We start from the raw sequence: 72,089 nt of genomic DNA on the forward strand, positions 1-72,089 counted from the left end.
TAACGCAGTTCCATTGTTCAGATGAAACTCAAGTTCGTCGAAAGAGGAAACTAACATGATCTGGTGGTTAGGTTCGGTGACTTGATTGACACGTCCTTGTATCTAAATATGACTGGTGCTCATGATGTTTCTGGGAACTTCTGATGTTCCCATTTTTATAGACCATAAATTCAAATAAAAATCTAAGATATCATATATATATATATATATATACACACACACATAGATGTGTGTGTGTGTGTAGGCCATACATTCAGATAAAAATATATTGTTTGTCATGCTGGTTTCTTCACACACACACACACACACACACACACACACACACACACACACACACACACACACACACATATATATATATATATATATGGCAATTCAAATTTCTGTTTACTAACTTCAGCGGCGTGTATTATCGTTTTCGTGAAGAGCAGTTCCCTCAAACTCGCCATAATGCTTTCCATGCAGGTGCACTACATACTCCTAAAGGTACACGCACTTAGATTTACACGTGACATGTATGTGCACTGTCAAACACAACGGTTAAAAACACTGTTAACATGGCGAGACAGTACTTAACTTTGGCACAGAAATGGGAGGCATTTGGCATGGTTAATGGTGGAAGCTCATTACGACAGGTTGGAACAACTTTTCTCAAGACTCTTAACGTGATATCCAGACTTTGGAATCTCTGTAGAGCGACTGGTGGAGTCAAAATGAGGCGTGGTCGGGGAAGGAAAAAGAAAATCACCCCACGGGATGACCGGACCCTACGCCTTATTGCTCTGCAAGGTTCAAATCCTCCTCCAAAATCAATACGGAATTCAGACGAAGAACAAACGTCAGAATTTGTTCACGTACAGTGCGTAATCATCTTAAATCGGCTGGTCTAAAAAGCCTCCGTCCATTGGTTGGATTCAGCAGGACTGAGCAACACAAGCTCTTGAGACTGCAGTGGGCACGGAACCGTGGAGGAAGAACCGTACGTCAATGGAGAAACACCATGTTTAGTGATGAGAGCAGGTACACACAAGACCATAATGATGGTCGAATTCGAGTTTGGAGACGCGTTGGGGAACGTCACAGTGCCTGCACCATCACACAGCATGATCGCTATGGAGGGGGTCTGTCATGGTGTAGGGCGGGTTTACCTTTAATCACAAAACAGATCTTGTGCGTGTTGATGGCAGGATAACAGGTGTGTGATATCGTGATGAGATCTTGAACCCGATTGTGACCCCTCTGCGCATACAGCAGGTCGAATGTTCGAGTTCCAGCATGACAATGCCCACCCTCACATCGCTCATGTTTGTCGGGACAGACTGAGGGCTGCAGGTGTCCGGGTGTTGCAATGGCCGGCTAAAAGTCCTGACCTTAACCCCATCGAACATCTTTGGGATGTTCTTGGCCGCACTGTTCGGGACAGACCTGTTCAACTCAACAATTTGGATGAACTTTTCGTGGCTCTTCAGGAGGAATGGCGTAGAATTCCGATTGGTACCATCCGCACACTCATTCGCAGCATGCCACGGTGATGCCAAGCCGTTCTCCAGAGACATGGGGGACACACCCGATAAGCCTTATCATCTATATGAACTTTTCTCTTACTGATTCAAAGATTAAAAGTCACAGCCACATGCGTTCCCTTATCTTTTTCCATGAGTATACTCACACACACAGACACACATATATATATATATATGTATGTGTGTGTGTGTGTGTGTGTGTGTGTGTATTAGTGTATGTTACTTTGATGTTTCAGCGAATCCAACTTCAGATTTTATTCTCAAAACATTCTTTAAAGAGAATTTATAAGCAACAACATGTTTGTACTTCTGCACAACAGTCGTTATTTAAAACTTATTACAGTATTTTCTGTGCATCGATGACCTCATTTTGATTGTTTCCAGGTCGCCGCCTCGTTGTTTCATGCTGTTGATCACTGGATTGTCCGGTCCACACTCTAATGTCTACAGCCCGTCTTATAGCTGGGATATTGATAGGTTCGGCATTAAACAACCACCCAACAGTGACATGACAAGAGTACAGCACAGTGCGTCCAATGACAACTATGCTGTTTTTACACATTTTATATTTACCTTTGTTTAGTCTTGAGAATGTAATACTGTGTTTTCAATAAAGTATTGTTTTGGGGTTTTTTTTGTATATTTAAACTTTGATGCTAAACATACTGTTTATTATCCTTTGAAGGTAGAGGTATAATAGTTTCATCGCTGTGTGACCAAAATATTTTTGATGCAATCAAAGAGTTTATCTCACTCACTCAAATCAAATATTCCCTTAGATAGTTACATTGAATTTTTTTAGTTTGATTGATGCTCATATTGTTGATCATTAGAATATCTTGTCCAGACTTGATGATTTTCAGACCACCGCCACATAACAGGAAAATTGCTTGAGCGGTGTTGCACAAAACAAACCCCAGATAACCAGCATTTGACGCCTGTAGTTACATGGTTCTTGTTACTGACCTAAAACACTGTTCACCACTCTGCAAAACGAATTTGCAAAACGACCATTGCTCGTTCCACATATACTTTTGTAGCTAAAGATAAGTGTAATTGTGCCCTTATATGATTATACCCAGTTACCCATGCTTGTGTTCCGTGAAGATCCGGGTTACAATTGTTGTTCAGTTACCCATGCTTGTCGTAGTAGGCGACTGATCGGGTGGTCAGGTTCACTGACTTGGTTGACAAATATTATCGCATCTCAGTTGTGTAGACTGATGTTCATTATGTTGATCACTGGATTGTATGGATCAGACTCGATTATCGACTCCTCCAAATAACTGAAATGTTGCTGAATGCGGCGTTAAACCAACCAACCATCCTTACTCGCGGTATCGATTTTGCTCCTAATATTTCCAACTAACTCTTCGCTTCTCTGAATACTTTCACAACATTAAACATTCATATTAACGGCAATGACTGACTTCACAATGAAGAAGATTATTATAATAGCTTACAATAATCACAATAATCAGAATGAAATGTCTCACGGTGATTATACTTTGGAATAAATTAGACGAATTTAGCTAAATTTAAATAACAATGAGACATACTTATTGGAGACTTATATTTATAAATGAGAAGAATATGGCCGGAATATATTAATATATGTGAGAGAATTTATAACAAATAACAGCACATTATAATCATATTGTCAGAGAAAGCTTGAAATATTGTAATGTTGATTTTTCACGTGTTGTACGTGTATGTCCATAATCCCTCCAAACACTTCCTACAAATACACCTGCCAAACACACCCTCCAAACACTTCCTACAAATACACCCGCCAAACACACCCTCCAAACACTTCCTACAAATACACCCTCCAAACACTTCCTACAAATACACCCGCCAAACACACCCGCCAAACACACCCTCCAAACACTTCCTACAAATACACCCGCCAAACACACCCGCCAAACACGTCCTACAAATACACCCGCCAAACACACCCTCCAAACACTTCCTACGAATACACCCGCCAAACACACCCTCCAAACACGTCCTACAAATACACTCGCCAAACACACCCTCCAAACACTTCCTACAAATACACCCGCCAAACACTTCCTACAAATACACCCGCCAAACTCACCCTCCAAACACTTCCTACAAATACACCCGCCAGACACCCCTCCAAACACTTCCTACAAATACACCCGCCAAACACTTCCTACAAATACACCCGCCAAACACACCCTCCAAACACTTCCTACGAATACACCCGCCAAACACACCCTCCAAACACGTCCTACAAATACCCCCGCCAAACACACCCTCCAAACACTTCTTACAAATACACCCGCCAAACACTTCCTACAAATACACCCGCCAAACACACCCTCCAAACACTTCCTACAAATACACCCGCCAAACACACCCTCCAAACACTTCCTACAAATACACCCGCCAAACACACCGTCCAAGCACATCCTGCAAACACATTCTGCAAACACATCCTGCAAACACAACCTCCAAACACACACTTCAGACACACTTCCGTAGTTCCACTGTTACTAGTGTCAAAAATTATAATTTAAGTCCAGACGGCAGCTGCAGATATTTACGACATATTTCACTTCACGTTTGAACTGATATTTGCACTTGATTTCTCGTTTAACAACCGTAGTCAATTTAATATTTAAGAATAATTCGACAATTATTCTCTACAAATATACATTCAAATTCATATTTATTATTTTCAATATTCATCAAATATCTGCACTGTGGCAATAAAATCTCATCTTGCAAATTAACTCGAAGAGATTATGTGATGACATTAATAACGAAAGACTTGTTTCTTTTGAATATTAACCCGTGAAGGTCCGGGTTTGAATGTTGGAAGTCAGAATCTCATGCTTGTCGAAAGAGGCGACTAACGGGGTCGGAATGTCAGGCTCGCTGACTTACTTTAAACGTGTCATCGATTCCCAATTACGCAGATCGATGCTGATGTTTATTACAGGATTGTTTGGCCCTGATTCAAATATTATAGACCGCTGCCATATAACCAGACACACAAACTCGTCGAAGGTGAAACACGAACTAACCCGGATTCAGAATCCAGGAATTTTTGAGGAGGTAACAGCACCGAAGGACCCTTTTGCTTCCATAATTCCAATACAGACGACATTAGAACAAACAGGAATTTGTGTCGACCTTAGAGGACCGTGGCTGATATATTATGCCAAACCTGGACGACATAGCCCCACAGTTGTCCAGACTAACAGTGTGTTCCTATCCTGGATGCAGGATCGAGGGGATTTTATCACATGTCACTTCACGAGGACAGCCAGGGACTACATACATGACGCCTTTCGGGCACTGCTGCTTCAAACGTGTGTCGTTTGGGATCACCTCTATGCCCTAGATTGTCAAAATAACCAAGCATGTTATAGATACTATTCGCCGATTTGTCTACTCGGTGAAACGGCGATTAGGATTGGAAGGTAGCGGAAACAACAAGCAGGTGTGAATGATCCAAAACATGAAACAGACGCATATCACCAAACAATCTCTGTAGTCATTTGTGTCATTTAGAACCCGTGAAGGTCCCGGGGTACAACAGGTCTTAGCAACCCATGCTTGCCATAAAAGGCGACTATGCTTGTCGTAAGAGACGACTAACGGGATGGGGTGGTCAGGCTTGTTGATTAGGTTGACACACGTTATCGGTTGCCATTTGCACAGATCGATGTTTATCGACTCGACTATTCGATTATTCACAGACCGCCTACATACAGCTGGAATATTGGTGAATGCGGCGTAAAACTCACCTCACTCACGCAAAGACTGACCAGCATATATTATCTTCTGTTCACATCCAAAAATATATGCATGTGTCTAATATGAATATTGTTAAAAATAGAATAGGGTAGGAGTTGTGAATGTCATTTAGTGATCACATGTAACACGTGCTATATTTGGTATTACCCATAATCATTAAAGTGTAGATACGTGCATTTTAGCTGAATCCCCTCCGTGATTGGAAGCCACACTTTCCGAGGAAGTCACATAATGCCACCAACCTGTACTTTAAGGGGAATGTGTGTGTCTACATATGGCATTAAAACGTACTAGATAACACTGACGATACTAATCACCAACCGAAGATAATTGGTTTTGACTACTGTTATTTACAATCTGCTTGTAGGGATAGATGGTAGAGGTATGTTTCTATTGGGGATCTACAGGCACTTTGGAACCGTGCCTGAGCTGTCACGAAACAATAGCTCAAACGTTATTTCTCGGAAAGGAGCGATGGTGTGAGTTGAGGAGATTTGTCTTCTTTCCAATTTGAAGCTTCAGACATCAGGATATTTGGGGTGGATTGGGAAGGGACAGTACCTGAAAGTACTTTTGAAACTGAAATTATGTGTCTGGTTTCGAACTCAGTAATTCCCTGAAGTCGAGCACACTAACAACTCTGCAATCATGACTCCCAAATGCGGTTATACACGAGGTATATGTGCAGGGATGAAAATGAAAAAGAATAGAGTTTTTGAAGATATTCGTGTGTCTGTTATTATCATTTTCCGATAACACATGTTAATACTAAAAGTATGATTATATATGTGAATGGTTAAAATCCCATTCGTTCAACTTCTCCTCAAGTCTGTGCCGCCGTGTATTGTTGTTTACCTTAAAGTTTATAAGAAAACATTTGTGATTGGTTAATATCCATCTGGCGTTCAACGTCTCCTCCAATAAGTCATGCCGTACTTTGTATTGCTTACCTTTGCAAGAAAACATCGGTGATTGCTTAATACACATCTGGCGTTCAATGTCTCCTCCAATCATTGACGATAATAGTTAGTATTGTTGTTTACTTTAACCAGAAAACATCGGTGATTGGTTAATAGCCAGCTAGTGCTCCGTCTTTCCGCCAAACACAGACGCCTTACTTTATAATAGTGTTTGTTGTTCCAATGATAACATAGATGATATTCACCTGGCGTTCAACCATTCCTCAAATCAGTGACGCCGTTCTCCGTATTGTTGTTGTTTACTGGTTAATATCCATCTGGTGCTCCGCTTTTCCTCCAATCAGCGACGCCGTACTTCATATTGTTGGTCACTCTTACCAGGACAACATTTGACACCGGACGTCCGAAATCTGTGATGTTGTGACCTTTCGACATGAGCCCAGTTCTAATCTCCTGGAAGTACAAAAATAAAAGTGAACACTATTAGATGGATATGCGAGTGGTGAAGTGTTATGTCATATTGGGATTACACTCGCTAAAAATGAGAGATTACACTCGCTAAAAATGAGAGCCCCATGACACACCAAATTGCAAGCCTTGGACATTTAGATATGCGAGTGGTGAAATGTTATGTCATATTGGCGGCGGTCTGTAAGTGAGTGTCATATTGGCGGTGGTCTGTAAGCGGCGGCGAGTGTAAACTCGCTAAAAATGAGAGCCTCATGACACACCAAATTGCAAGCCTTGGACATTTTGGTGACTGTTAGTCTCGTTGCAGACTAGTTAGGGTTTGAGTACCTGATAGGGCAATATCAGCAAGGATTCGTACTTGAAAACGAAATTTGTTGAATTTGTTGTTGAATAAGACACTGGCATCCTGAATATAGCATATGTGCAAACATTACGCCTTATTCCTTATATATTTTGTATGATAATTTTATGATTGTATTTACTTACCTAAGTACAAATATGAGAAATTTCTACCACATCTGTTCAGTGAGGTACATGTAACGTACACTCTAGGTTGAGGCTGTTGGAATTCCATAGTATGACTCATGGAAGTCCAGGTTAATATTGGTCTTTGCTAACAGATGCATGTCGTAAGAGGCGACTAACAATAGTCGGGTGGTCAGGATCGCGGACATGGTTGACAAATGTCATCCTATCCAAAGATAGATCGATCATGTTGTAGATCACTGGCTTGTCTGATCCAGACTCGATTTTATACAGACCGCCGCCATTTAGCTGGAATGTGGCGGAGAGCGGCATAAAATTAAAATCACTTACTCACTATACTGAGACAGGTAGAAGATTATCGTTCCTTAAGATATTGTGAAGCATGTGCTTTCGGAAACGCTAGGGTATGATTGGCATTTGTGGCTATTTTTTTACAAAAACGCCAATGGATTCAGGTGGTGGTCAGTAGGTGTTCACGTGTACAGTTGTGTTTTATTATAGATGATCTTTGTGTGCAGGGTACTACAACTGGTACCAACATTTCACAGTTCCATTCAAAACACAAACTGACAGCAAATATTAGCAAACTTTTGCTACTGAGGATCTTTGTTTAGGAGGCTATATGCCCTCAGATGCCTCCGATCATGCCTCTGAGACGAATCGCTATGATCTTTTATGAGGCATCTGCCTGGAGACATATAAGCGTTTCGAGGGAAAAAAGCTAATCACCTTCAAATGCATTCAGTAATAATCTTAGGACAAGACACTACCCACCGCCCACTATCCAGAATAAGTTAGCTACCAAGGGCAACACAAGCTTTACGCGTCCAGATGCATGCAACAATGTGTTCTGGATGAGTCGCTATTCACAGCCGACTAATCAAAATGGGACACTCATTTGGGCCATACGCCATTAGCCGCATCAAACAATGTGTTTAAGACAAGGTGCTATGTCATCTGTAGGTCTGCATTGATGCATCTCCCTGAGAGACGGAACTCATCAGTCATCAGTCTACAAGAAAGACCTACCTGGGGAAAGCCGTCCTCAATCCGCAGATTGTCAGGCAACAGCTGGTGGTGGACTCGCATGTAGTCCACAGACTCTGCTGCGCTTCTTTCAAACTTGAGTGTCTGGAGCGTCACCTGTGAAAGTTACAAGACAAAGGCGTGAGGGAGGTATATTTAGCGCTGGTGAACTTGTTAGTTGATTAAAGCGACGCTCAGTAAATTGCAGATATGTCCGTAAATAATCAAGTCTTGGCCAGAAAATCATGTCGTCGTCATCATCATCATCATCACATCATCATCATCATCATCATCATCATCATCATCATCATCATTATCATCATCATCATCATCATCATCCTGCTACCATTACTACCCGTGAAGATCAGAGTTATAACTGGTCCTCAGCATATATGATTGCCATAAGAGTCGAATAACGGGAACAAATGGTAAGGCTCGCTGACTTGTTTCACGCATGTCAACGTATCCCAGTTCTGTAGATCGGTGCTCATAATGTTAATCACCAGACTGGACCAGACTTAGGCATTTACAGTCCAGCCATTAGCTGGAATATTGCTCAGTGCACCGTTAAGCAACAAACAAATAAGACAATAAATAAAGCCTGTGCAGTTTGCATAATTCATGTGAGTCTTGGAGGATAATGCTTTTTTAATGATACGGCGATGGGTCAGGAATACGTGATAATAATAATGATATAGCGCCAAACTCTACACTACGCGCGCTTACAGCACTAGCGATCAATAGAACAGCACATTATACCCCTAGAACGTTATAGTCACATGACTTATCTCACCGGGTACCCATTTTCTGATGGGTGAACAGAGGCAATTTTGAGCAAACTCACTTGCCTAAGTATTCTCTTCCCACAGAGGTTACTCCTGTCATATCTTCCTACGTAACCTCTGTTCTAATACGGTCATATTTCCAGGTCATCGAGTGATCCCCTTGCGGCAAAAATTGGCAACAGGAATTATCTCCCTTGTTACTATCCAATCAGGACACGCGTTAAATAGACTTAGCTCCAATATGGCGACCCCCATGGAGTTGGTTCATCAACGTGTGAAGGAAAGATGTGGTATTTCCCGTTTAAACTGAAAATCAGAAACTGGCAATGGAGTGTGCAGGGATCAATCGCCATGATGACTTATTGTGTTTGTAGAAACACAAACTGGTAGTGGCAAGTTTTCCCGATGCATTGGGAAATTACCGAGATTTTGCCAATGATCACTCTTGAAACAACGTCTCCGATTGCACAACTAAATCTGAATACCTCCAGTTGCAACTCTTGAACACTCGCACCATGAATGGGCCGTATTAGAACAGAGGTTACGTAGGAAGATATGACAGGAGTAACCCTTTGGGTAGAGAATGTTGCCTAAGGTGAGAATGCATGTTTTGTTATGGGGCAGGACCGAAAGTCCGAAACGCTCCCAGGAGTCAAGTGCCACCTCTCGGAGGACTGTCCGATGTCTACGTTGCTTAACTTCAGTTTATTTGTGACCTGAGCTTTAATTTGTGCACAGCCTACCTGCCATGTGATCGTTAGCTTTCAACTTTTAACCCTTTTACAAGGACATCCGACAGACCAGTTCGAACCCGAAGATTTAATACTTGACGTCATTAAAATACCCAACATGGCATAAATGGCAAAATAATAAAGAACTTTCCATGGAAGAACTTCTGGACAAGAGTCTGGTCATCAGGCGTTCTCAAAGGTTATGACACTGCACGGTCTGGTTAGAGATGTGGCGTGATCGAGTGAGTTAAGGTTTACTCTGCTTTTACAAATAGTGCAGCAACATCAAGATGTGGACATCAGATTGTGCCATGTGGGGAATTGACGTCCTCGGCGTGAAATGGGAACGCTTTAACCAGTAGGCTGCCTCACTGCTCCAGGAGGGGTAGGACTGCCGCATGTAAACGTCTTGCAGCATGTTTCATTGGATCGTAGTCCTGCTTACCTGAGTTACAGCCGTCGTTATCCTCGTCCCCCCCGACCCTCCTATCACAAGGATGACGTCTCCAGAGTGGTCTACAACGACGGACGGGGTCATAGACGACAGGGGGCGCTTGCCTGCCTTGATGAAGTTGGCAGGAGATGCTGGCACGCCGTACCCGTTAACAGTTCCGGGTGTCGAGAAGTCGTCCATTTCGTTATTGAAGATTATCCCAGTGGTGTTGCCGAGCACTTTTGACCCAAACCTGAAGACAGTACATATTAGATATATTGTTTTGCGATGTGAGTGCGTGGCTAAGCCTCGTCGTATTTATGGAATATCAACTCGAAGCCTCAACTGTTTAATCCAGATGTCCACTCTTACAACACGGTGCAACGATGAAAGTCAGTTGCAACTTGAAACCACATTCATGAAAAATAGATCTAACTGGGACGAACCTCAAGCATAGCATTCGCCACAGATTTAGGTGATTTGAAACGTTAGGTGAAACCTTCCTGGCGAATACAGACATTAACCTGTCTTTTTCTGCAAAACAAACCTTCAAACTGACCACTTTATGCCGCAGTCCGTATGGCTTTCTTTCAACCCTCAACTTCCGCTCACTACGTCCAAATTTATCAGCCCTTGGTGCTAAAATTACTTTGAACAGAGAGTTGCACTCACTTAATACAACTATATAAAATGTGTCTGTTTTACTTACTCCAGTAGGGTGGGTTAAGTGTATTGATATCCTGAAGTGGAAATTTTGCGGATTAGTAGGAAATTTGGTTAAACGCGTGAATTGATATTCAGTAACCCATTTGCGTACATCGATGTTCACTGGATTGTCTGGCCCAGACTCCATTATTTCGATCGCCGCCATATAGATGGATTATTGCTGAGTGTGTCGTAAAACTAAACTCACTCACTAATAATTGTGTAAATTGCGTGTAAACGTATCCCATAACGTCAATCACTTGATTGCCAGGTCCTTGATTATTCACAAACCGCCCTCATATAATTTATATGAGTGAGTGAGTGAGTTTAGTTTTTCGCCGCACTCAGAAATGTTCCAGCTATATGAAGAAGGTCTGTAAATAATCGAGTCTGGACCAGACAACCTAGTGATCAACAGCATGAGCATCGATCTGTTGCAATTGGGAATCGATGACATGTGTCAAACAAGTCGCGAGCTTGACCACCTTATCCCGTTTGCCGCCTCTTACGACAAGCATAGTCGCCTTTTATGGCAAGCGTGGGTTACTGAAGGCCTATTCTACCCCGGACCTTCAAGGATCCATATATGTAAAAAAGCAAACACAAGAGAACTCGAAAACCAACGTAATGAAATGGGGTAATACTTCTAAAAGGAAGCATTACTGGTGATGGCTGTTGATGTGACTCTTTACTATGGAAGGAATGATAAAAATACTGAATGTAAGTAAGTACTTTTACATAACTGAACTGAACTTGGATGCCGCGCCGTTATGTCTCGTCTCTGCACGTCTTTGCATGTGTAAGTAGCGGGTGCCACTGACGAAGCTCGTCTTGTCTAAGCATGTGTTTATGATCCGAACCCCTAGAATCGTCACTATATGATGGATATTTTCTAAACTGCACTCTTTCCAACTCGGACTCTGTCTTTCCTTTTTAGCTGTAAAACAGACTGAACTTACGATCCCAATGCAACCATTGGTGGTTGTCATAGCGAAAAAGCTCTGTATCTCGGACTCTTGTTATTTCGGATTTCGGACCAAAGTGTCCCATTAGAGACATAGGCCAGAACTGCAATAGTGATGAAAGGCAGTGTAAATAAAAAAAGAGAAAATAATTATTCTCACGCGAAATTGATGGTGGAAGTCAGGGACACGGCGTTGCCCAGAGCATCAATAACAGATATCTGCGATGTTCCCTGGTCTGGTCCGGTGTAGTATGTAGGGCCGTAGTACTGAGTGGGGTGTGTCATATTGTCGGATATCATGGCCCGGATCGAATCTCCGAATTCCCGGCTTGTCAAGTTCGTCACGAGCTAAAACAAAGGTTTGATGTGACACTGCAGGATGTCATGCTACAGTATGTGACAATAGAGTACGTGGCACTGCGTCATTGGACAACTTCATAATTTATGTGTCACTACAGTGCGTGACTATACAGTCTCCCAGCTAACAGAATTACGTTGTGAGGACGTTGTTCTAACGTTACCTTTACGTTCCCAGGACGTAAGATCCACATAACGTTCCTTGTGTGGAGTCGAAAACGCGTCCCCTCAACGTTATTTTGCACATTCATGCAACCAACAAATTGCGTGCTCGCGACGTCATAAACATAACGCTGTCACAACGTTACTCATTGCATATGAGTAATATTCGTGGGCACTAACGTTGGTAAGTCATTTTTGTTAAGTACAGTAGAATCATATGTTTTAGAATAACAGGTATATATACCTCATTTGTATAAGGTAAACATACCGTTGTGAGAAAGTGGCGTGATATAACACTATATGATACTAGAGTATCTGACACCACGACCTGTGACAGAACTATGGAATAGTGTAAGGGCCATTCTCGCGATCTCGCATTCTCGCGATCTCGACCTTTGGAAACAAGCTCAAAATGTCAAAAGTGCGAGAATGCGAGATCGCAAGAACGCGAGATTTGGCCAAAATCTCGCGTTCTTGCGATCTTGCATTCTCGTGTTTTTGGTACAGATCAAGTTTTTGTTAAAAGTCGACGACACGAGAATGCGACTTTTAAACATGCTGTCAAATCTCGCAATCTCGCAATCTCGACTTGTCAAATAAGGTCACAAAAGCACGAAATCGCGAGAACAGGAGAATGCGACATTTCCTTTTCTCGCGTTCTCGCGATCTCGCGTTTTAGACGTTGGCGTTGCGCATGCTTATTATCACAAGGTCAAGGCGCATGCGCATGCTAGTAGTGCTGTGGTCATGCTTCTTTCATGTTTTTCATTGCCCAAGTAGCAGTTATCAAATTTACGACGTAAGGTGACACTACACTAAACTTGGCGACACTCCAGTGTATGACTGTGAGTCTGTGTTTGAGTGAGTGAGTGATTAAATGAGTGAGTGAGTGAATGAGACGTTGAAACGCGGAGTCATGTTAATGCTGTCGATGCCCAACAGAACTCAGCGCTAACTGTAACTGGATCACTCAAGTGTTACTTACGTCAGCTATGTCTTCAAAGTCCTCGTCCCCGAGTTCGGTTCTTTTGGCATATGCAAACTTCATGGCCTCCACCAGCCTGTGGTAGGTCAAAGTGGTCTTGTCATCGCTTGATACACTGTCTGCCGTAAAGTTGTAGCCTGGCAAAAAGGTTGCAACATAATATACCAGTATCACTGTCACATTACAGTAACCAGTCCCCATTGTCTTCCCACACAGGATACTCAAGTCATATGTTCGTAGGAGGATATGACTCGAATAACCTCCGTGGAAAGAGAATATTGAATCATTTAACGCACACAAAGACATGGCTGGGGGCACGACTCTTTGCTGCATGTTTAACGCAGTGCAGTTAAGGTTAAAGGTTCAAACTGTGAACACAATTATAAAACCGGTGTAATACAAATAAACAAACGTACGATTTATGGGTAATCAATCTTTAGGACATCTCCTGTTTTGAATGTAATCAAACATCCACTGTGGATATTTTATGGATAGATGTTATAATGTTTGTGATCAAACACCTTCCGATAAGAATCCCTTCTGAATAGATGACTGTTATATTGTTACTCTCTATGATGAAGTTTCATGATTACCTTTTACCATTTGAATACCAAAAGCGTTTCTGTTGTGTTAGCATATTAGCCAAACTCATATGTTATAACAGATGTTATAGCAAGCAAAATTAGTGGATTTTTTCCAGAAAATGGGTATTGTGCCTTTCTGTACCTCGTTTTTCTGTATGCTTGAATAGTCTACTACTTACCTGATTCTTGCATTATAAGTAGTGTAAGTGATTTATACTATTGATAACATCGAATGCCTTCTAACACTCTCAACAAAGTCATCGTGCTTGGTCACGGTTTTCTGGGGTACAAATGCAACGGTGTTGTGCAACAGATGTAGTGGTACTTACCGTCCAGGATGTTGAGCAACAGATGCAGTGGTACTTAACGTCCAGGATGTTGAGCAACAGATGTAGTAGTACTTACCATCCAGGATGTTGAGCAACAGATGTAGTGGTACTTACCGTCCAGGATGTTGAGCAACAGATGTAGTGGTACTTACCGTCCAGGATGTTGTGCAACAGATGTAGTAGTACTTACCATCCAGGATGTTGTGCAACAGATGTAGTAGTACTTACCATCCAGGATGTTGAGCAACAGATGTAGTGGTACTTACCATCCAGGATGTTGAGCAACAGATGTAGTAGTACTTACCGTCCAGGATGTTGTGCAACAGATGTAGTAGTACTTACCATCCAGGATGTTGAGCAACAGATGAAGTGGTACTTGCCGTCCAGGATGTTGAGCAACAGATGTAGTGGTACTTACCGTCCAGGATGTTGTGCAACAGATGTAGTGGTACTTACCGTCCAGGATGTTGTGCAACAGATGTAGTAGTACTTACCATCCAGGATGTTGAGCAACAGATGTAGTAGTACTTACCGTCCAGGATGTTGAGCTACAGATGTAGTGGTACTTACCGTCCAGGATGTTGTGCAACAGATGTAGTAGTACTTACCATCCAGGATGTTGAGCAACAGATGTAGTAGTACTTACCATCCAGGATGTTGAGCAACAGATGTAGTGGTACTTACCATCCAGGATGTTGAGCAACAGATGTAGTGGTACTTACCATCCAGGATGTTGAGCATGTAGGTATACACCGCACCACTCCCCGGAGGCGGCATTGAGTACACTGTGCTGCCGTCTCTCATCGTGAAGTTCGTGGGCGTTTTCCATTTCGCCTTGTACCCATTTAAATCAGCTTTCGTTATTATCCCTCCTGAGAATATATGATGTTGTCGCTCTGTTGTTAACACTGGGTTCATATAGCGTTGTTTCATGTTTATACGAATGAAAAAAATGAGTTGCTGGTTTTGACTTAACTGAACCACTCACTCACTCTGAAGCTGTGCCTGTTCTATAATGCTGACCCGCAATAGTTAATACTGATAGCCCTTCAAATATGCTACAAAAAAGCATGGGAAAACCCGATAAGTTGATAGTCATGCGTAAACGTAAACTTGATGAGGTCATTTATACTTTAGGATAAGTGAAACATGTCTTCCACGTCCAATATACTGTTGTGTTTGTCTTTTCCTGGTTTTGACAGTGTTTCACTTCACTCAGACTGAACGAAAATTGAATCAGTTACTTCACTACTTTACCTAAATTGTTGTTGTTTAAAGTGCCTGTTAGGCACACACGAAAATAATTTAACTTGGAGTATAAATGACCTCAACACTTTTAAGTTTATATATGACTATCAAATTTTAGAGCATTCACATACTTTCTGCTTATGGTATACATTATGCCGACTCCGATACGACAGTCAAGGAAACAACAAGTACAATCACTTAAGGAAACCAGGGCACTGAACAACGACCGACCTTCTCTGACAAACAAGCACTCTAGTCACCACACCACGGTTGACATACATTAATGTGAGAATTTCTCGAAGACACCCACCGTTGTCCTGAATCTCGGCGACAATACTGTCAGTCAGGCTTCCGTTATAAAAGGCGTCAGCACCCTCGTTAGCTATTGTTTCCAAGGTTTTTCCTAGTCTTGTAAACGTCATCTTGTCCCCTTCCTTTAGCATGGCACCAGTCGTTGAGTTGAAGAACATTCTTAATTGGAACAAATATTATCAATATAAAGGTATTATGACCTTACGAATGCACAATGCGAGTGAATTGTTTGTTGTAATACACTAGCATGTGACGTGAATTCAAACGTTATGACGTGTATCAAACGTTAAGAAGGGAAATCAGTGTTATGACGAGAAATCAAACCTTATGATGTGAAATCAACGTTATGACGTGAAGTAAACGTTATTACATGAAATCAAACGTTATGGCGTGACATAAAAACAATATGGCGTGAAATCAAACGTTATGGCGAGATATCAACGTTATGAAATCACACATGATGACGTTACATGAACGCTATGACGTTAAATCAAACGTGAAATCAAACGTTATGACATGGAATCAATGTTATGACATGATTCAATGTTAATGATGTGAAATCAACTTCATGACGTGAATCAATCAATCAATCAAGCAGTCGGCACAGACAGGTAAATCCATTGGCATATATATACATTGCCGTTTACATCGACTGATCAATCAATCAAGCAGTCGGCACAGACAGGTAAACCCATTGGCATTTATATATATTGCCGTTTACATCGACTGATCAATCAATCAAGCAATCGGCACAGACAGGTAAATCCATTGGCATATATATATATATATATACTTCTATATATTTCTGATTGATCAGTCGATGTAAACGGCAATATATACATATATATATATATATATATATATATATATATATATATATATATATATATATATATATATATATATATATATATATATATATATATATATATATATATATATTGCCGTTTACATCGACTGATCAATCAGAAAAAACTCGAGCACTGGTGACTGTGCCATGACGAAAACCTCTTGTAAAATTTTCTAAATGTAAACCTGTGCCCCAGTTTACGACATTGGTGAATATTCAAGTCTTAGCAAATATCAGATTTAAGCGAAGTGCCAGCAGTATACCACGGCGGCTTCATGACATCACACAAACCAGTGGGTGATGGTATGATCAATAAAATGGTAAAGATGATACAACAACATTAAGAGCCCGATCCTAAAAGTCACATAAGCGCTGTGAATGTAAGCCTTTGTTACATTTTGGTTTACGTTTCGTTGCTCCGAAATTTCATCTTAGAACCTGACCCTGATCACAAGATTATGGCAAGTTTGATCGCCCTGTGAAGTTGGAGTGCTGAGGCCATAGACGGCTCAAGATATTTTCAAACATACCTAAATGACCGATTCCGCAGGGTGTCTTGGTGTACCTTAAGTCCATTGGTATACAGGTGTTTCTGGATTTCCACTCCTTCTCTGCACAGTTTGATCGTTGGCTCGAACAGTTCCTTCCAAGGAAGTTTGCCAAACCTCTGATGGGCCTCCCAGTATCCCCTCACCTCTCCTGGCACCGCAATGGCCAGTCCCCCTGGGATAAGGAGGATACATAGCATGACACTCTCAGAAATAAAGTGAAAATGATGCTTGAGTAGTGTTTTGTGGCACGCCTAATGTGGCTAAGATGCAGCAGGTGCTTGCTTAACCCCATTCTTGACCGAGTTTTTTATATATGACGGCCTTTGAATGATCGAGTCAGGGCTAGACAATTAGGTGATTGGCACCATGAGTATCGATCTACGATCGAGATACGACTTGCATCGACCAACTCTCGCACCTGACCACTCGACCCCGTTAGTCGCCTGACAGTAGCTGATTGTTGAAGATTAATGCTCCTGATAGTAGCTGATTGCTGATTAATGCTACGTGCACGGGTTAGCTAGTGTAGGTACAGCAGTACAACTTGTACAACGTCTAATGACACGTGTACACAGACCAGACTCTGCATAAGATTAAATATTTTAGGATCTGTTGACATTTACAAACAGGTTTGGATACACGCATGGATAATACTAATGCCCCCATCGCGTCAGGAATGGTGTATAAAATGTAAACATTGCCAAACAAACTCATAGTTAGATAATGGCCTCTTTCCCTGCATGTTTGAATAGTTTAATAACCATTGCCTTTTTCAAAGAAACGACAGCAACATTCCGTACCTAATGCTATGCTTGTTTCTTGGCCCGTACATAGTAAGAATACAAACTAAGATGACACAACCAGACAGATGAAAAGCATTGCACATGGAGACACTACTCAATAATTCAAATGCCCAATCTATAGCAAACCAGGAGGGGCATTATCGCGTTGTCGCCTTCTCAAAAACAAACAAAACCAATTTGACCAAAGCGCGACAACGCGACACCGCAACAATGCGACAACGCGACAATCAGTGTGCGAAATAGCCATTGTTAGTACAACTCCACTCTGGCCAACAAATCTACACAATCACTGGCTGGAGACGTTTCAAAGGGTCATATTATAATTAATTTATCACTCTGTTCGGATTCATGTGTCATTATGTAATTACAAACCTCAATTACATTTAAATAGTGAAAATGTCCTGGTAAGTGATGGTATTTTACCTTTTTATTGTAATCTTTTGAATAGTTTCTACATTCAAATTTGGGGCTAGTCACTTTATGGTGGCTTGCAACTTTCCAGCATAGCTAGCCCGACTGGCAAGCACAACTTAAAAACTATTAAATCAGAGCGACAATGTCCCTTCTAGAATTCCATACTTTCATGTCAACATGCGTACTTCTCGCAAGGCATAGCTCGGTGTTTTCATGCAGCGCTGTAATGAACTCTGGGTTCATCTTAAATCATCTAAAGGAAGCAGGCCAGGTTGCACAAAGCTGTCTTGGTACCGAAGGCACCGTCGCTGCATGTAGACAACACACAGAATTCTTAGAAAAATGGGTGTTATACGTGACTGCGTCACTCGCGAAGGTCAAGATTGAATTTGTCAACCATCAATTCATCAACTCATACGACTAATGTTACTGGGTGGTCAGACTGACTTCGATAACACGTCACTGAATAACATCTACGTAGATCGATGCTCATGATGTTGATCAATGGATTGTCTTTCCCAGACTTACATACTTACAGAACACAGGGAGTTTACCGAGTGCGCTAAATAACAAGCAACAAAATTTAAACATGTTCGTGGCATACAGATGAAGACCGTCCCACAGAGAGATATAAACGCTCGCCCTTTGAGAGTCACATTCTTCCAAGTTGACAAACCGGTTTCAGAGGTATGGCCCAGATGCTGTATTAAACGGGAGCTCTGTATCGGGCAGGTTTCTGGTGTTATGTTGTCAGTTGCATTAACAGGAGCACATTGCGTGACCTAGATTGTAATGGACATTGCCATCACAGGAATGTATGGATCTATGGCGACCGCCATTGCCTGTCACCGCCCCGAATGACTCTAAGAGGGGATGTCAAAAAGTAGTGGTGTTAGGCTATCCGGCAGTCCTTGTATCAGAGGCATGGAATTATGATTATTATGATGATAGCGAATCATGGGCGAGGAATTATTATTGTGGTCATAATATTTAGATCTAAGAATGATGTTATTAATAATAAGTGATCAAGGTGTACTAATAGTATATTTAGAATGGGAAATAGTAGATAAAGGCCTGTGAGGTAGAAAACATATACAATGTAGGAGAGGTAGGTAATCGGCTGCGGAGGAAATAAGCATGGAAGTAGGTCGTCAGAACTTAGTGGGGGCAAGGCGAGATGACTCATATATTAGGTAAAAGGATAGGGACGGTGCTGTCAAGATGGAGCAACTTGTCCGGGGACCTCGGCAGCAGTTCGTAGTATTCCACGGGACATATATGGTTAGGAGGTAGATACTTTGGGTTTCTTGGAATCCACCTCACAGCTTTACAAATATGGTATTGGGGGTACGAAATAAGGATGGGGGAGTGAAAAAGTATGCAGGGTTAGGGGTTTTTGACCAATGGGCGAAAAAGAAGAGGGTGTTGGCTGTGACGTAGGGACCCAGCTTTAAGCGGTAGCAAAGCCCAGGGTCGGGAGTCTGGTGCGCTCCCACTCTTGGTGTTTGGTCACAAGGAATCGTCGGAAGAACTATCTTCCAGTATTTGGCTTAAGACGGAAGCTTTGCGGCTGAAGTCTTATAGAGTGACCATAGAGTGGGTTGTCCAGCAACACTGTTCCAAATAAACTATTGAACGAAGATCATCGTCTTGTGGTTGCTGGAGGAACTACGGTAAAGCTCCAAGGGCCCCCGGGTACTGACATTGTACCTCTCGCACATCCCCTATCGTCAGGACCGAAGTACGGGGGTATACCGTAGTTCGGGTAAGGGCCCGTCCATCGCAGGTACGGGATTCGACCAGGTAAACGTCATCTATCTGGCAGCTAACCGACCTGATTCCACACACCTTGGAGACTTGACCATGCCTTGACCATGACTAATTTTGTCAAATCCTTGTAAGAACTGGCCACAGTACGGAGAATTTCTGGAGTTTGGTATTTCTAGAACTGAACTGTGACGTGCTATGAATAATAACATGTGAATGTGTACTCACCGACCTTTGAAGCAGCACTCTCCCTACCAACGAACAGGCTGCTGTTGGCGGCAATTGGCGCCGTCTCACGAGCATCCAGGGCATACGCCTGGCCGGTAGCCCTGGTCAAGAACATATTGATTTTCAAGTAAAATCGATAATAGTTTGGATATATGGTGTAATTATTTGACTTTTGACCGCACTCGACGAACATATCGTCACAGTGTGGTTGTGAGTGAGTGAGTTTAGTTTTACGCCGTTTTAGCAATATACCAGCAACGTTAAGGCGGGGGGACACCACAAATGGGCTACACACACTGAACCATGTGTGGAATGAAACCCGAGTCTTCGGCATAATGAACGAACGCTTTAAAGCAAATCAACGCCTACCTGTCATACATCGTCATAAAGAAACCGCCACCGATACCGCAGTTCAGGCAGTTGAAGACACCGACGCAGATGACGGTTGCTATGGCAGCATCCACGGCTGATCCTCCCCTTCCAAGGATGTTCCTGAAATATACGAGTATACTTTGAAATGATTAAATCCGCATAAGTCATCACAACATAAAGGTTTGATAGTCAGGTCCGCACGTCATGATTACACAAGAAGACAAAAGGTATGACTATACATGATGGCGGTCTGTAACTATTCAGACCAGACAATCCAGCGACCATCAGCATTAGCATCGATCAGTTGGAATCAATCAATAATATGGAATATGTCTCAATCAACTCAGTTAGTCGCTTCTTACAACAAGCATGGTTTCCTGTAGATCAATTCTAACCCAGATGTTCACGAGTCGAAATAGCTACGACATTCAAAACATATTACAGATCATAAATACTGAGCCTACATTTCAGTTCACTGAGGACATTTTAGTCTGAAGCTTGTCGCGATATTCATAGTATGTTTTCATAGTATGTTTTCATGTTCTTTTGTGACAACTTTGTCCTAACGTTCAGACTTCTGGGCTAACACTTCGTACACTAAATCTTAAATTGAGGTCTGTGTGATCTGGATAGTCTGTGACACTAAATCTTAAATTGAGATCTGTGTGACCTCGATAGTTTATGACACTAAATCTTAAATTGAGGTCTGTGTGACCTCGATAGTTTATGACACTAAATCTTAAATTGAGGTCTGTGTGACCTCGATAGTTTATGATATTTTAAGTCATTCCAAGCTGTATCCCCTAGCTTTAAGTTCATTTAATGCATAATGCGACCATAATATAACATAATCTATTGTGTTAGTTATTAAAAATGGAAATTACATTCAGTTTATGTAGGACAAAATTAGTGATCCCCCGAATCATCTCTGTTATGAACATTTGAAACAATTCAAGTATCATACATTTTGACAAGCCATGCTATAAAATACATAATGCATCGATGAATGTTAATACTACGGATAACCTTGGTGAGGTTATTATTCCTAACAGTTCAATGAGTAAGTGAGTAAAGGTTTCGGGTCTCATCAGCAGTATTTCAGACAAAACGTGACTATTAAAGTTAAAAATTAAATATGTAGATAATCTCATATAGCTAAATGACAGTGATCTTGATTATCACAGATTGTGTTTCAAACAAGTGTGAATCCTGTAAATGATATCGGGGTAGATACTGCCTTCAGCAACCCATGCTTGCTATAAAGGCGACTCTGCTTGTAAAAGGCGACTAACGGCATCGGGTGGTCAGACTCGCTGACTTGCTTAACACTCGTTATCGGTTCCCAGTTGCGCAAATCGATGCGTCTGCTGTTGATCACTGGATTGTCTGGTCCAGACTTACAGACCGCCGCCAGATAGCCGGAATATTGGTGCGTGCGGCGTAACATTTAACTTACTCTCTCTCTCTCACTTTAAACGATGCCATTTTACCTGTCGGTGCTTCATATACACAGGCGACTGAACTCAAGCGTATGATTGTTTTTCACCTTAAAACTGACCATGGACTTACAGCTCCCTATAAGTGGCAAGAGCCACAGATCTCTGTTAAAGACATGCCTCACCTCTCCCCCATTGGTGAATTGGTGAAACATTCGAGGGGTGAAGGGAAACATCTCCCTGGATGAAGATACAAACTCTGACCACACACAGCTTCCCCAAAATGGAAAGAAAAGATTAAAGCTAAAATGCATATCTATAGCTGTGAACGGTTCGAGCTGAGCAGTTCGGGCTGAAGCTAAGAGAAGAGAGACACTTCATGTGGATACAGACGAACTTGTTTTCCCAGTAGAAGTCAATCCCTCAGCTTAATTAATCAGAGGCGATATATTGGTGTAGATGACGGGTATCGGTACAGTTGTCATCTGCATGGTTCCGATCAGGATATATTTCGTAGCCCCAGTTTTTCGCGATTATTGTTGAAATAGCCAAACTAAAAGAAACTGTATAATAAACCCTCTCTAATAGACAATGCTAAAGGGTCATGGACAATGATCACCAGAAATACAGATCTTGAAGTTATCCCTGCAATCATCCTTCTGTTTTCTGGTTCTTTGTCAGATGTACTTTTATTTCAAAATGTTGTCTATCAAAATCGAATTTCTGAGGTGAATTCATTTTCTACTCAATTAACCGTCATACTTACAAAGTTGTCATACATGCGTAATCGTTTATGAATAATAATGAGGGACGTATGAAATGTAATCAGATTCAGTTTCATTACGTCTGCGTAGGAATACAAAATGGCGCACGAAACACCGCCCCATTAATACGCAGTGTGATGATAACTCAGAAATATATTCTATTAGATGTAGCTTTGTTGATTGAAAGCAGTAATAAATATATTCAGATTTTGACTTATTGAAGTAATTCTAAAGGTTAATAAAACTAACTGTGCACTCGTGGTTGTTCTTGTATTTTCAAACGTCTACCATCTTTTGGATGGATTACTCGTGTAGTAAGTTCATATGCTTGAGACACAAATGACACCTGAGGTGTTTATATATAAAGGACGTCTGAAGAAGTTGATTTACACAAAACAGACACAATCTACTCCTTTTCACCTCAAAACATCATTTAGGATAATTATACATTAGAAAGTGTAGCATGAATAATTGATAATTCTCAAGAACAAATACTGACTATCCAGGTTATTGCTTTAGTAGTAGTAGTCGTAGTCGTTGTTGTTGTCGTTGTCGTCGTCGTTGTCGTATACAATCTAACATACTATATATCTCTATATCTATATATATCGCCGAGTTCTGGGCTGCTCACAGGCGCTTTGTTTTTTCATTCAATCAGCTGCAGAGGATGTCAGTCTCAACGACATTTCGACATACTTGTATCAGAGTATACAGTTCTTGCAGCCACCGATTGTATGTGACTTTCCCATGCAACCTTTTCCCATTGTACCCATTCACAGCTGGGTGGACTAGGACACATCGTCATCGTTCTCTGACCAAATTTACTGCTGTACCCGCAACTAGGTGTATTCACGTATTCATGTGGCCACCATCTGGTCATATGCCAACGGTTCTTTTATTTGCACAGGACTGTGTACTTGGCACTGCGGGTTGTGACAACACTGAAAGAGTCTGCTCACCAAGTTGACTCCAAGGTTTAACACCCGCTCACAGGTGGGCTCGATCTCGGCACCTTAAAGTTCGCTGGATTACTAACCTAGCGCCTGAGACAGCTCACCCACCAGGCCCCCAACTACTACTACTACTACTACTACTACTACTACTACTACTACTACTACTACTACTACTACTACTACTACTACTACTACTACTACTACTACTACTACTACTACTACTACTACTACTACTACTACTACCGAGCACTAGTACACATGGTCTTTATAGAGGCGACCAACAGCGATATTACTTTGATATAACTGAGTGTGGCGTTAAACAACAGCCGTTGCACCTCTTTTGGAAACAGAACCAACACCTCCGCTTTAATTTACATACTTACGTTCCAATTTCGGAGCATTTTTTGACATCAGAAGCGACGGAGACAAATCTGTACGCCCCATGCTTTGACTTCTCTGTCCCCACTGTTGGTGTGTCAGGTGTTGTTGAGGCGACGACCTCAGGTAACGTCACAAGATCTGCTTTCAGTGACCCCAGGCCGAGTCCCAGACCAACAGCCAGTCCAAGTGCAACTAGCAGCCCAGCAGCGAGGATGGCATACACAATGGGTCTCCTTGCTTCCCTGAAACAAGTAAAATCCAAATTACTATACATCCTCACTATGCAGTGGATGGGTGCCTGATGGGATGAGAAAATGACATCTTCCATATCCTCTTCATCCAGCAGTGTGTTGCTATAGTAACATCTCTCGCACTTGCTTCTCTCAGCAACTGGTAGGTTGACATGATAACATCCCACATCCTGTTCACCTAGCAGTGCCTGGGTACCCAGTAGGTTGACATGATAGTATCTCTCGCACCTGCTTCACTCTGTATGTTGTGATGATAACATCTGTCGCATGTAACTTGGCCGATTGACTGCCTAGGACCTATTGAAGCGTCAGCAGGTAGCCAAAGTACAGTAAGTCCCCATGGTCCCTAGTATGGTGATCTACCTTCAGTAGCTGGTGATCTATAACCCATTACATTTTGTACTGTCGTCTACAGTGACATATTTTTCACTCACCCGTTGAAGATTTCACTGTTTGCTGACATTACAATGTTATTACAAGTATGACGTCACAATGCAAATATCTGTCACAATAGTATTAGACCTTACTTGATTCTTAGGAAAGAAAATTTTGCTCGATCTCAGTTAGCTATTGTTGAGTGAGTAATAAGTAGAATCCGGTGTACGGGACTGTAAGACCCTTTTATTCCGTATTTCATGACTGACGAATTCATTACCTTCAACATCGTTTACTTTAGCTTATCTTTCAACAACAACATTCAACCTTCGGCAGAATGAGACGCAAAATGTTTCACCATGCTATTTCCTGCACGGTCTTAAAGGGAGATAACTCGGATGGCTTAGTTTACGATGATAATCATTTTATTCTTTGGATACATTTGTTGACACACACATATAAGAAATTATGGCATTAATTACTCTGTTTATACTTATATATGTCAACTCAAAAATTTCGAAGCGATCAGCAGTTTGAAAACCGCATTCCATCCAAGGTCAAGGTCATTCGTACTACTCATGTGATGTGTCACGTGACAAATTTGACGGGTGTACTGTTCACACTGTCCTACCCAGCGTTCTATGTGGCGAGTCAGCATAGTACCCCTGCCACCGGCCAGAAAGATGTGACGATTCATTCAATATAATGTACAAATTTCATAAATGATTTGTTTTGATGAGTCTACACATCTACTTAAACATCGTTGTTAAAATGGTTCAGTTTCACTGACAAATTATCCTAAAACGTGTAACACCATTTCGATTTGCGTCGCGATCCCTTGTTTACGTGGGTTGTAGGGCTCCACATGCTGTCATCATCATCGTGGAGAGCAAACGATGCAGTCGGTGTGACATATAAATATGTACTGGCATAAACCTTACTCACGCAACTGTAAAAGAATATTTACGCAACAGTGTAAAACAATATGAAACCTCGCTTGCCTCTCAGCTTATTTACAAATATTCGCATTTGGTTACAAACAAAAGGAAACTCCTGTCACGAGATATGGAAATTAGCCTGCAGCAGTGATGTTATGCTAAGTCATTGCTGCCTCTGAGTTTGCACAGCTCGTACACCCTGGCAAATCCGCCTACATGGTTACGTATGTTTTGTCTTTTGTATTAACCAATCGGAATTCGACACGACAAATTCTTCTTAAGGGTAGTAATAAACTATATGCTATATTCACCATATGTCTGAAACTCGTGAATGATTTCACAAAGCATATGTATCACCGACACGTCGAAGATTTCCCTGTTTGGTCACTCTACAATGTTATCACATACTGTATAATACCATCGCGATTTTTTTTTCAAATTCGGGATAAGAATCTCTAATCTACATATACTTTTTTTAAGATTCGGGATTCGAATCCCTAATGTGATTTTGTCCAGATTCAGGATTCGAGTCCCCATTCTGAATGTATATAATTTTTAAATAACGAAAAAAAAAAAAAAAAAAAAAAAAAAAAAAAAAAACGAACACTGCCACCAATGCGAAAGATTGCACCATCCATTAAACGCACTAAGTATTCCTTGTGAACCTGGGTACATTGGTACCTTAAAAACTTACAAATTAAAGTTTTCAATATTTGAACCTCAAATCTGTGTGTTCTTAACATTTGGGTTTAACATTTGAATCACGAATCTGAATGCATATGAGACTGGGGATTCGAATCTGATTTTCTTTCTACAGATTCGGGATTCTGACGAACATTGTGAATATATATTATTTCACTCCCCTTCTAATGTACTAGATGCTCCTTGGACAACCAACAACCAAACAAAGTTTTAGATATTTCAACCTAACGTTGGAATTTTTTAACAAAAAATATTCATATTCAGGACTATTCCCCACTACCGAATGCATTTCTGATTAACCTCATGTTGCTACGGGCATCACACTGCAGGTAGTTTCTACCAATTTATGTTGGAGGGTAATAAACAAAAAAATAAACTCGCTTAAGTGAAATACCAGTCTTAGAAAACTCGTGAAAGATTTAGTATCAAACGAGCGAAAGCGAGTTACATACCAACCCATTCACTCATTTCATAAATAGGGTATAGGTATATATCAATATGGTATATAAAACTGGTGAAAAATTTAGCATCAAACTCGTTTTCGCGCGTATGATACCGAAACCGAACCATTCATTCGTTTAATACAAATGGCATTACACAGAGTAGCAACCTGTATTTTGTAAAGCGCCATGTATAGAATAACGCATTCTTGCTTGAGTCTAACTCTGGTATTTTACATGGAGTGGGATTCCAGTCAGGAATCGAAACCACCAACGGTCGGAAAGTTATAGCACTGACCAATCAGCAGCCGTGTTACATACAAAGTCGAATAAGAATGAAAGTGAGACTGAATCACAATGCAGGCTGACCATACGCAAATCCGACATGTAACCTGTCTGATCGGGATGCGATCTTTACGGATAGTTAGACAATGATTTGTGTTAGTTGGGACTAGACACACGGACAGGGGCAGGCAGGATGGCTGACCGTCCCACCCCACACTGGTTGGCTGAAGTGTACGATCCGATACCCATACTTCAAACAGTTTACATCAACACTGAGGTGTTCGGTATGATAAATTCGTTACTCACTGGTCCCCTGATGTACCCTCGTTGTTTGTTTATGTTTCCTAAGCCCGAAACAAACTTATAGGGTACCTCAACCCATTGTTCCGTCTTGACCAGTGAACAACTTATAATGTCACCCTCTTACCTTCTTCAGTCTGTGACCTGTGAAGTTCTACCCGGGGTAGAATAGGCCTTCAGCAACCCATGCTTGCCATTGTTTGTTTATATGGGCCACAATGCGACAACGAGACAATGTCCCTTCTAGGATTCCATAACATCATGCGAATGAATATTTATTGTACAAAGCTGGACCCTAACACCGTACGACGCTCTGCATGGCACGCTGATTGTCCTTTCAACTTATATGTGGCTGACATTATCTTGCCGAACGCTACAACCTGACCTGCTTTCGTCACCTCGTACAATGGGCCTTGGTATGCTGGGGACTGATGGTAATTTCGGATCTGTATATGATGTAACTGTCAGTTTAAAATTATGTCAGTGTCGATTTTAAGAGGTGATAGAAGCTAGTTACTGCTGACACGTCGTATACGCGAATCTTTTCTGTCGGGGTTGTAGTACTGATATTCCAGCAATATTCCAGCAAGATTAGGACGGAGGACACCAGAAGTACACTACATACGTCCGTACGTACCTACCTAACCAACCACCCACCTGCTTACCTACCTACCTAACCACCCAGTTACCTACCTATATATGTATATATAGCTACCTACCTACCCACCCGCCCACCCTACTACCTATCTACCTACCTCCCCACCTACCTACCTACCTATTTCCCCACCTACCTACCTATTCACAAACCCACCCACCTTACCTACCTATCTACCTACCTACCTAACCAACCAACCACCTAATATTCACCCACCTATCTACCTACTACCCACCTTCTAACCTACCAACCGACCTACTTACTTATCTTCCTACCTTTTTCCCGTCCCACGAAATCCATCCACCTACCTGCCTACCCACCCTCTTCCATCGTACCTGCCTACCCACCCTCTTCCATCGTACCTGCCTACCCACCCTCTTCCATCGTACCTGCCTACACACCCTCTTCCACCCTACCTGCCTACACACCCTCTTCCACCCTACCTGCCTACACACCCTCTTCCACCCTACCTGCCTACCCACCCTCTTCCACCCTACCTGCCTACCCACCCTCTTCCATCCTACCTGCCTACCCACCCACTTAAACATTCAATCGCACTGTGTTTGTTGGTTGACACCTGGTTTGTTTACGGACTGTTTCCCGCTTACCGCTCAGTTTCAGCTGGGAAATCAACACAAAACATCAGGGCAGGTTATTTAAACAGCGGTTGAGAAAACTGAGAACATTTATCATCTTATTCACGAGAGGAATGCAGACGGGAACACAAGTAATATGGTTCACCAAATAAACACAACATTGGAATTACAATAGGTCGAATAATAAACTAAAATTTATCTTACTTATTGTGGCCAGGCATCTCCGGGTCATCGATACTGTATCCGGGCATGTTGTAAGATATGCCGTCAGGTCTTGTAAGATTCACAGGTAAATCCTCTAAGATCCACAATCAGAGCATGTATAATTCAGGCTCAGTCACTCAGTCAGATCCAAGGTCAGGTCCTGTAAATTCCACTGTCAGTTACTGGGCGATCCAAAGTCAGGTGCTGTTAGATCCACGGTCTGGTCCTGTGAGATCCAAAGTCAGGTGAAATAAGATCCCCAGTCAAGTACTGTAAAATCCACTCTCAGCTTCTGGGAGATCCAAAGTCAGGTCCTGTAAAATCCACACTCAGGTCCTGTAAAATCCAAACTGATTCTGCAATCTCCAGTAACGGTTGGCTAAGTCCAACCAGTAGACCTTGTAAGCTCAACCGTCAGATCCTGTAAGATCTGCAAATCAGATCTTGTTGGAGTCAGCCAGCTAGGGATTGTGCGGTTCAGTCACATGTATGATCCAGGCAGATAATGTATGATGTAGCCAAATGTTCCGAGATGTGCAGTCAGGTTTTCAACGATCAACAGGTCATGTGAGATCCAGGGTCAGGTTGAGTGTGATACAAGTGTTATAGAGGACACGGTCTGGTGTTTTTTCACCCAGAGTCACATCGAGTATGATGAAGTCAGGTCTTACTAAATCCGATCACTAAAGATGTAACAACGCACAGTCAGGTCATGTGAAATCCAGGGTCAGGTCATGTGAGATCCAGGGTCAGGTCATGTGAGGTCCAGACACGTCCTATAACATCGCCGTGATGACTACCTCCTCCTTACTTCATTGAAGGTCTAACAGCCCCTTATGCATTTGTCTGTCTGAGGTATGCAGTTGACCCAGATTGTGTAGCGTTGTCCATTCATTACTGATATGCAAGACTGCACCGAGCGTACTTTAAACGCATATGCTTTACAAAATAGCATTCCTTTTACAAAGGTCCAATGAGACGCTCTTTACCACCGGGACGTATCCGGTGTTCTTATTCAAAGTCAAATGTTTGAGACTGTTGGGGGAAAAAGATACAACAGACCATTACCCATGGTGTTTTAAAACAACTGAAACAAATATATTGTTAAAGCGTTAAAGACAGATGGCATCAACATACGAGAACTTATGAGCTTTTGTGTCACGCACAAACCTATACATACACGCAGTGAGTGAGTGAGTCACATCGGCAATATTGCAGCCATATCGTGACGAGAACATTTTAACTTATATCAATGTTAAAATTAGTAAACTGAGAACGTAAACGCCTGTCATCGAAGGACGGTAAAAACACTAGATTATCACAGATATGAACTAACAACTTGGACAGTGTGACTAAAACAGTGTAGTAAAGAAGACAATACAATATATAAATCGGCTATAGATCGCCAACAACAGAAGGTAGATCACCATACTAGAAACACATGCACGCAGGGTGAGGTCAGAGTGTACAATTTAAAGCAACTCTGATCACTTTGTAGTGTGTGACGATCTGTAAGTGAGATTTCCAGAAACGTGAAGCCCCCAATGAGTTATCCTGTCACCACGGACATTCCCTCCTTGAGCTGTGAGGGAAGACTGAAGACTGTAAGAATGTGTAACGATTTGTCTGTCTGATTTCATACACAATTCCTGATTGATTTGTCCGAGAAGAAATAATCTTGTTGTGACAGGCGACTAACGGTGTCGAGTGTCAGACTCGCTGATTGGACTGACACATGTCATCGTATCCCATCTGCCTAAATCGATGTTGATGCAGTTGTTCACTGGATTGTCTGATCCAGAAGCGAATATTTGCGGACAGTAGCCTCATAGATGAGGCTGAGAACGACGTTAAGCGAAAAGACCATTAATGGAAAGTTTCCAACAGAAAACAAATGTCCACGGGTACCATAACTCAACAACCTCCCCAGGAAACGTTCTGTTTACAGCTTCTACGAATTGTACCATGTATTCTGACCTTCGGGTATGTTTGAAAACAATTGAAATGAAATATATACTGAACATCATTGAAAACGCACCACCTGTAAATTTTGAAATAAGGCAATAGAATCTTTTGGAAATGGAAAATTAATGGTGGGAATTTTGATAATAACACACTAGATCGTAAATAACGCTCTACAGTAAAAACGGATCGTTCGAACACATCATCGAACACATCACATGAAAACAACAAAATTCATGCACATCACACACGGAGGGCACAAATTGCATGCAGAAAGCATGCTGTTCAGGGGTATAAATGACCTTCGGCACAAAACCGTTCTCATTTTCGCAGTACTTTCGTAAGTAAAGTTTTTTCGCCATGCCAAGATTGTCACCAGAGGAACGAGAACAGGCCTTGGGTATGTTGCAGGTCGGCGCTTCAAGCAGAAACATTGCACGACGATTTGGGTGTCATCATTCGACCATTCTGAGGCTTGCTAACAGATACCAACAAACAGGAACCAGCAGGGACCGGCAACGCCCAGGTCAGGCACGTGTTACCACCCCTCGTCAAGATCGAGACATTGTACGGCGCCATATTCGGGGTCGAACCTTGCCCGCTGCCAGAACCGCCAACGCTGTCCAGGGTCGACGTGGTTTGATCAGCGCTTCCACCGTCCGACGCCGTCTCCGTGCGGCAGGGTTACGTTGTCGACGCCCTTACGTTGGACCCATCCTGACTGACAGGCATCGCCGTGAACGCCGACAATGGGCTGAACAGCATCGTGTGTGGTTGTTACGACGTTGGCATGGTGTGGTGTTCTCCGACGAGTCGCGTTTTCACTTGCGAAATGCTGACGGGCGTCTACGGGTATGGCGTCGACGGGGTGAACGTTATCATCAGGATTGTGTTGTGCAAACCGATCGGTGGGGTGGGGACAGCATTATGGTGTGGGGAGGGATAAGTTATCACCACAGAACCGCTCTGATTGTTTGTCGTGGCAGAGTGAATGCCGTTTACTACCGTGACAACATTCTTCAGAACAACGTCGTTCCCTTCTTTCACCAGCATCAAGATCTGCACACATTTCAACATGACAATGCACGAGCCCACACTGCACGTGTTTCGATACAGTATCTGGCTAACAACAACATTCCTCTACTTCATTGGCCTGCATTGTCACCAGATTTGTCACCCATCGAACACTTGTGGGATTACATCGGCCAACGCCTCGCACGTCGTCCGCAGATCAACAACCTTGGGGAACTCGACAATGCCTTGCAGCAAGAGTGGAATGCAGTGCCTCAGGACTTTATTCAGAGACTTATCCGTTCAGTGAGGAGACGTTGCACAGCTTGTGTTGCTGCTAACGGGGGTCATACACGCTACTGACTTTCCATTTTGACCCCATCTTTATTTCATTGTCAGCTTCATTAAATCTTCACTGTTTTGCTTGATTGTTTTTTGCTTCTTTTCTTTATCAAACATTGGTCTACACAAATATGTAAAATTTACATAGATTGCTCACTTCTGCTCTTAGAAATCCACAATTTTAGGGGTGGTGCGTTTTCAATGATGTTCAGTATATATTGTAATCTCTCACGTCTTGTTGGTCTTCTGGATATGTGATGTATTCTTTTATATTTTTATCATCATGGCTGGAAGAATTAGGCTTTACGCGAGCATTTAGCTCAGTGAATTGATTGTTATGTAATTGGTTGTCTAGTTACGAAATAGACAGATTCAAGCAGGGACGGTGAGTAAGGTTAGTTTCACGCCACTTTTAGGTATATTCCGGCAATATCACGGTCGGGGACACCAGATATGGCATTTACACATTGTACATATCTAGGGAATCAAACCTCCGGCGTGACGAGCGAACGTTTTAACCACTAGGCTACCCCATCGATCAGAGGTGTTAAGAGATATCGTGTGTGTGTGTGTGTGTGTGTGTGTGTGTGTGTGTGTGTGTGTGTGTGTGTGTGTGTGTGTGTGTGTGTGTGTGTGTGTGTGTGTGTGTGTGTGTGTGTGTGTGTGTGTGTGTGTGTGTGTGTGTGTGTGTGTGTGTGTGTGTGTGTGTGTGTGTGTGTGTGTGTGTGTGTGTGTGTGTGTGTAGGTGTGGTGCCCTATACAATAGACAATATATGTTGACTGTCCGCATGTTTATGTCCATATGTTATTATATGGGCCAGGGACCCACATTCTTCTTGAATAAAGATGTTGATTCGTGTTTCTCGGGTATGAAAGTATTAACATTTGGTTGGATAACGGAATCACACGATTGAAGTGGTCCTATATTTATACACTCGTGACCACGCGCATCGCTTTCGTCATCGCTATAAGTAGAAATTTGGACATTGGTGATTTCTATGATTATACACATGAACCAATGTACAGGCATTCGCTGATATTTATGAGTTTGAAAACGTAATTTTTTAAGCACTGTTACCTTATGAACTTTAAATCTGAAACATAGCTCACATCCATTTTGAAAGATTTTGTAGCAGGCAAGCTGGAGTTTCCCATTATTATATTTGTATATTGAGAGTATCCAATGGAATAACAGTATCGTGTCATGTGACATACGTCATCTATTCAAGTCTTCCTCGAGGGTATTGATACTAATTTTATAACGAATACTTGTCTGCTGTAGATGCACTGTCGTCTGCTATGATGGAGACATCTTGCTAGCCAAATTCCACATCTACAGGTGCAAAATGCAAAATTACCTACCAAACACTTCCAAACTGAGGTCAAATGCGATTATTAGATAGAAGAAGTTAGACACTTATATAAAACCAAATATCCTGAATTGTTTACGAAATGGGCATCTTATGAAAACCTTTTGTAATATGCTGCAATATGTGCGGATGTATGTATGTGTGTATGAGTGTGTGTGTGTGTGTGTGTGTGTGTGTGTGTGTGTGTGTGTGTGTTTGTGTTTGTGTGTGTGTGTGTGTGTGTTTGCATGTACGTACGTATGCACAGGTACACACATAGTACATGCATAGTTTCAACTTGACCCTCAAAAAGCTGATTTTTTCTGCAGTATCCAACATGTCAGAAGCTTCTAGTTGGTGTGAATGTGTATGGATGAGTATAAGTTTTCATTCTTTTTCTGTTTTCTTTTCCTTTTTATGTTGTTTGTTTTATTTTAGTTTTTTTCTCTACGATCCTTCTTTCTTCTTCTTGTTATCTGCAAATGTACCCCGTTCAGCTAATGTATTCTGTCCAGGAATAAAAACAAAACAAAACAAAAACAAACATCTACAACAAAAAACAAAACAAAACAAAAACAAAACAAAACATTGCTTACATGACCAATACCCACTGAGTAGTGAGTGCTAACTGCCGCCAGACTGTTGTAACTTCAGGTATACCAGTCCAGGGCAGCTATACTAGCAATGGAAAGAAACGTTACATCCTTTGCAGTCTTTCTCGTCGTTTCTGGTTTAAACATATTTTTATTTCCAAAATGAACTGTAGATATGGCGAACAAGCCATATGGCTTATATTTACGCTGCTCCAAAACACCTTTTACAAGCAGAAGTGATATATGACGTCACAGTGCAACTCGTGAACATTCTTAATCGATATGTGTTAACAGCAATAAAAATTAACAGTCTGTTCAATAAATTTTTAAACATCTTCATTACCTCTGTTCACAATTGCTTATTTCACATTCACTGCATAGTTATGGCAGGCCGACCAACGAAACGAAGGCGGACTGATCTGTCACTTGACGAAGTGAAACTATTAATTATTGTTCTTTATATTCATTGTAAATAGTATATTATGACAACTATGAACCTCTGATAACATTTTATGTCATTGGCACCATGTTGTATTTAGTTTTACTATTAAGAACATGTATAACCCATAACCATATGTTCCCATGTTTATTGTATGCCTCATGTACATTACACATACATTGAGTTATCACCCTTGATAAACCATTTGCGTAATCTAAATAATGATTTTATGTCGCTTTGACCGAGATAATCACCTGTATATGAAGGATGAACCATGTTTTTGAGATAGAACAATGATTTTATTATATTGTCTTATTGTTATCGTATTGTGTTACAGGGTGTCAATACTGTTCTTCCGCAAATAAAACCTCACACCCGTAGCCTGTGTTTGGATGTCTTTTATAACCAGCACAACCCGTTACACCAGATCCCTGCTTGCCCACCCTCACGTAATACTCTACTTCTTGTATATATACCACACTCTGCCTCAGGAAACATCCAATGCAAATGCGTAACTAAATTGTGGCTGAGGCTTCAAAATTACTTTCCGAAACAAACAGGCACTAAATAACACACTCTCCCAAACACTCATAGACGGAAAACAAGTGAGTTGGCAAGTACCAAGATGGCAATCACAAATACAAGGTGTTATCCGCATTGACTGTAGGGAATCAGAAACAGATAAACAAAACTACATTGACATAGCAAATACAATCTCTACTTAACCGCAAATCACCCACTTCAGAACAATCAACAACAGAGGACCCACCCAATACAATACCAACACCCAAACAATATTTCTCACCTTCAAACACATCCACTCTACCCACACACATAACCTTCGGCGCACTCACCTACAAAGTACACACACTACCCACAGCAATGTAAATATTGCTTTTCATACACACACACAACAAACACATGTAATTCACCCATCTTATGACCAAAACCCAACACCCAAACAATATTTCTCACCTTCAAACACAACCACTCTACCCACACACATAACCTTCGGCGCACTCACCTACAAAGTACAAACACTACCCACAGCAATGTAAATATTGCTTTTCATACACACACAACAAACATATGTAATTCACCCATCTTATGACCAAAATGCGGGTCGGACACTCACACCATCTAGAAATGCACATGGGATAAATACTGCATCCACTGTCACACGGACGGACACACAGCCACACAAAACACCTGCCCTATCGAACAAAAACACATTCTAAACATTAACCAGCCCATGAAACACACCGACCTGCCAAACCCCGCACGCCCCCATTTATCATACAAATCCATACTATCAGCATCCTACACCTCCTCTACCCCTAACACACCCTTCTCGTCACTCCCTCCTCCAAAACCCACAAACAACTCCAACCACCAAAAAATTAAAATTCTCTTTCAAATTACAGTAACCATGGCACTCATACAGTGGAACAGCAACAGTCTTGAGCATATGGGCATGAGCTTAAGGCACTCATAGCCCATAGCCCATTTCCCCCGACATCATTGCTCTGCAGGAAACAAAATTATCACCCAAAGGCGCCTTCAAAATCCCAGGCTACGTTTTCATTCGGCAGGACAGATCTCGGCCCACTAATCACCCAGGCGCCCCCGGCGGGGGCATGGGCATCTTCATCGCAGATCAACTAAATTATCAAGTTTTACAAATTCCAGTACAAAAACTAAAAGTCCTGGCTATTAACACTACGCTTAACAATTAAAGATCTTACTATCATAATTGTCATATCGACAATATTGCAGCCATATCGTGACGAGAACCATTACTAATATACATAATAGAGAATGGTAAACAATCAGTCAGCGAAGGACAGTAAAACAACTAGACTATCACAGACAGATAAGTAAAACTAGTAATTAAATCTAAAACAATTTAACTCTTAAGGACGATACAATTAAAAAACGGGCTACAACCTGCCAATAACTGAAGGCAGATCACCATACCAGGGTCCATGGGGACTTTTGCTATCTGCATGGACCTAGTTGGATGTACACCATCCCTTCAGCCGCTGGCGATTTTACGAAAGTTTAGCCAGATTTTAAAAGAACAAATATACTACGCTTAAAATCGGGTAAGCAACATTAAACTGAGAATAGTTTGGGGACTTACGTACCCTCTCAGGAGGAAAATAATTTTACCATACATTAACCCCCTTTGAGGGGCCACTAACGATACCAGTTGCTAATTTATACCACAAATCATTAAAATACATCTATCTACAACACATTAATTAAAATTCAATAATGAATTCAATTTATTTTAAAAAATCAATAATTAAATGAGAACTAGCAATGGTAAAAAGAACCTTAAAGGTTTTGACATTGAAATATTTCTCCCTTGTGATGGAGAATTCAACACAGTCAAGCAAGATATGCTTGACCGGGACACATCACCAGGGATACAAAACGGAGGATAGTCACCTTTAAACAGGCATGTATGTGTATATCTTGTGTGGTCAATACTGCATCGTCGCATGATGACCTCCGCAAATCTTGTCTGATAGTCCAAGTAGGTGTAACCAAAGTAGGGTTTTATTTCATGTAATTTATTTATACCCGCCTGGGTGTCCCACTTCTTCTGCATCAGATCACGGATAAAAGGTCTAATGGTGGCTTTATAGTCTGAATATGGAATAAGAAGTGGTGTCACAGATTTGTTGAGAGCTTCCTTGGCAGCAAGATCGGCCATTGTAGTTACCAGAAATGCCTGCGTGACTGGGTAACCAACAAAAGACGATGTCGTATTGGCAAGTAGCAAGATCATCATACAATTAAATAATTTCTATTAAGTGGATGGTTACATGATAAGTTTTTAATCGCCTGAAGGCAAGAAAGAGAATCTGAATAGATTATATGTTGTTTATGTTTTGGTGTCTTTGAATATATTTTAGGGCTGTTAATATGGCGTTTGCTTCAGCTGTGAAAATGGAGTTGTAATGTAGGAGATATTGTTCTGGATCCAATGACAGTGGCACAGGCCACTGCGCCACTGCCCTTGGACCCATCTGTAAATAAGGATTTAAAATTGCTATATTTAGGTTTTAATTGATTATATTCTTGTTTGCATTGTAATTCATTGTTTCTGATGTTAATGTTAGGTCAGCTTGTGGCCTAACCAACTGCCAGGGAGAAGAAAGACGACGGGAAGGCGATATACTTTCCAGCTCAATGCCGGCAGAAGAAATAAATTTTACTATCATAAATGTATACAGAAGGCCAAACCTCAAAATTACTACCCACGATTAGAACATTCTCTCTAAATTTGTTATTAACTTTAGCAAAATTTTCGACATGGTTTGGCACAACGGCCTACTACAAAAACTCCCAAAACGTGCCATTCACTCCTTCCATAACAACAAACACATAATGCTCAAAACTCACAACACCCTTTTGGACCCGCATCCCTTAGAAAATTGGACCCCCAGGGCAGCATACTATCACGCACTCTTTTTAATTTGATGATAAACGATATCTTCTCAGACTCATGGCCAGAAATCTCAAGAGCAAAATTCGCAGGTGACATTTCTTTCTGGACGTCCTCCCCCTCAGTTGAACAAGTTACCATCAAATGCCCCAAAATGCTTTCTTACATTCAAAATTGGGCCCATAAGTGGGGGTTCATCATAAATGTCACAAAAGACCCGTGGGTGTTCTCTTCAAAACTCTGTATGCACAAGTAAATTGAATTAAAAAAAGAAACCAAATGCCTAGGCGTAACTTTTGACCAACACCTAACATGGACACTCAACATTCAAAATCTGGTCAACTCCTGTCCAAAAGATCTCAACTTAATGCTCTGAGCGGCACAAACTGGGGTGCCGACAAACACACATTAATTTACATATACAAAACTCTTATACTGTCGAGGCTGGACTACGCGGACTAAAGCACACGCCTCCAATTACAAGCTACATTCACAGCAAACCACCAACCACTGACACTACCCTCCACTCCACTCCACCCTCCAACACTTACTACAGAACCACTTATATCAAACATCTCATTCAACTACATCAACTCAAACTACCCACCCACACCCAAATATACACCGACACCTCCATCAACCCAAACAAACTCACCGGCATAGGCATACATGTACAACAAACACCCATTATTACAACCAACCCCCATTACACAACAATACCTCCATAAACGCTGTAGAACTATCAGTAATCCTCACTGCACTCCACCTAATTCCCTCCCTCCCTTCCCCAATCTAACTTCCTCATCCTCTCCGACTCACTCAGTTCCATCAAACAAATACACAACATGCACTCCAAGTCACATCCAGATCCCACCCAGAACAGTCATTCAAACAGATTCACTCAAAGCCTAAATAAAAACATTACATTCCTGTATATAGCCAGCCACACAAACATACCTGGTAACGATACAGCAGACACAAACTTGCAACAACACACATATCACCCAACACTAACTTCCACACATCCGAAATAGAAATCAAACAACTCATTAAATCCAACATACAACATGTAAACTTTCAACATCACATCAACACCAATAAGTCCACATGAGTCAATCTATAACAAAATCACCAATCACTAAAATCCCCACATACTCCAGCATAAAACACATTGACTCGGCCATTAACAGACTCATTACAGGCATCACAAAATTAAAGCACACCCTATACATACAAAACAGACACACAGACGACCTATGCCCACACTGCAATACACAAGATGACATTAACCACATACTCGCTCAATGTACAGCTCAACAATAACGACATTCTACTTAATCCCACAACCCAATACCCCCGCTCCCGGATAAGATAAGCAAACAGAGTGTATCAGATATTTTGAAGTGAAAACACCATTACCGTGAGCTTTTCGAGAACCTAATTTTTAGTCTGTTTACAACTACTAGTTCGAACTATTCCACATTGATGATTTTTGTTATATTTATAATTAATGTATCATTATTTCTGTAAATGTTTCAAGGTAAATTATCGACCAATAAATACTACGCTGGCAATACCTCACAACCGTGGCGTAGATTTCAATTCAAACAATAAAGATAATCACAAAATCTCCATGTGTGCTCTTTACCCAATAGAAAGTATGAAAAAAATAGTTCAACATGTATCTTTTGAAAAGTGTATTGCGATATACCGTATACCAGTAGTACCGTGCAGTGATTGTGTAGTCCTTGTGAACACAAGATCCAAAGTCCACAGCAGAGATGTTTGAAGCCCTCTTAGCGCTAAGACATAAAGTCGTACGAGCCACACATGAACTTTAAATTACGACTATCCCAGCGCTAAGATATATAGTCGTAAGAGCCACACATGAACTTTAAATTACGACTATACCAGCACTAAGATATACAGTCGTAAGAGCCACACATAAACTTTAAATTACGACCATCCCAGCGCTAAGATATATAGTCGTACGAGCCACACATGAACTTTAAATTATGACTATCCTAGCACTAAGATATATAGTCGTACGAGCCACACATGAACTTTAAATTACGACTATCCCAGCACTAAGATATATGGTCGTAAGTGCCACACATGAACTTTAAATTACGACTATCCCAGCACTAAGATATATAGTTGTAAGAGCCACACGTGAACTTTAAATTGCGACTATCCCAGCACTAGAATATATAGTCGTAAGAGCCACACATGAACTTTAAATTACGACTATCCCAGCGCTAAGATATATAGTTGTAAGAGCCACACCTGAACTTTAAATTACGACTATCCCAGCGCTAAGATATATAGTCGTAAGAGCCACACCTGAACTTTAAATTACGACTATCCCAGCACTAAGATATATAGTCGCAAGAGCCACACATGAACTTTAAATTACGACTATCCCAGCGCTAAGATATACAGTCGTAAGAGCCACACATGAACTTTAAATTACGACTATCCCAGCACTAAGATATACAGTCGTACGAGTCAAACATGAACTTTAAATTACGACTATCCCAGCGCCAAGATATACAGTCGTACGAGCCACACATGAACTTTAAATTACGACTATCCCAGCACTAAGATATACAGTCGTACGAGCCACACATGAACTTTAAATTACGACTATCCCAGTGCTTAGATATATAGTCGTAAGAGCCACACATGAACTTTAAATTACGACTATCCCAGCACTAAGATATATAGTCGTACGAGCCACACATGAACTTTGAATTACGACTATCCCAGCGCTAGGATATACAGTCGTAAGAGCCACACATAAACTTTAAATTACGACTATCCCAGCACTAAGATATACAGTCGTACGAGCCACACATGAACTTTAAATTACGACTATCCCAGCGCTAAGATATACAGTCGTAAGAGCCACACATGAACTTTAAATTACGACTATACCAGCACTAAGATATACAGTCGTACGAGCCACACATAAACTTTAAATTACGACTATCCCAGCGCTAAGATATATAGTCGTACGAGCCACACATGAACTTTAAATTGCGACTATCCCAGCGCTAAGATATATAGTCGTAAGAGCCACACATGAACTTTAAATTACGACTATCCCAGCACTAAGATATATAGTCGTAAGAGCCACACATAAACTTTAAATTACGACTATCCCAGCGCTAAGATATATAGTCGTAAGAGCCACACATGAACTTTAAATTACGACTATCCCAGCACTAAGATATACAGTCGTAAGAGCCACACATGAACTTTAAATTACGACTATCCCAGCACTAAGATATACAGTCGTAAGAGCCACACATGAACTTTAAATTACGACTATCCCAGCGCTAAGAGAGCTTCGAAGATCTAGGCCCTGGTATTGGCGTCACCGCCTGTGTAGTTCACTTGTTTCTAGTGCAAGTCCACTGAGATACCATGCCACAGTGAATACACCACTCAGACACGTTATACTGGCTCCGAGCTGACCAGTCCTTGTTGTACCCATCAATGCCGAGTGCCAGGCAGGGACCAACAAGTACCATACATTAAACGTGTTTTGGTAGGACGAGGACACGGACGTGCATCGTACCATCGACCTTCCGCTCTCCGGTCGGCGCTCTAATCACTAAACCGTGAAGGCGGTCTTTATTTAAAGGGTGATACCAACAAATACACGCAAGTCTATCACAACAGATAATCAATTATGTCGTTGTATTTTTAAAATATGAGGAAATGAAGTTCTTGTTTGCTTTGTGTTTAACGCCAAATTTAGTCGTACTTTAGCTGTATGCCCGCGTTCAGTAAATAAACGAGTCTGGCACAGACAATCCTGTGTTCAACAGCATGAGCATCAATCTACGTAACTGGGATACAATCTCTCAGCCAAGTCAGCAGGCCTGATCACCCGATCCTGCTGGTCGCTAAGACTCCCATACTTCAACGCAAGACTTACGACTGTCGTAGAGCAACGATTGCTTTGGGGAGTGGGACCCTGGGAGCTATTTTTCAACTTCACTTCGTTAATTCGTGATTTGTGGAAAATGCATGCCATCAGATTTTCCAAGAACCCCCTGACAAATCAGTTTTGTACCTAAAGGTTGCTTTTCAGTTTTAACAAGCCCAATCTTACAATTGTCGATACGATATCAAAGACAACAGAAGCGTTTTGTTATTCTTTGTCTGTCAAACATGACAGATTTACTTCCGTTTCACATAAAAGTCGAATTTCTGCCACGACTATTTTCCAAGATGTTATTACTGCCGCTATGTAAATACGATACAAATGTATATAAAACTATTTAAGTTTCTTCACTTAGATAGCAGTGATTTAGAATAATTTGGATATGCCAACTTCGTATAACAGTTCCAATTCATTTTGGTACACTCTAAAATTACTACTTCATGACGCGATTTCCAAAAGGAAAGTAATATCCGTAGCATCGAACAGAGACAAAATACACTAATCACGGAGTAAGGTTTGCTTGTTTGGTTATTAAAGCCACACTCGTCTATATTACAGCATGAAGGTTTTTTTCGTGTGGGCGACCACATCCGCGAGTTTCTTAAACGAGAAGGAGGAAGAACAGCTTGTGATGGAAAGGACAGGCTCTCGTTGTACCTCTGATCAAGCCTTCAGATTTATATTGTCAGAGTTGCAACAAGACCTCACTAATACATTTTTAACCACCCATGACACGTCGTGAAAGCCACAAATAGTGTGGGACAAGTTCAAGTGTCCTCCTTCAAAGTAACGGGTTGTCATAAAGTATGCTAATAAATTTATTAAAACGATCAAAGTCTCAGTATTAGTCCATTGCAATAATAAAATTTTACCATTCATTGTGTTCAAATTACTTCAGTGTACACATAAGAAAAAGTTTAGGTGTAGCATTTCTATCGGTCATTACACCTACAAAGGAAATCAAGACAAAGAGACCAAGAGACCGGAAGGTGGGGCATTATTTCATTTAAATATATCCTTCCTCTCAAGACTCATCTACCAATGACTATTAGCCATGAAAACTGCACCATTCAATGTCACACTTCACATACCCATTAACTTTATTTTAAAGCACACTTGAGTTAGACCGTTCTTGAGTTACTAAGCTGAGAACTGGTGATATTATAAACATATTTGCTCGAAAATGATAACAGTCTTCTTATCAAATATAGATATGGCCTTCATTTATAATGTATCTTTGGGCATGCGCACAATTATCATCTTAGTACATACAGTCAGGTTGTCTGTCATTTAGTCAGAGGATTGTTGCTCTGAACGAGTTTTCGGACACCGGCGTTGCAGTAACAAACAATTCCAAACCTTAATGATGCCAAAGTTAAAAATCTTCAGTCTCATCATACGATGTATCTGTATCATTATTATCGTCATGTTGAGGGACATTGCAGCACCCAGTTCCTACAAATATTTGAAAGTGCGACGTCTAAAGGAGTATGACGATAGGACGACATTGCTGTCTCAAATACATACTTTGTCACGTGTGACAAAGATTGGTTGTTGTGCTGCATGCAGCCAAGAGAAGAACTGTGAAAGTTTTCACTTCACTCCTGATGGTCTAACGTGTGTCACCTTGCAGGAACGTTTCAGTAATGTGTCTGTAACCGCTTGTACTGCCCCCGGGTATCAGTTTTATCAGACTTATAAACGTAAGTATGAAGTTCTAGTTTCATCCGTAACTACAACAATGCCCTTTTGATTCTTCAGAATGTCTTTTCTGTCCATTGTAGAATCTTTGCCTGTCTATTGTTGTTAAAAACTATATATATGTACGCTCACATCTATACTGCAGGTGAGATGTGAGAGTTAGGTCCGGCATTCCGACTGTCTTTGTAGGGACGACCGCGAGCAGGATTATGCCGCTCGCAGGAAAGGCCCTGGGGTTGAGCTGGAAGTCCGCTCACCTCATTCATGTATACTTGGTTGTCATGTCTTGTGAAACCAACTAAAGAAGTTTGAACAACTAAACTAAGCCTTCGTCTTGATCAACGTGTCCATCTGTCTTCGTCAACGTAATGTTCATCAAAATCATGAGCTAATTCTCCAGTCACCGTATCCGCCCGTTGACAATACTACATGTTTTTTGTTAAAAGTTCATAAAAATTATACTGTACTGTACATTACTACAATTATACAATTATAATATTCTATACAACTGATGGATAGAACACATTTTTATGGATATACAACGTTTGTATTGCAACCGAAGCACTGTTCAGTGTACGTGCTGAGACCATTATTACTGAGTGAGTAAATATTGAGCGTTAAACATTTCCACAGAAGGAGTTTTTGAAACAAAGATGAAATGATTTTGAAGATAAAAACCAGTCGTCGATGGACAGAAAAAAAACTACAAGCGGATCACAACTATTTTGGTTTAAGTGGCATGTTGTCATCAAAAGGTATCATAAAACAGAGTAGACTAAAAAAGGGCTATAGATCCCCAGCAGGTGACGCAGGATCACCTCACTTAGGAAGATGGCGGCTGACAAGACTGTAGCTACCTGGAAGGGCCCCAGCCGGATGTACTTCGTTATGTACATCTTACATTTATCAATTGAATTACAATTGAAGAGGTTGAACAGAGGTTAGAAGCTTTGGTACAACAGGAGGCTGATGTGCTGAATCCCGATATCAAATTTTCAAGATTAGAGTTATGGTGGGAAATCTCCTGGCTACACATGGAATGTGTGCTACAGGATTGAAACAAGAGACAAACAGACCTGGTATGGTGCTAAGAGAACATGCGCTATGGACCATGGACGTCTCATAAAACCCGACTCTTCTACCAAACTTACAACATTAAGGAGGCTTCTGAGGGCAACCAACTTGCTTATGAAACCTTTTTTTCAACACATATATCTTAATATTAGTAGTAGTAGTTAATCCATTATAAAATTTTCCCATTGTTTGATAAACTTGTGAAACAAGGAGAGTTCGGATTTGGTTTAGGCTACAGGACAGATGTGTTCAGTACATCCAACACAGTGCAAAACGTGCCGTGAATGTTCCCAGTTTAACCAACCATCCAGTATATAATCTGTTCCGGTCGAGTGTTTTTTAATTACTAGGTCTACCCCATCCACAGCTGTGTCAGGTTCATACAATACTATTCAGCTACTATCACATATATCTGTAGATATATAAATATGTAAATAAATGAATAAATAAATAAATGTTTGTGTGTGTATGTGTGTGTACACACACATTACATAGTAAGTAAATTGTAATTGATCCTGCAAATGGCAGAGGCGAGCATCTAAACCTCTGTACACTCTGGTGGTGCAGGAGCTCCATGATCTAGCTGGGCAATTTGTCCTTGAGTCATGGACTCGATTCTCCTTTCCAACATGTTCGGGTGAGTGTACCTGAACGCACTAGGACACCACCAGATGTATCTGTGTGCCAAGTTTGGTAAAGAAATATTGAATGGTAATAAAGTTCTGGTACGGAAAAGATAAATGTGCACGGACGGATGGAATGCATTTTAATACTCCCTCCAAAACGCGTTGCGGGGTATAATAATTATAGGTAGGCCCTGGAGGCTCCCGAACAGGTTTTTGTCAAACCGTAGTCAAACTCGGAATGATCGGGTAATCGGGTAAAGTTAATTTCTGTCTGCAGTGTGCTTCATTATATACTGACGGGAAAAAGAAACTTTCCCTTCAAACAATTTGCATTCTGAAATAATCTCCGAACGCATTTAAACGTATATAGTCGAAACAATGGTGGCACACCAGGCAGTGTGTTGTTGGCAGACGTTTCCTCACCAACGCACCCTGGTTAAGGTTTGTGGGAGAAATTTTGAAAATCACGTGCATTGCGGGTTCATGGAAATTCACGTGCAAAGTGGGTATAAATACGGTGGCACATGACAGAAGGACATACAACGCAATAGAAAAGACATGCCAAAGTAATCACTAGCACAACGCGAGAGAGCTATTGGTATGCTGCAGATGGCAGCCACAACAGGACATTTAGCAAAAACGTTTGGCTGCTCCGTAGTCACCGTCAGGAACATTCGGCAGCGGCATCAGCAGACTGGTCAGACGTCAGACAGACCCCGGTAACAACGGCACAGGAAGACCGGCACCCTGAGAACTAGAATTCCAAAACTTCCGCACCTGCGAAATCGCTTCCTGACGTTGACGTCAACTGCGGCAACGGCATTAGGTCACCCCATGAGCCGAAGGACAGTTGCACGACGACTACGTGCCTATGGTACCAATGTCTGTCGACCATACCGGGGAACACTGCTGGCGGATAGACATCGCCAGTTGTGACTACGTTGGGTCGATCAAGTTCGACGCTACCAGTTACGTGACTGGCGGATGGTATTGTTTTCCGACGAAAGCAGATTCTGTTTGTCCATTGGCGATGGAAGAGTGACAGTGTACAGAAGGAGGGGTGAACGTACAGCTCGATGTTGCATACAGGACCCGGAGCCCTACGGGGGAGAAAGTGTCATGGTCAGGGGTGGGATATGCGGTGAGCAAAACACTGATCTGATTGTGGTAAATGGCAAACTGACTTCGCAACGGTACTGAGACCAACTGTCCTGCCATTTCTGCAACAGCAACCACATGAATTGTGATTTCAACACGACAGCGCCCGTCCACATGTTGCCAGACTTGTTCAGAACTTCCTCAACGTCAGCAACGTCAACATTTTCCCATGGCTGGCCCGCTCTCCCGACATGTCGCCCATCGAACACTCATGGGATCACCTTGACAGACAGATTCGCAGGCGACAGATTCCAGCCATTACCAGACAGCAGATGGCTCAGGCTCTCACTGAAGAATGGTAGCGTATCCTAGCCAACGTCATTAGACGTTTGACCACATCAGTGAGAAGACGTGTGTTTGCTTGTATCCAAGCCAGGGGTGGACATACTCGAAATGTAGAACGTTGTTTCCTGCATTATTGTGATGCTGTACCTCATGTGAGATCACACTTTTCACCACGTGGCAAATTTTGTCTCCTCTGATGAAATGAACTGCTTAACAACCGTAGTTTTTAGTGTGAAATGTGCCTAATTGATTGTTGAAGAAATATAGTTATTTTCCTCACACGTATTATGTTATTTTTTCCGTCATTGCATAAGCAACACACAGAAAGTTTCTTTTGCCCGTCAGTTTATGTGTATTTTGAGGAGTAGGACACCTGGGAGTAGTCAGTCTGGGAGTATTCATAATGGGAAGATACCTGTGTTGTACCCAGTTCCTGTTATTGCTCATTCCCTGGGTTTCGGCAACCACTTTTTTTCAGGTATTGCGCCATCATCGTCCTCTCCCACTCATATTATTTACATACAGACAGACTGGATGTTGGGATTGCAGAGAACAATTTCTGATTCACATTGGGATCCTTTGAAAGGAAAACAAATTAACATGTGAATGTGCTAAACAGACTACAAGGGACTTTAAGGTGTATATGCTGACCTTCCAAGGCGATTGCTTATTTTTCTTAAACCTTGAATGATCTGCTGGCCAACGTGGCCCCAGAACTTATTAGAAGAATATTTTCCCCTGTGAATATTGTAGTTATTTGCTGATTACAATGGATTACGTGAGACATTTAACTTAAGAAACAGGAGCGTTGCCATGATGAACCTATCAGAACAGATCCCTTACTCAGCTCCTGTACACGAATGACCTAGAACCTCTTGCCATAGGATAATGCACTTCTTGAAGGGTCCATTCCATTGACATTGTACATTGAGCTTGACATAAGCAACATTCTTTTTCTGACACGTGGCATGGTAGAAGAGAGAGGATCGGTCCGTTTGTTTGAAATAGGAGTTATTGACTATAGGCAGTAACTAGCGAGTGACGGGAAATGCCAGATAAACTTTCCAGAGTAATATAAGTAGTTGGACAGTGTTTTGAAACATACAAGGGACTGCAAGATCTGTTTTTTCGTCGAATACGAGGTTTTGAAATGGTCTTTCAGTCCTGTACACCCTTCGAAAATACCTTGTGACGAAGTTATTACTGTAAAGTTCTCTTTGTCTTTAAATACAAAAATCTGTCTTCCGCAGAATGAGATGTAAAAGGTTTGGCCATGATTTCTCCTGAACGGTCATAAAGGTAAATAACTCAGGATGGCTTAGTTTATGATGAAGTGATCAAAACTGAGATTTGCCCCAATTGATAAAAGGGGCATTTTATTTTTGTAAAATGTATTTATTGACATGCTCAAATACATTATATCAACAACTCTATTACTCTGTTTATATTCATAAATGTATACACCGACTTGTGATCAGCCGTTTGTCATTCCATCTAATGTCAGCGTCTCTTGTACTACCAGTGTAGTGTGTCACGTGACATACTTCACGAGGTGTACATTTGGAACACCTTGGCAAATCCACCTACATCGTTTCATGTGCTTTGGCTATTGAAAATGTTTCGTAGGCCATTTTAGCACATATAGTATTCCCAGAAATTATTGAGAATCATGTTGCGTCATGTAACTCATTACGTTTATTAACTTCTGGCGCTTTACTTACATAAACATGCTAAAACATCATCCTTTTACAGTCTCAGTCTTGTTTTAGTACTTTGTTAGACCTCCTCGCTCAGCAATGCATGCCTGAATACGCCTAGGCACACTACCCATCAAAGTTTGTAGGTAATCGTGTGACAGGGTATCCCAATATTGGACCACCTCGGCCTTCATATCTTCAGTATTTCTCAGTTCCTTTTGGTTTATTCTGTCCTTCATGACTCCCCACACATTCTCAATTGGGTTTAGGTCTGGGCTGTAACTGGGCCAGTCTAAAACTTGAACATTTTCGCCCGACAACCACTGTTTTGTGTAGCGCGCAGTGTGTTTTGGGTCATTATCATGCTGGAAAATCCAATCATCTTCATACAATGTTTGTGCTGTCGGAAGAAGGTGACCATTTAGAATGTCAACGTATCTTTCTTTTGTCAAGTTTCCCGTGAAAACACACAATGGCGTCACTCCGCGAGCCGATATGCCACTCCACATGTGAAACTTCGGGCTATGTTTTGGTCGCTGGTAGATAGGTTTGACAGTATCTTTGGTCCAAATTTTCACACAATTAGGGAAAAGCCAAACAGAACTTTCATCCGAAAAGAAAACATTATCCCAATCTTGATTTTCATGAGCCCGACACCAGTTTAAACGTTTTTCCTTTTGTGCATCTTTCATCAACGGTGAGGGAATTCCACGTTTTTTTCACCCAATTAAGTCTCTGTAATTCCTGCCTAACTGTTTCATTGCATACCTGAGGACTTCCTCTGCTAATCATTTCATTTCTGATGTTCTCAACACTTTTCAATTTGCCCCTACTCACAATCTGCCCAAGTCATCGGCGATCCACAACACTGAATTTCCTAGGCCGACCTGCCCCTTCTTTGTGCTCTATCCCGGTTCCTGTTTGAATATTCTTCAAAGTTCTGTATACTGTAGACAGAGGAATACCATGTCTACAAGCTAACACTTTAGCATCAGCCTCAGCCTTTCAAAATCATCTAGAATGAGCTTTCTTTTCTCTCTTGCTGTAAATTCTGCCATGTCAACACAGGAAGCCGTCTGCTCAGACAAGGGAGATAACTCTTGACGTAATGAGCTGCCTTCTAAGCCTTCAAGAGTTGTCTCCCTTATTTAGTATGCTTAGTGCATAGTGAAAAACATTTTTCCAATCTTAGCATCATTAGAAAAAAAAACAAAGATTTTCTCAATAATTTCTGGGAACACTGTACCTTATCACCTGATAATTCTCTTGTGAAGCGTGTAAAAACTAATGATGAAAACGAAGCATCGCGCACTCAGGCAAGCAGACCTGATCTGATCCTTTCTAATGAAAAGAAATAAATTATTCATATCACAAAATTTGTCGACAGTAATGAGATTCATAAGATTCAGAAAACTATTGCAAATATATCAGGTTTGCCTTTAAAATACCTCGCCCTTAAAGTACACTGTCGTTAAGTTCTCACTTTTCCCGGTGCTCCTGCTTTAGTACATGTACTTTCTGGACCTCGGTTTGGAGAGAACCGGCATTCTCCACCAGTAACAGCGTTGAAGACCTTTGGTATTCTCCTGAAAGTTCTTGGTGCGTTCGACTAGGCATCCTTCCTAGGAAATGTCCCATTCTTAGGGCTGCATGCAAGTATACATAATCTGATGATACGCCTTACAATCTGACTTAGAAACTACCCACACTCTCCCAGCTCCGTCACCTTTTGGTGATGGCAGGTGCATCCAACAACCAAAATTCTCCGACTTCAAGTGGAATGATATGAATTGTTCATGGACTCAATATTACGTTTGTGAAATTCACCTGTGAAGTCTTATCATCAACCTTACAAGAACCAGAGAGTGACTGTAGCATCTCGAAAGATTAAAAACATGGCTGGTTGAACATCCTTACAAGCAACAGACTATGTCCTACACTTATTAAGGGCATGGCCTGTGTAATTGCCAATCATTTAGTCATTGTGCAACACATATCTGCTCGCTGCTTTCTTGCCATTTTCGGCTTCAGCTCATTGGCAAAAATCCCATGGTAGGAAACCACATTTGACATGTCATAGTTAAAAGACTCTTGGGGCACACTATAATTCGTCAGTTAAACAGGAAGCTGTATTTTGCTCCTGAACGTTTGTACTATACTTGACAAATTGTTCCTAATACTACCTTCCCTTTGGGCATTTCCGCCCTTTGCGCTTTCCACTTCAAACCAAATGCGATGATTCGTAATGCAAAAGACGATACCTTTATCAGAAAAAAGGGAGAACCTTTGTTCGGAGATTTTGCCAACACATCTGCATAATCTGACAGTCTTTACATGCAGGTTAACATGGTAAAATATTTTAAGTGTCGGCATGACCGTGCAAATCTTGTAATGGTCACTAAAATCTTCTGCGCTCTGCGTCTTCAATAGATGAAGATTGATGCCAAATGTAAATAGGTATCATCTTTCAGTACCTCGCTGACAAGCGCAACATACAGCTTAACATGCTGAAATCGTCTGTGTCGCCATGACATGAAAGTAAGGGAAAAGAGATTAAGTTTGATGTTGAATATGAAGACAATCCAGTGAACGGTTCATGAGATATCTCACTGACAAGGAATAAACGTTAACGTCCCATTGTGACCTTGAAATGATATTTTCAAAATATTGGTAACGTACATACATCAAACCGGATGAACCAATTCCCTTTATACAATCAAGAATTAATGAGAACTAACATTCTTGAAAATAGCTTTCATATGTGACGGAATTGTGAATGGCCAATACGACATCGTCTTAATATGATCTTGGATAGCTTACGTTGGTATTACCGATCGTTGGTTTGACTACATGTAATTTATTGACACCTACTTGGGTGCCTCAGTTCGTTTGTATTAGATCAAGGATTTAACTTTCAATGACAGGGTTAAGGTCACAGATTTCTTTGGTGTTGCCTTAACTGAAGAATCACCCACTGTGTTACCTGAATCATTGTAAACTGTTGGCAAACGAAAAAGCAAGTACACGTATCAATGAAATCGTAACGTTAATGTGTGTAGACTAAAGTCGGTGGTAATGCTGAAGTTTCTTCCTTAAAAAATGATAAAACTCTAAAATGCCTGCTCTGCCTAAAATTGGTATTATTAATTGACACTGGTATTAGAGGAACTACGGTAGTGTTTTCACAAGGCACTACCGGCGTACAAGAAAATACGTGGACGTATACGTAAACGAATATCTAATTATCATTTACCTGAAGTAACTGAAGCGCTAGTAAAACCAATGACAGAAGGTCTGACTATAAACAGATAATTTAACCCCGGCATTCTTGTCGGCCTGGTGGTTTCGAAGTAGAACGTCTGCTTTCTCACCTCAAAGATGCGGATACTGCTAGGACAACTTTTATACATTAAAGATCATCTTTGACTATATTTTTCAACTGCTTTCAAATGTTCACATATCACCTAAATTTAAATGATGTTAATATTACGTTAGGAAAATGTAAATCCAGGAAATAGGTCTTACTTATAGAAAGCACAATCTGGGAGCAAACAAACCCTGAAACCTCACAATACTTGGACTACACACAGCCACATGTTGGTTGATAATGAAGAATACTGTCATATACACGATGACGTGGCAACCAAGTCAGCGAGTCTGACCACCCGATCCCGTTAGTCGTCTCTTACGGCAATCATAGTCGCCTCTCATGGCAAGCATGGGTTGCTGAAGGCCTACTCTACCCCGGGACTTTCATGGGTCTGCTCGGTCACTAATGTGAGATGAGCATTACCAACTTGTGACAACTGGTACATATTTTTAATCCACCGTCGGTTTCCCTTCACCGAAAAGACTCAAGATGAATGAATTCTCACTATTGGTGGGTTTCACAAAGCCTGGAAATAAATCTTAAATAAATATTGATGAGACATATTTTGCTTAATTTCAAGTTTATGTTTATGTTCATAATCAGATCATTTACAATTTAGCGTCCAAGAGTCTCCGGCCAGTATGTGCCCCTGTTAGCATTCAGAATCACATTTATTCTGTGTATGTAAAATTATTACAATTTTGATATTTGTAGCGACAAATGGGTTTATGTACTCCAGTACAACATGAGCAAAAGGGAAACAGTTGCTATCTAGACGATGTGCCAGACTGGTACAAAAATGCAGGCGGAACAAAAGTTCCCCACGCATGTACAACGATAGCAAACAATATTGGAATATTAATTTCCCGCATTGATGCCATGTCTTGAGGACATTTTTCATTTATTGTTTCAACTGCATGCAAAATGGTCACATGTAATATATTTTAAAATCATATTATGACACTTTTTCATACTAATTTAATGTTATGTCAATGCAAACAAATAGATATCTAAATTGAGAGAGGAAATATGTTGAAAAAGAACTGATCAACTCCAGAAACAACAATCACATATCTGCAGACCCTTCACGTGTGTACTTTTTAGCAGGAACTTTTCCTTGAGGCAGCACTGCGACCGGGTGAAGGGATCTTTCCTTCTGTAGTGTAAGTAGAGTTTCCTTGTATATATGCATCATGCCATTATAGACATAATGATATCGTTGTTGTTTTTTTCTGTTGCTTTGTGAAGCTCAAATTTTTCTGAATGCATACACAACCTTGCAAAAATCAAATGTGACAGAAATCTGCATTCTGCACATCTGTCCTTTTTGCTGCTATAATCTCGTGAAGGCAGTTTAGCTTCTTTGAGAGAAAAAAATACAAAATAATTTTTTTTTTTCAAAATGACCTGCGAACAAAATAGTGTTCATCATTATGAGGATCATTACAGCGGTGCACTATTTCTCATATGTTTTTAAACAGCTACCTCGTAGACAAATGTGTCCTTAGTACACACAATGTCAAGTAACAGTTATTTTAAATTGTGTAACAAGTTGAGAAGTGCTTATTTTAGTTTCCTTCTCTGTTCAAAATGAGTCGACGATTCACTGACAAACAAGCAACGGGTCTCCTACTTACTATACAGAGTTAAGACGTATCTCAGAGTCAAGCATCTGAAAGTGACGTGGAACTGCATACACCGTTGGAATACAGATATCAACATGCCAACATGGACACTGTTAATGATTTCCTAAACAATGAGAGTATACTCTCGCAAACACCAACTGTGTTATATACAGTGACCTAGATATTTCTATGGCAAATGTTGAAAGTGTTGTTCCAAGCATTGAAAGTTCGAAATAGAAAGCAGTAAAATTGGGTCTGATGACGCCGATTACACTGAAGTAAGCGATTTCTTAGCGTCTGAATTTGAAACTAGTCCTGAAACTGAAAACTGACCTGAAGCTGAAACTAGTCCTGGGATTTATCAACAAAAGCAGAAAGGAAAACAGCAACAAAATGGACAGACAGAAGAGCATACAAAAGAAATACATCGAAAACGAAAAAGAAATGAGGCTTCTAGTAAATGCAAGGTATCCAAGGTTGAAAAGGCAAAGGGTGAGAAGTATATCAACTCTGAAGGCGAAATCGAGGATGCTAAATCTCCTTCAGCACCACCTTCTCATTGCAGAAAAAACTGTGATGCAGAAGTATCATCCGATAAATATGATGATTTATTTAGACTGTTTCTCGACATTGGAGAAAAAAGCCAGTAGAGTTCTTTTTTGTTCGGTCTAATTTCAAAGCGCAAAATTTTACGTAGACGTGGCAACAATGAGAGATCTGGAGACAAATAAGGAGGAATCGTACATGTATGAACTACTGTTAACAAATGGTGAAAAGCTACGGATTTTGCAAATCTGCCTTGATGGTGTTAGACTCAAACAAATCAGGCGGTTGCAGTTGCATCGGAACACTAACGTTTCTACTCCTCCCAATGATAAACGCGGGAAGCATCAAAAGCCATATCGTAAACCAGAAAATCTCAAGGAGATGGTAAGACACCACATTGCTGATCAAGAGACCATATACTGACTCCGACCTGACCAGTCCTTGTTGTACCCATTAATGCCGAGCGCCAGACAGAGACCAACAAGTACCATACATTAAACGTATTTTGTTATGACGAGGACGCTGGCGTGGATCGACCTTCGACCTTCCGCTCTCCGACCGGCGCTCTAACCACAAAACCATGCAGGCGGTCTATATTTAAAGGGTGATACCAACAAATACACGCAAGTCTATCACAACAGATAATCAATTTATGTCGTATTTTTAAAATATGAGGAAATGAAATTCTTGTTTGTTTTGTGTTTAACGCCAAATTCAGCCATACTTTAGTTGCATGCCCGCGTTCAGTAAATAAACGAGTCTGGCACAGACAATCCTGTGTTCAACAGCATGAGCATCAATCTACGTAACTGGGATACAATCTCTCAACCAAGCCAGCAGGCCTGATCACCCGATCCTGCTAGTCGCTAAGACTCCCATATATACTTCAACGTAGGAGTTATGGCTGTCGTAGAGCAATGATCGCTTTGAGGAGTGGGACCCTGGGAGCTATTTTTAACTTCACTTTGTAAATTCGTGATTTGTGAAAAATGCATGCCATCAAATTTTCCAAGAACCCCCTCACAAATCAGTTTTGTACATAAAAGTTACTTTTCAGCTTTAACAAACCCAATCTTACAATTGTCGATACGATATCAAAGACAACAGGACCGTTTTGTTATTCTATGTTTGTCAAACATGATAGATTGACTTCAGCTTCACATAAAAGTGGAATTTCGGCCACGACTATTTTCCAAGATGTTATTACTGCCGCTATGTAAATACGATACAAATGTATATAAAACTATTTAATATTCTTCAGTTAGATAGCAGTGATTTAGAATAATTTGGAAATGACAACTTTGTACAACAGGTCCATTCATTTTGGTACTCTCTGAAAATACTACTTCATGACGCGCTTTCCAAAATGAAAGTAATATCCGTAGCATCGAACTCAGAACAAAATACACTAATCACTGAGTAAGGTTTGCTTGATTGGTTATTAAAACCACACTCGTCTGTATTCCAGCTATGGAAGCGGTCTGTTAATATTCGGGCCTGGGACAGACAATCCAGTGATCAATAACATCAGTACTGATCTACGTTACTGGGATACGATGACGTGTGTCAAGCAAGTCGGCGGACATGATCACTCGATCCCGTTAGTCGCCTTTTACACAAGCATGGGTTGCTGAAGACAGATTCTAAACCGGATCTTCACGGGTTCAGGGTTCACGTACTGTATAAGAGCCACAACTGTCACCTGTTTCAAGTCTGCAAGGTACCTGCAGATATCGACGACGGCGGACAATAGAGAAGTACAAACGCCGTACAAATTTTCGACAGATTGGATAGTGTTTACAAAGACCTGTCATGAAACCGCCATAACGTCATTCATGTGTTTTAGAATGAAATAACAAATGGTCCTTTTCAGCAATACCAAGTGTAGAGATGCTACCAAAGGAAATACACTTGAAGTAAAAACGAACAATGTGCTGGTAGGACTGCGCTTGTTTTGATATGCAAACACAGAAAAATCAGGGTTTTTACGTTTTCACACTGTGAACATTTTCTCAAAGTGTCAGACATTCACCGATTTACGAAATTGTCAATGGTACTGTCCATCGTCACGATGCAATGACAGCGGAATCACCGGCCTTTCTAACTTCTCTATGCTGCAATAAACAAAAAAACAAACAGGACAGGAAGTCTCTGATTAGTTTACGTTACGTTTTTATGTACAAACTACTCCTGAATCAAAGCATGCATTCCTCAATACATCCTGGGTGCCGATGTCAGTGAGATTGTCATTTTATATAAGTTTGTCATGGGTAGCCATGTTGTATGTCAACATTGTTGTACATGTAGTGATGGTAAAATTTGAGGCAACACCTGATTGAACGTGATGTAAATGAAACCATTCAAATGAATAACAATTTTCAGTGGCCTACATATTCGTCTCACCTGTTCAGAAAATAATAAGCACGTGCATGTTTTGCTCGTGCTTGCTGGAGAAATGGATGCATGTACATATTTACCAGTATATTGTTTCAAGAGCAGTGCTGTGTGAGTTGACGATTCAGTAAAATGGCCGAGAACCAGTTATCCGAAGCCACAAAATGGCGACATGAGAGGTGACATGTCCTTGCGACTGATTACAAGACTCGTTAACGTCTGTCACAGCGTCATGAGCAAGTTCGTGAAAGAAACACCGCAGGACAGGTGAAGTCAAGGTTGTCAAGGTGGATTCAAAGAGACCGATTTGATGGATGATAGACGGCTGCTACGATCCGGGTTTGATTCCCTACGTGGGTACAATGTGTGAAACCCGTTTCTGGTGTCCCCCGCCAGGGTGTTGCTGGAATATTGCTAAAAGCGGCTCAAATCTAAGCTAACTCACTCACTCACACTATCAAATACACATGTAATAACGCAAAGCACACTTCTCTGTTTGATTGCCACCGAGACGATTTAAAGACTTATCACATGTTTATGGGTGGGATTTCAGCATAATCATTGGCATGACACTGATCACTAAGTGGCTTTATTCAAAACAAAGTTTTTCAAACAAAGTTCCACCTGTGAAGGTCCCGGGGGGAGAATAGGCAATTAGCAACCCATGCTTGCCATAAAAGGCGACTATGCTTGTCGTAAGAGGCGAGTAACGGGGTCGGGTGGTCAGGCTCGTTGACATGGTTGACACATGTCATCGGTTCCCAATTGCGCAGATCGATGTTCATGTTGTTGATCACTGGATTGTCTGGTCCAGACTCGATTATTTACAGGCCGCCATCATATAGCTGAAATATTGCTGTGTGCAAAACGAAACTCACTCATTCTCTCAAAATTGAGTTCAGTGGATAAATATCCAATTAATATTTACATTTACATGCATACATACAGTAAACGATGGATGTCAAATTGTCACATGTCAAAAGGGCGAGATTTACGACGTACATAATTAATGCCAGTCATTTCAGCAATGATTGTATTTCACCTGAAACCAGTACGTTAGATTGAGAAGCAGATTCTGGCATCGAGGAATAAATAAAACTGAGATGTTTCGGGTGGTGATTGTTTTCAGTTTAATTTTGTATATTGTGAGTTTAGTCACTGCAGAATGGGTGCATGTATCACCGAACTGGTTAAATCCTGCAGTAATCAGCAACAGATTTCCAGTCTCCCTTTCTTAAGTAACAAAGGGCGACATGGTATTTGAGTAACGCTGCTTGTGTTGTGTGGCAGTGCGACGCTATTGCTGGCTGAGAAGACTGCCGAGCACCTCTGTATGTTTGTGACGTCACTGTCAATGTACAAATGGCGCCACGTCAGTAACTGTTGGGTGAAGCTCGGCTCAGTCTGAGGTCACAGAGTGAAGCGACATGTAAACAAACGGTTTTTGTTGTCTGTTTTATGATTCGCGATATACTAAGAACAGAATCATTAAAATTAACACAGAATTACGTTAAGACGGGCGACATTTATGTACAATCACTCACCGTTTATGTTTACACTCACTTTACAATTTTCCTACCTGATCATGCGAGGTTCCAAACACAAAACATGACAAAATGTCTGACAATTCATTCAACAACTTTTATTTACATTCACAAAGAAGAAAAGGAAATCACCTGAATCGTGACCCACGACTACGTGAACGGCACACACCACACCGTGTCAGTAACGACATGTGCTCCGTCTCTGTCTACACTGACACTGACTCAGTGTGCACCACGTGACACCAGGAAATCCACCATTCCCCTGTCTCTCGCTAGGTCGGCCGCTGTCTGCCCGTCGTTGTTCCTGGCGTTGATGTCCACCACGTTCAGGGACAGTATCAGCTTCACCGTCTCCAGGTCTCCATTATAACAGGCGAAGTGAAGGACGCTGTTACCGAACCTGTCCACCAGTGACACATCAGCCCCTCCACCCACCAGGAACTTCACCACGTCCCAGTGTCTATACCATGCTGCCGCCATCACCGGCGTCCTGTTGTAGTATCCTCTTCTATAGTTGATGTCCACGTGACCCTCGGCCAGGATCCGCTTCACTGTCCTCAGGTCACCGCGCTTGCTGGCGTCGAAGAGGTCGCGGCCTGCTGCTGCTGATGGAGTCGCTGTAACACAAAGTAAACTATGTACACCAGACATCTTTGTCACACATCTACAATGTTTACATCACGTTGATACGTGACTCGGACATTGCTACGTCATTTAAACAATTCCATCATGACTGACAACAATTCAACATGACGGGAATGTCAACATGTGGTTTCTGGAATTAATGATGGAGTGTTTAATACATAACGTTCTGTTAGAGTCAGATGTTGTAGCTTTATTTTGTGACTTGAAAGTGTTGATGTTTGTTGAACTTTACAAGGTGATAGTGCCAGAACAACTGTTGCTGCTGGGTTTTCCAACCTACCGTGTTTGTCAGAGTCTTGTGTCGTCACTGGCGCCGGTGGAACCGTCGTGCTGGGTGTCAGATTCTCACTCGCGTCAGTGGTGGAGACTGAAACAGGGAACATGATGTTCAGAACACTATACATCGCACATAAGCATTTCTACTGCTGGCCTGTTTTCGCCTTTCCTGATATGGTTTGCCTTTCACTATTATGTATGATTAAATTCTAAATACATATCTTATGGGAAAAAGTATTAATCACATATCGTTCTAACTGACTGAGATAATTCTTACTAGCAAGAAAAACTTATACTTCCTAATATTATTTTTGACAGTTCTGTGATTGACAAAGTCGATCGGTACCGGGGTGAGATCCATCCCTCAAGTCAATATCACCACGGGCATATACATCAGTGTGGTAAATGCAGGGAGAAATAACAACTGCACTTCCTGCCTGCTGGGTTTTCCCACCTACCCTGTAGGTCTTGTGTCGTTACTGGCGCTGGTGTAAACGTGTTGTTTGGGCTCCGGTCAGCCGCAGCTGAAACAGGGAATATTTTCATCAGAGAACTACAAATGTACATAAAATAGTTATATGACAACTGGCCTCAGGTTCTGCTTTCCATAAATGTTTTGCCTTTCAGTATTATGTATGAATAAAGTCCAAATATATCTGTTATAACAGATGGTTTAGTTTGAAGGATATTTCATTTCCTCAATGTGTTTTCGCAGCTTGATTTAGTAAATTTAATAAGCTGTCCATTTCGCATTGACTGTTTGGTAACAGTTGAGATCCTCTTTGTTGAAACGTTTGAATTGTCTTTTTTTTTAAAAAATATAAACATGAACGGTGTAAACAAAACAGTCAGTTCACCCTCATGGCTATGGTAGGACAGGGATGCACATTCTACAGGGACTTCATATATAAGCATATGTTATTTTCACATTGTTGTTGATAGATAAACATACAATTGCATCAGTACTTTTAATTCCTCTTTATGGAATGACTACCGTTTTAGTTTGAATTCAGTAACCATGGCTAGAATATTAAAAAAAACGCCTTTCCTTGATGTCCTAACCCTACCCTCTCTGTTCAGTTACCTGGTATTTTAGGCAACTCCGTAAATTCTAAAGTGAAGCACATTAACACCAGTATTTATCAAACAGTGTGAAGGACAATAGGGCAACTTGACTCGGTGTTTGTGCAGCACAGTTGTAATTTGTGGCAGGCAAACTCTGTGAAAATCTCACAAAATATCAGAATATCGAGTTACAGTGGCAGACAGAGCAATTCTCAAACAACTGCTAACCCAGCTGACACAACTGCAGCTGACACAACCATACTGGTCGATGGAAGCAATGTTGACAAGGGTGCAAACACATGGCAGTGTGTGGTGGTAAAGATCGAAATGTCGGTTGTCCGACATTCTTCGTTTGTTTCAATATTAGAAATAGCGAAAATACAGCATGATTCCCCTTCTATAATCTACCTTCCATTGAAGTTTTGATAAAATGTTGCAGACATGCACAAGGATATGTTTGGTCGTGTGCTACAGCGGGGATGTATTTCAATGCAATGCAGCAGTCCCGAGTAAAAAACACAATGCATTTGAAATGAAATATTGGACTGGACAGCTTTAGGATACTCTCATGAAGTCTCCTGTGTGGGTGTAAATGCCATCAGGTCAAGGATAAGGGTAAAAGAGAGTACATAATTTGATTAAATATAACAATTAGGTGAAACGCTGCGTTGTTATGCTTCCCCAGACCTTCCATCGTCCCCAATCGGTGACAGGCTAAACATAGGTCTGGGTGTAAACATTGTGTGAAGCAAACACTTGGTTCCTACAACATTCATGCTGATTACAGCAGTCATACTATATACATTTCATCTAATTCCATAAATCAATTTAAAATCATAAACTGAGAACTTACCCACCAATAACACGAGAGATACATCTCACTGCTACTGGAGAAATGCTTTGACTGGCGACGCCACGAAGCACAGCTGCCAGCTATGACGTCATTGTGACGTGTTAGGTTAGGAGCACGACAACGTTTGGCGCTCGCCTGCTTGGACTGAACACCATCTCTATAGGGAAATATTTCCAATCGCCCCATGTTTGCTCTCTAGTTTTGTTTTCGTTTTATGATACAGTTTGCGTTACCTGTGGCATGACGTGGACAATTGTATATTAGCATATCGGCTACTTCCCTAAATAGTTGTAATTCACCGACTGTTTGTATTGCTTCATTCTTAATTTATTTGTTTAAAAAATATAAAGGTTCACTTTCAAAATAGGTGATATGTGGATATTAGTAGACCTGAAAGACTTCGGTGTAAATAGCTGTGATCACTCTGTCAAACGAGGACATTGAGGTACTTGAATTGAGCTTATACTCCTAAGTATAACCTTGAAAGACTAACTGTGGTTTTCTGAGCCTGTTGCGTTCAGTATAGACGCTTTTCCACAACTCAGTCTAGGTGTGAAACAGAGATACCTAGATATAGTGCATGCTGGTTATAATGTGTGTTGTGCTACGTGTAGACAGACATTCCCCAGCTCAGTCTAGCCCCCTGGATGCCACAGGGACATATATGTCCTTCCACTTCAACCCTCACTTTGAATTTGAATACAATTCTAAATATATCAAGCGCACAAATATAACTAACAGTTGTAAATTCTGTGGGTAATTTCCTGTTTTGTGATACCATTCAATATTATCTCAGACAAAGCTAAAGTGATTAAGATTACCTTTCAAAACAGGCTTCATCGTAAATATCGCCCTTTTACACAGTACAAAATCGCGATTCGCAGCGTTATTTGCTGTGTTGTGAAATATCAAAACACGTTAACTACCGTTAATAGCATGATAATGATCACTGATATCAGGTTTTCGGGTGAATGTAATTATCGAACTGTCAAGAAACGAATATGGGTTAGGCTTCTTATCTGCTTGAAATTCGAAAGTCACATAATTACTTTCTGACAACAACTCTCCTTTTGAAATGAAATAAGCGACGGTCCAATTTCTCACTTCTGGTCTGGTTACCGACTCAATGTTCGCTGCGACAACCTGCTACATGTACAGACAGAACCACCTTTACGAGTTGTCCTGGCCACCTTCATTCGACGAAAAGCCATTAACTGACACACGTTTTGCTTTGACTTTTACTGGAGAAAAGCATCGTTTGCTTAATTTCCAAGTGCAGTGCGAATCGACAGGATATAAATAAAGACTGAAAACGCCATGAAAATTCGGTTATATTGTCTCGGCATTTCCTACGACAGAACCCGGGGGAGTGCTAGTTCAACTTACTGCAAGTCCTAGCATCTATGAAAATTCTTTGTATGTGTTATCAATCCTTCAGTTATTTCCAACTGTAATTCTTTAAATATTGCCGCATTAAAATCTTAAAAATAGTTCCCATCCTACTACCGATCTCATTGTAAGCAAAAATCGGAGATACAACTCCAACCAACTAGAACTGAATCGAACCCTGGAAGGTCTTTCTCGTCAATTTGTGATTATTACACATCCCTGACAGCTGGCGAAATTTCGTACAGAATGTAAGAGTTAGTTATAAATCTATAAATCACTTTTTGAGCAGCAGTTCCTCATTTGCTTTTAAATTCTGACACTACTGTATATCTTTATATATAAATTACTTAAGCAAATGCCATACACCTTTTGTCCAAGCAATGAGTTGGTTGCATCCGAAACACCACTCATCATAGTTTAACACCACTTAAAGCTATTGATATAAAAAGTCATTTACAGAGAATTGTCTCTATGAACAACATGTAATTCTGAGCACCCAAGCGGATCTGTATGATAGAATTACATTGCACGTGTGTTTCTTGTTTTGGTGACATTAGGTTGACAAATATTTCCCATGACAGACCACATATTATCTAAATTTGTATACTTTGTATTCTGATTTTTATTCAACAGTTCTTAAAAAATCTTTAGGTTATGGGTTTAATATCAGAAAAGGGGTTTAATGTCAAATATACGTTTTAGAGGACATGGATTCGAATTTAACCCCACAATTATTCTATGAAGATATGTTTATGCATTTAATTATTTTATCAGACAGTTAAAAGATAATATGTACAATGATTGAATAAAGTCATGCATGTTTAATGTAATATACAAATACAATAACATACAATAACTCAGAATTACAACATTTTGCAGTGCAGATATCATGTAAAGTGCGAAAGGATATTGACTTTATTAATATATTTGTGTTAGAATATCAAAACCTCAATGTATTGCAACAAGACATGAAGAGCTAGATTTAAAAAAAGTAAAATGAGCTTTGTCATGACTATTATAATAATCTGTTCATTGTGAAGACACGATGTATGTAGAAACTACAGGAAAATGTAAACTATTTGATGCTGACCACACTTAACATTACCATTTATATTCAAAATTGCAATTCATTACCAGTATGAATATATGCATTCTTTAGTTGTGTAATGAAAAACAAACGAATTAGGAAAGTGCCCTCGAATGTGTACTTAACCTACCGGTGTTTTTTCTTCTTCTGAGTCATAGTATGTTAAATAAACTAATATTTTAATATTATTTTCTTCTATTGATACTTAGTAAAGTCCAAATATGGTAATTTATAACCGTAATTCAGGAATAATAATTTTAATAATTAAAACGCGGTCATTTTAGAATTTTGCTGTGTTTTTATGCATTATTTATCCATACAGTGATTATATATTTCATGCATCACAAACCGTTACAGGCGTAAAAGGTTGATTTTAGTTATGCCCATGTTTATCGCATTTGAAAATTGGCTACATGTAGGCGATGATTGACATAATTCGTCCGTTACTGTTATTTTACAACTACTTGACCATAGTTTCTCACTTCTCTCTGTATCTGCTAAATATTTGTGTTGTCAAAAATCTCTATCCCATCTTGTACAACCCATGAAATTTACATAACAAGACTTTCAGTGTTTCACATTTCATGCACATCAGCTCCCCGCCTTAGTGAGCTACATGAATGCAGCCATATCGACCGTAATAGAAAAGCGATTTGAGTAAATATACAATGAAAATACGCTGCACTTTTAAATGTGATACTGAGACGTCTAGTACCAGACTTAAATTACCGATTGCAAAACGTCAACAAAACGACAAACATAACTTGAGAATGATGAGCTGATTCCACCGCCTCGCCCCGAACTACTATTTCGCCATTCTTTCTTGCAATGTAAGCAGTGACGACTGTCCCAGGTGTATGATAGAATCATGGAATACACTTGATATATCATCGTGAGAGGGAAAAGATATACGCTCAATGCACAAGCGTGAACGTTAGCAGTGAAGGTGAAAGCTGCAATGGTCAACTTTCTCTAAATGTAATAACAGGGAGATTTTATAGTTGTAGATTATCCCTGGTAATAGTAACACGTACGTCACACATCGCGCATACGACATGCGCTGTCAGTTTAAGGTTGGACCGTCCGGATCAGCGCACCTAGCAGATTAGCGAAGGGAAGATAAATTCAAAAAGATCCCCCATTCCCCTTACGGTTTAGAATTAAACTACAGCTGGTCTTTGTCACCAATACCAACTCTCTCGATAAAATGAAACGAAAGCTAATTGATTTGAAAACGAACGCTGTGAACGAAAGGCTGCGCTCGTTTCAAATGTAAACAATGAAAAATTCCAATTTTACACTGCATGGCATGTTCTGAAATTTTACGACATCCAGACGTCTATTCATTGCTTGTCATTGCTTATTACGTTTAGTATATGTATGGACAGAGCATAGTAGCAAGACAAAGGAAATTAAAAATGCTCAAACGATGCTCAAAATGCTCAATTCAAACGAATTGCACAATGCCATTTAGAAAGTGGTCAAATGTAACGTATGTCATATTTGGAATTACACTTTCTTAGTAAAGTACAAATTCTAGTACGACATCCATGTCGCGGTAGCTGAGAGGGCTAGGCGGCTGACTTTGTGTGCTCGCGATTATATGCTCGACTCTAAGGGTGCGGGATCGAATCCCGGACGGGGCTCAACAAAAAAGTACTAGAATCTGATTTCTTTTAGGTGAAGATCTCGGCATCTCGGGTCTAGGTGTGAAATACATACCAAGAAAAAGTGCACCATAGTTGTATGTTGTATGTATGAGCGAGTGTACCTGCGCTATGCGCATGCATCTGCCACGTATAAAACGATCAAGAAAGTAATGACTTGTTTTCTTTACTTTTCCAAAGGGTCTCTAAATGTCTTATGTGGTTATACTGACCCCAGGATTAAATTTCTCCTCTACGACCGGTGGCAATATAACCAATATATAGTACATTGATGTTCAGATACAGTTGCCATAAGCCGCCCGCCTATTCAAAATACCAGGGTTGTAGTCAGTGGCCTGTTACTTTCATGTCATGATTATTGTGGACCGAAAATAAATGAAAGTGAACCATGGGTTTCTATCTGTGCACAGCGTTTGTCATGGCATCACCCATTAGTAATAACCTGGTGATTTATTTCATCAGATTCCCGATAATTATACCTTTACAATCAGGCTCTTTATTAGTGAAGTAATTTAAAGACCTAATTTGCAGTCTTGCACTGCCCCAGGGTAACATCCCACTCTTGCAGAAGGTGTGGTGTCAATCATTTAAGGGTAATCCTGATTCAAGTTCTGCCAGGGCAAGTGTTAGCATTCACGGACAAGAAAAGGCATAATCGAATGTAGGGTTTTATTCAGCATTCTGCCATACTGAGATTGCTTTTAGTTGTCAGGTCATAATATCTCAAACATAAACGTGCTGTGTTTAACTGCTCGGGGCTGTGCTGGACAGGTTTGACCTGAAGGTTCTGACCTGACAACACAGGTCTTCTTGTCAAGTGGGGATTGGGCGACTGTATTCGAGGCAAGTTAAGATATTCAGAATAGGGGTAAAACTTTGGTCGTCTAATTTGATGTCCAGTTCCTAATTGGATCAGTAATTTCACCCAAATATGTAGAGATACAGAGATAAATCAGTGCGACCACGGCGAGTTAAAATTGAAACTCAAATTTTACAGGCAGTACACTTCAGCGTTAAATACGAGGGAATTACTAATAGAGATAATGCCAGGCATAAAACTAGTGAGACTGGAGCCACAGCTGTGAAGCTGGGTGGAGGTTAGATATACAGGGTGGTCAATGATCTTGACTCACTGGTTGATCTTGATGTTTGGTGTTACTTTGCTTTCAAACAGACATCAGACATGGTGTGAAGTATTAGTGAAGAGAAATAAAATGTATCTTCTAGTATTGATTACTAGTTATTTTGGGGGATCGTTTCTGACGATGATGTTGCGTTGACAAATACTGTCCTCAGTAAGGTCTGTTCTTGTTCCTGCAGTCGAAAAAGGATTAAGTATTTGTTATTACCTACAATGCCCCTACGCACAGTTGCCGCCATTATGTCAATTGATCCCAAGTTGTTTTGAGACGACTATTTTAAAAGCAGTTCTCAACCTGTATGTCCAGTAACGACGACAAGGAACTCAACACAATGCAGTATTCCTACGTTTGCCCGTGTTATCTGATTCAAGAGACTGGCAATGAGATTTACAATAGAAGTTTTGGAGATTGGGATACGTCAAAAATTGAGAGCAGCAGCAGTCGTCGATCGCAGCGGGAGAAACGGAACATTCCACGATCTGGTCAGGTACAGTGTTATTTTCTTGAAATAAGCACTAGCACATGTTATTCGTAATGTTAAACGTAAATAATTAACTACTGCAATACATATGAAATTTTAGACTTGATGGACCCCGGTAAACAAATGTGTGTCGAATTCTTAGCAAGAGAGATGGCTTCCTTCACTCAGCACTCGGTTAACTCAAGAACTCATTATTACAGTGATGTGGATCAGCTCACACACGATTAAAATGGTTCATTGTGTTAATGAATGAAAAATTACCTTTGCAAGAAAAAAAATAAATCACAAATATCTCTAGTATATTATTCCTAGTGTGCTTGCTACGACTCAAAATAACTTCAAACGTATTTATAAATACGAATATATATTTACGAAATCCTTTTCATATTGCTTTTGATATTTGCACCTTTGAAAACAATGTAGTTGGGGATAGTGTGTCATTTTGCATTTATAGGTTAGGGATTCTCTGACCAGATTTGGTGCATTGTTTGAGTGAAATTTCAAAATTGAAATTCCATAATCTTTTCAAACTAATACTGAATACTTTTATATCATTGATTTATGAGATAACTTAAGTTTGCCATCTGATGTAAATAGTGCTATCCTTATCATATCAAGATTGAACGAACTCTGAATGAAGACATGTGGATTGTGTTAGGCCCACAGAAAAGGTTGCGAAGAGTTTTTGATATAAAGAATATATGGGTATACAATGGTGGATTGCCAACCCAAAATAGTGTATGAATTTGTTGAACTGGATTCTTTTCCTCTAGCATATTCTACACTTTGCAAATTGATATTTATTCTTTTTATTGGACACTTTATTGTTATCAAGAGTGCAATATGACAAGTTCCTGACTTTTTTTAATCAATGCATTTCTACGTTTCCAGCATAAAGGAGGGCAGTGTTGGAAAAACTGAAGAAGACAGCCAGGACCAACTCATTTTGACATACAAAAGGTATGTATAACCTGAACCGTCCAGTACATAATGTACATACAACATAACCAAATAATGTAAATCCTAGGAATCAGTAAAAATGCATGAAACAGTCACTATTCTTGTAACCTCCAACTGGAAACATGTTTCACTTATAGTTATGCATCATGCACATGTCTCCTTTCAGAAGCTTTTTGGTGGGTTTGGATGAACAAGATGGATCGCGTAAGAAGGTGTAGGGAAAGCAGAGACGGCTTGCACGCAAAGAAGGTTCAGAGTAAGTAAACGTATTCTAGTCATTTTACATCTTGCAGAGATTAAAAATTTAAAGGAAACCTTTAAAATATCAAGTTAATTTGGATTCTTTCTATGTACATTCAAGGAATTTCAAAATGAACAAAATGTTTGAAAAGTGCAATTTATCCTTTGAAATATACAGCTTAAAAAGTTTTAAATAGCATATATTATGCTGCAGTGTATGCTTGTGACTCCATATTCATAGCTTGTCTGCCTGAATGACTCCACATTATTGGTTAAGAAAACATGTCTTTTCACAATAACGGATAAATCGTAGTTCTATACACATAATGTGTATTGTAAGTAACATTCAGAAAATAAATTATGGCTTTCAAAGGAGAATTTCATCATGCCTCTGCACTCTATCATATACCAATAAGCTGTTCTACGATTGCAACTTTGGTCACTTTTGATGTCAAATGATCAGTTTATACTTTTTGAGCTCTTCGCTTATTGGACATGGGGTTCAGTGTATTTCACCTCAAGCAATGTTTGACAGTTTTCTTCTTTTCTCTAGCCATGGAGATCGCTGACGAATGCTTGTTTGTACTGATAGTTTGTTTTCTAAATTTCAGAAGCTGAATAGCAGGAAGTCTGTGAAACGATTGACTGGCCGGAGGAGAAAAACCACACAGTTCTTCCTCTCTTGGGGAAAGAGCTAACATTTTTCAAACTAGGAAGCCAAGTGATATGGGCTTATCTACATTGATGTGTTTAAGAAAAATATTCCATACTCGCTGCTAATTATTCCCTTGCTTTTGTTTCATTTACTAATTTGAATATTCCAAATATTATTTGTTTACAAACAGATTGTTGAATATAAAAAAACTTTTAATGAATTTGTTTTATATTCTGTTATTTGTCATCCTGAAGCCTTTTACCATTATGCAATTGTATAAAATACCTGATTTGCTACATGTGAGACATGAAACAACATCTTTTCCGGAGGACCGGGTAAAGGGCCGACACGAGCAAGTTTCAGTTCATGGAAAATGGGTATTAAACCAACTGGATCCCACTTGGAGAAGTGGGTAATGAAACGAACTGGAAACCATCCTGAAATGGTGCAGTTTCAGTTGCATGGAAACCACAATGAAACTATGGGAAACTCCCTGGAAACCAACTGGAAATGGTGGTTTCCATGACGTTTCTTCTCGGTTTCAGTGTTCGGGAAACCAGCTTATTTTTGCTGTGACTGTCTTCAGCTGTCTGTCGATTGACCGTGTGCTCAAATACATCTGTCGTTGGTCACGTGACCACCAGCAGTTAGGCCTGAGATGAAGGTAAAAATACCGTTCTTTGTAGGGCTTATATACACTGGGTCTTGACTGCTAACTCACATAAATATGTCTTGCAAGCTCTTGGTTGGCTTTACCTGCTAGTCCAACTAGCCTTTTAAACTCTCCTGTACACTGGGTCATGCCTGCTATCACAACGTTAATATGCCTTGTAAGCTCTCATGTACACTGGGTCATGCCTGCGAACTCCACGTTAATGTGCCTTGTTAGCTCTCATGTACACTGGGTCATGCCTGCGAACTCCACGTTAATGTGCCTTGTTAGCTCTCATGTACACTGGGTCATGCCTGCGAACTCCACGTTAATATGCCTTGCTAGCTCTCATGCACACTGGGTCATGCCTGCGAACTCCACGTTAATGTGCCTTGTTAGCTCTCATGTACACTGGGTCATGCCTGCGAACTCCACGTTAATGTGCCTTGTAAGCTCTCATGTACACTGGGTCGTGCCTGCGAACTCCACGTTAATGTGCCTTGTAAGCTCTCATGTACACTGGGTCATGCCTGCGAACTCCACCTTAATATGCCTTGTAAGCTCTCATGTACATCATGCCTGCGAACTCCACGTTAATGTGCCTTGTAAGCTCTCATGTACACTGGGTCATGCCTGCGAACTCCACGTTAATGTGCCTTGTTAGCTCTCATGTACACTGTGTCATGCCTGCGAACTCCACGTTAATATGCCTTGTAAGCTCTCATGTACACTGGTGTGGGTCATGCCTGCGAACTCCACGTTAATATGCCTTGTAAGCTCTCATGTACATCATGCCTGCGAACTCCACGTTAATATGTTTTGTAAACCCTATGTACACTGGGTCATGCGTGCTAACTCAACGTAAGCCTAGTAAGCCTTTATATAAACTGGATCATAACTGCTAACTGCACGTTAATATGCCTTGTAAGCCCTAGATTGTCTTTACCTGCCAAATAAACACTTAAATGCCTTGTAAGCCCTAGTTTGGCTAACGTTTACATGTCTTGGAAACCCTAGGTTACATGCTAATCCAACGTTCCATGCATTGTAAGCCCTAGGTTATCAAATGAAACTCATTTATTCATGCCCAAACTCCACGCTGACGTGTGAATTAAACATTTTGCTACCATGCCAACCTAATCCTACGTTGCCCCGTCATGTGAACCCTAGGCTACCAAACAAATTAATGTTATTCTTATATATTCCTGATATATAAATCTCTGCTAAAAGTCTCACCTACTGTCGTTCCATGATACGTTATGGTTGAAAGCTCCTTGATCTCTTTCCACATCGCCAAAAAACTGGTATTCAGCGTCCTGAAGTCCTGTGTGAGGCTAGCGAGTGTCTGGTTCGTGTCAAACTGGTCACTAATGCTCTGATTCAGTTGAATGTTTAAACTCTGAATATCTGTGGATACGTTTCTCCGCATTTCCTGCAAGCCCTCCTGGTATGATTTTATTTCTCTCTCCGTCACCACACAACTGGTTTTCAGCGTCCTGAAGTCCTGTGTGAGGTCAGCGAGTGTCTGGTTCGTGTCAAACTGATCACTAATGCTCTGATTCAGTTGAATGTTTAAACTCTGAATATCTGTGGATACGTTTCTCCGCATTTCCTGCAAGCCCTCCCGGTATGATTTTATTTCTCTCTCCGTCACCACACAACTGGTATTCAGCGTCCTGAAGTCCTGTGTGAGGCCAGCGAGTGTCTGGTTTGTCTCAAGCACGTCATCAATGGTCTCGTTCACCTGCATCTGTAGAGCCCGGATGTCGTTGGTCAACTCGCTACGTTCTTTTCTCACACTTTTTCTGTAGGTGTCTCTTTCCCGCTCGACATGCCTTAAGTCTCGTGTTATTGCTCGAAGTCGTGTCTTTATGTATTGCACGTTGTCCTTTACGCTGTGAACTTCCTCGAGAACTTTTCCGTTAGTCGGATGCCCAATATCATCTTCAGTTAGGATGTTTGTAATGGCTTGTTTGACAAGAGGTTCTATCAGTGAAGGAAGGAATGTTGAAATCAGTTCTTCTTTCAGTGACTCCTTCCAAAAATTAAACTTGTTCATCAGTTTAGTCTCAGTTTTCGTACTTGAAAATTTCCAAATGCTAAGGTCTTGTTCAACCACCCCCACACGTGTAGTCAGAATTTCCAAACTCTCACCAGCATGTACGTCTCCCATACCGCACAATACAAAACTCAGGAATAAAACTGTTGATAGCTCCATTGTGCCAACAGAACAACACGCAGCTAGGAAGGCAACTGCCTCGCTGCTGGCTAAACGGCTTTTATATAGCTCGACTGAAGTGTCTGGAACAACGCCAGCTCGGGGAACCACACGCTACACCAGTGGTGTGTGTAAACCTTGCACCCAACTAGATGGAAATGCTGAGCTGCACATCCAAACTTGAATGCCACGGTCATGAAGCGGAAGAGAACCTCAAATATGGCGACTCAAACGTTTATGATAAGTCACAGGACACTTGCTATTTTACAACTGATAATACTTGTGATTTTACAGTATATAACATGTATCTCTGATTCCAGGATACATGTTGCGTGTCATATTACAGTGTCTAGTCACAATATGGCGGAAATATTGCCGATGTGACGTTAAATACTAACTCACTCACTCACTCACTATTACAGTGTCTCTGTTGTGTATTATGTTATTGAACACATATTAAGTGAAGACGCCACGCCTGAAATACCGTGATTTGAAACTTGGTTTTGTGTGTCTTAGGGATTTACTGCATAGTTACAGCACTATATGTTTATGC

General features: G+C 40.8%; 2 protein-coding genes across 2 annotated transcripts; both read right to left on the reverse strand.

Moving 5' to 3' along the window:
• Positions 1-4,206: 4,206 nt before the first annotated feature.
• Positions 4,207-29,977, reverse strand: LOC137260083 (glutathione hydrolase 1 proenzyme-like). The gene is made up of 12 exons (XM_067797774.1): positions 29,079-29,977; positions 24,335-24,574; positions 20,796-20,918; positions 20,427-20,527; positions 17,194-17,386; positions 15,812-15,972; positions 14,976-15,125; positions 13,341-13,477; positions 11,997-12,184; positions 10,180-10,420; positions 8,222-8,335; positions 4,207-6,688 (listed from the first exon to the last, which is right to left on the reverse strand). The coding sequence occupies exons 1-12, from the start codon at positions 29,123-29,125 to the stop codon at positions 6,542-6,544; spliced, it is 1,842 nt and encodes a 613-aa protein (XP_067653875.1). The 5' UTR covers positions 29,126-29,977; the 3' UTR covers positions 4,207-6,541.
• A 28,306-nt stretch (positions 29,978-58,283) lies between these two features.
• On the reverse strand, positions 58,284-71,568 carry LOC137260439 (uncharacterized). The gene is made up of 4 exons (XM_067798097.1): positions 70,555-71,568; positions 59,586-59,651; positions 59,132-59,218; positions 58,284-58,823 (listed from the first exon to the last, which is right to left on the reverse strand). Exons 1-4 carry the CDS (start codon positions 71,534-71,536, stop codon positions 58,429-58,431), a joined length of 1,530 nt encoding a protein of 509 aa, XP_067654198.1. The 5' UTR covers positions 71,537-71,568; the 3' UTR covers positions 58,284-58,428.
• Between the last annotated feature and the right edge of the window lie 521 nt (positions 71,569-72,089).

The sequence above is a fragment of the Haliotis asinina genome, chromosome 13 (assembly GCF_037392515.1).
Source record: "Haliotis asinina isolate JCU_RB_2024 chromosome 13, JCU_Hal_asi_v2, whole genome shotgun sequence".
Classification (NCBI taxonomy): Eukaryota; Metazoa; Mollusca; class Gastropoda; order Lepetellida; family Haliotidae; genus Haliotis; species Haliotis asinina.

Excerpts from the sequence above, each read along its gene's own strand:
- LOC137260439 (XM_067798097.1), bottom strand. The coding sequence starts at position 71,536 with ATGGAGCTATCAACAGTTTTATTCCTGAGTTTTGTATTGTGCGGTATG. Across the intron at positions 59,652-70,554 it reads GTATCATGGAACGACAGTAG|CTGCGGCTGACCGGAGCCCA; the intron begins GTGAGACTTTTA and ends TCCCTGTTTCAG. Across the intron at positions 58,824-59,131 it reads ACAAGACTCTGACAAACACG|CGACTCCATCAGCAGCAGCA; the intron begins GTAGGTTGGAAA and ends TTTGTGTTACAG.
- LOC137260083 (XM_067797774.1), bottom strand. The coding sequence starts at position 29,125 with ATGCCCGGATACAGTATCGATGACCCGGAGATGCCTGGCCACAATAA. Across the intron at positions 15,126-15,811 it reads CGCCGAGATTCAGGACAACG|GAGGGATAATAACGAAAGCT; the intron begins GTGGGTGTCTTC and ends ATATATTCTCAG. Across the intron at positions 6,689-8,221 it reads TTGAGGACGGCTTTCCCCAG|GAGATTAGAACTGGGCTCAT; the intron begins GTAGGTCTTTCT and ends TTGTACTTCCAG.